Genomic DNA, 72,089 nt, shown 5'->3' with positions numbered 1-72,089 from the left:
TCTGCAAGCTTTGAAAACTTTCCTCACTGTCCACTACACCTCCAATCTTTGTATCATCAGCAAACTTGCTGATCCAATTGACCACATTATCATCCAGATCATTGATATAGATGACAAACAACAATGGACCCAACACCGATCCCTGTGGCACACCACTAGTCACAGGCCTCCACTCAGAGAAGCAATCCTCCACAACCACTCTCTGGCTTCTTCCATTGAGCCAGTGTCTTATCCAATTTACTACCTCCCCATGTATACCTAGCGACTGAACCTTCCTAACTAACCTCCCATGAGGGACCTTGTCAAAGGCCTTGCTGAAATCCAGGTAGACAACATCCACCGCCTTCCCTTCATCCACTTTCCTGGTAACCTCCTCGAAAAACTCTAATAGATTGGTCAAACATGACCTACCACGCACAAAGCCATGTTGACTCTCCCTAATAAGTCCCTGTCTATCCAAATATTTGTAGATCCTATCCCTTATCACACCTTCCAATAACTTGCCCACCACCGACGTCAAACTTACTGGCCGATAATTTCCCGGATTTCTTTTGGAACCTTTTTTAAACAACGGAACAACATGAGCCACCCTCCAATCATCCGGCACCTCCCCCGTGAATACTGACATTTTAAATATGTCTGCCAGGGCCCCTGCAACATTAGCTTCCCTCAAGGTCCGTGGGAATATCCTGTCCGGTCCTGGGGATTTATCCACTCTGATTTGCCTCAAGACAGCGAGCACCTCCTCCCCTTTAATCTGTAAAGGTGCCATGGCCTCCCTACCAGTTTGCCCTATTTCCGTAGACTCCATGCCCGTTTCCTCAGTAAATACGGATGCAAAAAAACCATTTAGTATCTCCCCAGGTTAAAGTCCAACAGGTTTATTTGGTAGCAAATACCATAAGCTTTCGGAGCACTGCTCCTTCGTCAGATGGAGTGAATAATATTTACCATCCAAGGCTTTCACTTATATAACACACCCTGATTGGTGAAATGCAGAACAACAATGTATAATTTATCCAAACACGGCTGGGTTTTCCTGGCCATGGTGGAGGATTAGCAAGACAGAATTTCCATTTGCCCACGCCCTCCCATTGTCCCATGGCCACTTATTCCGTGGGTGGGGGAAGCTGATTAATTTAGTATGCAAGATGGCGTAAGAGCAGAATCCTCCTCTCCACTGTATCTCTGCACTACGGAGGTTACAACAATTTAAAAGCTGCTGCTTTGAAAAGGGCCAGAGAGGTAGGGAGAGGGAAAAAAAGAACACTTTGGAGTCAGAGCTCAGGCAGCAGCAACTCTTTATATTGAGGGGAGGTGAGTGGATATCCTCACTTCCAGGTAGAACCCTTTTGCCAGAGAATGATGACAACTATGGAAAACACCAGCTCTTGCCTACCTCCTCACATATGCTTATAACATTAACCTGGTGTTGTTAAAACTCTTCTAAAGTCCAACAAGTTTATTTGGTAGCAAATACCATTAGCTTTCGGTACTTTTGGTATTTGCTACCAAATAAACCTGTTGGACTTTAACCTGGTGTTGTTAAAACTCTTACTGTGTTTACCCCAGTCCAACGCCGGCATCTCCACATTATAACATTAGACACATGCCTAGAAATATGATATGACAGCACAGTGGTTAGCACTGCTGCCTCACAACACCAGGGATCCGGGTTCAGTTCCTGGCTTGGGTCACTGTGAATTTTAAAGTTTTTATTTATTTATTAGTCACAAGTAAGGCTTACATTAACACTGCAATGAAGTTACTGTGAAATTCCCCGAGTGAACCATGAATCCTCATTTGTTCAAAAGCTCACAGAAAGGCAGGCTGTAAATCGCTCCGGGGAGGCATGAAAAAACAGCAAGTCTACTAAGTGTCAAAGACTCTTATTAACAATAATAGATCCCAGGCCACATTATCAGTACAATTCCTATAGGCAAATAGTCCACTGTGATACACTCCATCTGCAGAACAATTCCTAAAAAATAAGTCAAAGTAAGAAATCCAAAACATTTATTAAACAAGGTTTCTTTTTAATGTCTGTAAGAAAAGCATTGTAATTACAAATATATAACATAACAATGGTCAAATATCATATGCAGAAAATTTATATACTTCATTGCAAACGGTGCACAGCTTCAGAAATGTTATTACAGTCTTGTAATCTTCTCCATCAACAGTTGTAATTGTATGAATTCAACAGAGAACAAATACTTCAATTTTTCAGAATAATTAAACACTGCGTGCGCCAGCACTAAGTTTTTTAAGTGTATTTATTAGTGTCGCAAATAGGCTTACATTAACACTGCAATGAAGTTACCGTGAAAATCCCCGAGTCGCCAAACTCCAGCACCTGTTCAGGTACACTGAGGGAGAATTTAGCATGGCCAATGCACCTAACCAGCACATCTTTCAGATGGTGGGAGGGAACCGGAGCCCCCCGAGGGAACCCACACAGACGCGGGAAGAACATGTAGACTACGCACAGTGACCCAAGCCGGGAACTGAACCCGGATCCCTGGTGTTGCGAGGCAGCAGTGCTAACCACTCTGCCTCCGTGCCGCCATTTCATATTTCTAGGCGTTTGCCTAATGTTATAAGCATGTACTATGTGAGGAGGTAGGCAAGGGCTGGTGTTTCCCAGCCCTGTTGCGGCAGGATCTGCCATGGGAGATTGGACAGCCCATCTTAAAGTCCACTGACTGATGGATGGCAGGATCAGACAATCCAGGCAGTGGGCGGGGCAGGAAAATCCCACCCAAGATCTTTTCATTGGGGTTCTTAATTATCTCATCATAAGATGCAGTGGGACAGCAGCTGGGGTCTGACTTTACCAGAACACATCTATAGAATGAATAAAAAGGTGCTCGACCATGTCAGTAGCAGGAGCCCAAGAAGTTACCAGTGTTGACTTTAACAATGCTAGCTGGCAACGGGAAGGATGCTTTCAATAACAACAATTTACATTTGCATTTATATAGTGCCTTAAATTTTAAAGTTAAAGTTTAAAGTTTATTTATTAATGTCACAAGTAGGCTTACATTTACACTGCACTGAAGTTATGTAAATGAAGTAAAATCTGCTAAGGCACTTCAAAGGAATGACATCAAACAAAATTTGACACTTAAAACCAAGTAAAAAGATATTGACAGAAAAGCTTGGTCCAAAGGGTAGGTTTTAACGGAGAGCCTTATAAGTGAAAAGGAAGTTAGAGAGGTGGAGAGACTTAGGGAGGGAATTGAAGAACGTAGGGCTTAGTGGCTTAAGGCACAGCTGCCAATGGTGGAGCAAGCGGAGATGTTTAATTGGGCAGAATTGGAGGAGCACAGGTATCTCAGAGGATTGCAGGGCTTAGAGGAGGTAACAGAGCAAAACAAGGGAAGAGCCACAGGCCATGATAGGATTAGAATTTTAAAATCAAGGTGTTGTTTAACTGGGAGCCAATGCAGGTCAGTGAGCGGAACTTGGTGTGAGTTACGACAAGTGCAGTGGAGGTTTGGAATACCTTAAGGTTCTGGAGGGTTGAAGACAGGTGGCTGACCAGCAGTGCTTTGGAATAATCAAGTCGGTAGGCAAATCTTAAAGTAACAAAGGCGTGGATGAGAGTTTCAGCAACAGATGAGCTGAGTAGGCATGGAGTCGGGCAATGATGCCGAGGCAGAATTAGGCGGTCTTAGTAATTCTGTAGATATGTGATCAAAAGTAATTACCACTGCGGATGAGTTGTTCTGGTTGTTATGTGTGGCATTATCATAAAGTGTTCAGGAAGATTTCCTTTATTTTGTATTTCCAGTGAAATCAGAAACAAACATTGAATGGATTGTACCCCCCGCCCCTCCACATCCACCGACCACCCCCCCCCCCCCCGCCCCATCCTGAAATTTTAACATCTCCTCTCTCTGCTCACAGGCTGACCAGCCTGCTGTGTAATTATAATTCCAGTACTTCATGCTTTGAAATGATAATCTTCACTCTAGATACTGGTGAGAATCTTCCCGAACATGTTACGGTGCCAGTGCACCTAGCGACCCAAGCCAGCTTTGCTCAAATAGGGTTTGGCACTGGGTTTGAAAATACAACTCGATCATGAGATATTGCGCCGAGAATGATTCCATGAACTGGCATTACATGACACTCGTTTTAAAAAGGTTTGACATTTCCCATTTCAGTGTAGAGAACTAGTCTGAATTTGTGATTTATTAAAGTAAAATTGCTTATTTTAAAAAGATTTTTAAAAATGAAAACTGCAAGTGTATAGCAAAAAAAATACTGGATATGCACGTCAGGCCAAACAGAATCGAATAGGAGAGAAGGCAGACACTAACAGAGGAGGGACTGGTGATGGAGAATTTCAGTGGCTATCAATACACATCAAAAAGTGATGGATGAGCAAACCTCAACTTTCCACCAGGAAACAGCCAAGATTCTCCACTGCTTATGTTTTTTTTAACCAACTGGAGACTTGGAAACATATTTTTTCCCTCCAGTAATTTAGGTTTTTTTGTTCACTAGCTTGCACCTTACACAGTTAATTGTGGGAAGATCATGTAAACTTTCTCTTACAATCTTGTTTATTCAACTTCAGTGTAAATCAGATATCTCTTCAGCGACAATGGTGTGCATGGGCGAAACATACTTCTCTTCTGTCTCTTCCTTTAGATCTAAAGGGAAGAAAACAAAGCAAACACTTAACAGTTATTCATTTTTCAATTTCTTCCTTTCTCCTGCAGGTCATTTTTTTGGTGGTGCCAGAGATCCCACGCACACTTCAATATCACATTGTTCAGCTGATGGTACAAGACTAACTTATTGCTTGGCTATTTCTCGTAGGTGGCTGTGTTCACAAGTTATCACTTTGCAGCAGTCCACATTTCCCTTGTTAACAGTTCCTTTGACAGGTGTGTGGGGTGAACCCTTAAACACATTGCCCAATGAAAATATTTAACAGTGGGAATCTTAGCTGTTTTATTTCCATCCCTACCTAGGGGGAGTGAAACTCCTACCTCTGTGCATTCCTAACTCTGTTCCAACACCTGATAGCACCGGCGGGAGAAAGGGAAGTGTGTCAGTGAATTTAATGCCATCTGTTTTGGCCGATGTGGCTGTGAGGTTTGCAGCAATGATAAGTGTTTGAGAGTGAGGTGAGGTTTATGAATGTCAGGTGTGAGTCCTGATTGACAGAGATTATTGATGGCTGAGCAACAACAGTGTGGTGTACTGAGCAAAAGCTTAGGCTAGTGGTTCAGGTGGTATGTAGTAGGTGCAGGATATGACATTTGAATATGCATTCAGTGGCCTTGACCACTCCTGTCAAGTCACTCAACTTTTTGTTGCACTGCATCCAGGTCGACCAAGGGCTATACTGTACCGCTGGAAAATCTTAAGCGATCCCAGGCTACCATGTGCTGCTAATATTCTGTATTTACCAACCTCCAATCAACTGTTGAATGACTTCCAGCACCTACTCCATCCACCAGGCACTTACTTCCCCTTTAAGAGATGCATTAATTCAGATTACTTTTAACTAGCATTAGACTCCCAATTTTGGGGCCCCCGCTGAGGTGTGCAGCCACTCAACAATGCGGTTAGTACTGACTGCACACTGCTGTCATGTAAATTAACAGGTATTTCACTTAGATAGAAACCATCTGATTTTTATAGTGGGCATCTGCAAAGGCAGCAATGTGAAAATTGATTCCCCACCATCCCCATCCCCAATCACCACTGGAGCTTCCTTGTGGCATCAACAGAAAACACATTTGGTATTTTCTGTGGTGACTTTTTTTTTTACACACCTAAACATTCAAACTGTTGCTAATATTGCACTAAAATACTTCACAAATGTACAAACAGAATTTTCTGCTTGTCGCTTCTCTTATCTCCTTCATGTTCTTTAATGTTGTCTATCATTTATAGTATGTGGTATAATCAACACTTTTCTCATTTTAACATGTTCCCTTGTTTTAGAAGTTTGAATGGAATCATTATGACAATGTCAAGGTCTTAAGCCCTTTGAATAGACATGAGTAAGCACGTTTTGCCAACACCCCACCTCTGTAATTCAAAATCAACACAAGAGTATTGCAAAACTACAGCATACCACACAAACAAATATTGCCAAATACCCTTACTGAAGTATAAGAAATGTTTGTTGCCACATTATTTTAAACAATTGTTCCACTGTAGTCATGAACTTTTGTCTAGCAACAAGAAATTCCTATGTTAAAGAATCATCTGCTCAGCAATATTCAAAGTGTTCTTATTCTTAGTGACAAAGCAAACTCTCTAATCATAGAATCCCTACTGTGCAGAAGGAGGCCATTTGGCCCATCGAGTCTGCACCGACTTTCCAACTGAGCATCTTATCCAGTCCCACCCAGGCCCTATTCCTGTAACCCCACTAATCTACACATCTTGGGACACTAATAGGCAATTGAGCATGGCCAATCCAGCTAACCTGCACATCTTTTGGACAGTGGGAGGAAACCGCAGCACCCAGAGGAAACTCACGCAGACACGAGTTGAATGTGCAAACTCCACCCAAGGCTGGAATTGAACCCGGGTCCCTCGAGCTGTGAGGCAGCAGTGCTAACCATTGTGTCACCGTGCCGCCTTAATATTCAGATTATTTGAAGAACAAATCAAAAATCTAGTTTTTGATAAAACAACATTCTAGTTAGAAAGTGATTTTACACAAAATTCTGTGTTTCACAGCTAATGAAGTTATTTTGAAGAGTAGTAACTGTTCTAAAGGCGAAAAAGGCAGCAGTGAATTTCACACAGCAAGATCCCGTGTGTGTCAATGAGATCAATTACAGCACAGAAGGTGGCCATTCAGTCCATCGTATCTGCACTGGTTCTCTAAATGAACAATTCACCTAATGCCATTCTTCCGCCTTCTCCCCATAACCCTGCACATTCTTCCTTTTCAAATAACTGTCTAATTCCCTTATGAATGCTTCAATTGAACTAGCCTCCATCGCTCTCTCAGGCCGTGCATTCCAGACCCGACAACTCGCTGCGTGAAAATATTTTTCCTCACATTGCCTTTGCTTCTTTTACCAATTACTTTAAATCTATATTCTCTGGTTCTTGGTCCTTTCATGACCTCTCATGATTTCAAATGCCTCAATCAATTCTCCTCTCCACTTTCTTTTCTCCAAGGAAAACAGTCTTTATAACTGAGATTCTTCATCCCTGAGACCATTCTCAAGAATCTTTGCTGCACTCTCCCCAATGCTTTTGCATCCTTCCTAAAGCACCCAGAACAAGATGCAATACCCTAGTGGAGGCCAAGCTAGTGTCTTACACAAGTTTAACATGACCTCCTTGTTCTTGTACTCTATGCTCCTATTAAGAAAGCCCAGAATACCATATGCTTTTTTAAACATTCTCTCAACCTTTCTTGCCACCTTCAATAACTCGTGCACATCGACACCCAGGTCCCTCTGCTACTCTGCTCTTGCATCTTCTTTAGAATTGTGCAATTTGTTTCATATTGGCTCTTTATGTTCTTCCTACCAAAATGAATCACTTCACAATTCTCTGCATTGAACTTCGGCTGCCACCTGTCCGCCCATTCTGCCCTCTTATCTATTTGCTTTTGAAGGTTACACTATCCTCCTTACACTTCACAATAGGAATATAGATATAAATGATGCAGTTGAAGGTGTTAATGATGTCAGGGAAACCTTTTGCTCTTGTATTACTTCCATGGAATCTTTTACATCCATTAGAAAGAACCAGACAGGATGTTAGTTTACATCTCATCTGCAAGATGACAGTTCTCACATTGTACCCACCATTCCTCAGTGAAGCACTGGCATGTTAGTCTGAATTATGGGCTCATGGGCAGAATTTTTCCCATGATCGGGCTTCTGCATCCCCACTAATCAGGGCAACACCATTAATTGGCTGGAGATGAGATTTCAAGCCTCCCTTTCCCTTGCAAGTCTCACCTCAGATTGGCAGGGCAGCTTTGTGCTACTGGGACTGGTGGCCACTGTTGGGATTACAGAGTCAAAGTGCCAGAGACAAGACACAATAAGTGCAGGCCGGGGTGTCAGGGCAGGAGGCCCTGGGTGGGAGCGAGGGTGATGGGAGTGAGGGGGGGTAGGGTGTCATGATGATTTGAAGGCAAAAAGGGAGGGGGCATCCAAGGATCTCAGACCTTGGAAAGTGAGGGGGCAGTACCTGATCTTCAAAGGGGCCGATAATGGAGGTGTTCTGTACTGCGCCCCCAGCTTTGCCCGATGCCTGGACAGGATAACTTGCAGTGCTCCCCCAACTACCCCATCCAGTGTCATCGAAGCACCTTCAGCTGGCCTAGATGGGAAGGAGTCTTTATTAACATTATTTGGCCACTCAAGGACCTTAGTTGGGGCATGGGCAGGTGCACTGCCCTTGGCCTCACCTGCCCTCCATAAAACTATGAACAGGTTGTGGGGAGTGTGGGAGAGCAGCGGGAAGGCAACCTGGGCAATTTTACAGGCCTGCACACTCACAAAATCAGCCCCATGTACTCGGAGTGAGGATTGAATCCACAACCTTCTGAATCAGAGGCAATCAACAACTATGATGTGGCAGTTAATACTTTAGGACATGTTTTAGTATTTATTTGCATTTTTTTTTACGGTAAACATCATTGAAATGAATAAGTAATTTCGGAGCCAGTTCCTTCAAAGATTTAATTTGAAATTCTCTGCCACAATTTAACAGTTGACACAATGGTTTTCTATTGATAACTTCTCATTGCTGTTCCTACAATTGTTCATCTCTCCATGTCCCCAGAGACACAGAAGATCCCCATAATATTATAGCAACCATTAAATTACGGGGTGATCAGTAAATGCAAAGACTAACATTATGAATATGAGGTGAATATTTCAGCTACTTACATATTTATTGCACTTTGCCTATAACGAATGGGTGCATTCCGTTTCCATTTTCTTTCGTGCTTCATATTTTTCCTAATGTAGTAAAACAATGCAATTCTGTTACATACTACTCTTCATTTACGCACAGACAGGTATATACAACGGAAACAGAAATGGTAACAAATCACTTTGGAGCTAAGAAACTTATTTATTTTTGGAATTTTGCTTGCCTCTTCCAAGCATGTGTTTGATTTTAAATAAAAATCAAGTGCTGGAAATACTCAGCGGGTCAGGCAGCATCTCAGGAGAGAGAAACAGAGTTAATGCTTCAAGTCCAATATAAGGTTTTTAAAGTTTTTAAAAAAAGTTTATTTATTAGCTTCACAAATAGACTTGCATTAACATTGCAATTAAGTTATTGTGAACATCCCCTAGTCGCCACACTCTGGTGCCTGTTCGGGTACACGGAGTGAGAATTTAACATGGCCAATGCACCTAACCAGCATGTCTTTCAGAATGTGGGAGGAAACCAGAACACCTGGAGGAAACCCACGCAGACACGGGGAGAATGTGCAAACTCCACACAGACAGTGACCCAAGCTGGGAATCGAACCCACGTCCCTGGTGCTGTGAGGCAGCAGTGCTAAGCACTGTGCCGCCCCCTACATGACTCTTATTCAGAATTTTGGGGTTCCAAATTTGGCACTTAGTTCGGAGGCTATTCCCGAAAAGCAGCAATGTGGGTCTCTCTCCAGGGCAAGCCCATCAATGAATGTAAAAAGTAAAATAAGTAAAGTTATTTATTAGTCACAAGTAAGGCTTACATTAACACTGCAATGAAGTTACTGTGAAATTCCCCGAGTCGCCAAAGTCTGGCGCCTGTTCGGGTCAATGCACCTAACCAACATGTCTTTCAGAATGTGGGAGGAAACCAGAGCACCTGGAGGAAACCCACGCAGACACGGGGAGAATGTGCAAACTCCACACAGACAGTGGCCCAAGCCAGGAATCGAACCCAGGTCCCTGGTGCTGTGAAGCAGGAGTGCTAACCACTGTGCTACCGTGCTGCCCCTGTGGAGTGCACATCATGCGTCATGTGGGAATTCCAGAATTCCATGTCCTGGCTAACAACATGTGCAGAAAGTGTCACAAGCTGCAACAGCTCCAGCTTCAGCTTTTAGAGTTTGAGCAGCAGATGTTGGCACTGTGGTGCATCCATAAGGCTGAAAACTGCATGGATAGCATGTTTATAGGTGTGGTCACCCCGCAGCTTAAGTCCATGCAGGCAGAGAGAGAATGGGTGATTGTAAGGCAATCAAGGAGTAGGTAGGTAGTGCAGGAGTAGTCTGAGTGGTTCTCACTCTTGTGGCGTTCTGAGTAATGATGAGAGTAGTATGGTCAGAACCAAGTCCATGACAGCTCAGCTGGTTCAGCTGTAAAAGGAGAGCAGGAGGAAGATTGAAAAGCAACAGTAAAAGACAATTCTGAAGTTGTGGGAACAGGCATGGTTTGCTGCCTCCCTGATATCATGGACAAGGATGTCACTGAACAGCTGAAGAACACTCTGAGGGGGAGGGTGAACAGCCAGGGATTATGGTCAACATTGGTACCAGCGACATAGGTAGAAAGAGAGATGAGGTCCTGCAGGCAGAGTTTAGGGAGCTAGGAGGGAAACTGGCAATCAGGGTTTCAAATGTAATCATCTCCGGATTACTCCCAGTGCTATGTGCAAGTGAGTATAGAAATATCAGGATTGAGCAGATTAATGTGTGATTGGAGAGATGGTTCAGGAGGAAGAGCTTTAGATTCCTCGTGTAACCCCCTGCTGACAACTATATGCTCTGACCAGCTGAGTTAAGTAAAGCTGTACCTGGGATGTGCTTGATGTTATAAGGGGCTACTATGTAAATGTTCAATTAACAGGATCCTGAGTTCTTAGCGGTTGGTGTTGAGCTAAATTTCCTATTTACCAATAAATGTCAGTACAGGCGTGAATGAAAAGGATTAGTGTATGCAGTTGCAATCTAGAGGCTCCGGAGCCTTCAACATGTCATTGATGAAGACGAACATCTTGCCAAGGCCATCCCCACACCCCCACTTCTTGCCTTCAAACAACCGCACAACCTCAAACAGACCATTGTCCGCAGCAAACTACCCAGCCTTCAGGAGAACAGTGACCACGACACCACACAACCCTGCCACAGCAACCTCTGCAAGACATGCCGGATCATCGACACGGATGCCATCATCTCATGTGAGATCACCATCTACCAGGTACACGGTACCTACTCTTGCAACTCGGCCAACGTTGTCTACCTGATACGCTGCAGGAAAGGATGTCCCGAGGCATGGTACATTGGGGAAACCATGCAGACGCTACGACAACGGATGAATGAACGCTGCTCGACAATCACCAGGCAAGACTGTTCTCTTCCTGTGGGGGAGCACTTCAGCGGTCACGGGCATTCAGCCTCTGATCTTCGGGTAAGCGTTCTCCAAGGCGGCCTTCACGACACACGACAGCGCAGAGTCGCTGAGCAGAAACTGATAGCCAAGTTCCGCACACATGAGGACGGCCTAAACCGGGATGTTGGGTTTATGTCACACTATCAGTAACCCCCACAGCTTGCCTCCTGGACTTGCAGAATCTCACTGGCTGTCCTGTCTAGGGACAATACACATCTCTTTAACCTGTGCTTAATGCTCCCTCCACTCACAATGTCTGTATCTTTAAGACCTGGTTGGCTGTAGAAATTCGCATTCTAATCAGTATTCTGTAACTTGATTTTGTGTTACTGTGCCCTGTTTGAGAGCAGATTTCCACTCCATCTGATGAAGGAGCAGCACTCCGAAAGTTAATGGCATTTGCTATCAAATAAACCTGTTGTACTTTAACCTGGTGTTGTTAAAACTCTTACTGTGTTTACCCCAGTCCAACGCTGGCATCTCCACATCAGGACTGAAAGTGGGCAGCTGATCAGCTACTACTGCAGCAGTATGACAGAAAGCTTTGGGAACTGCAGACACATGAGCTCCTATGTGTTCTATCACACATGGATAGGAGTGTCCTGCTCGTGTGCTACTCGACACAGTCTGACAGAGAGCCCGCACTCCTGGAACTGGGAATTCTTGCCATTCATCATCTGGTGTCATGCTGTCATATGGACGTCGAGACAACGAGTCTGCGTCAAGGTTATGCCGGCCTGGTCTATACTTAAGGCTAAAATTGTAGGTGGACAGTGCTGAGAGCCAGCGATGGCCAGTGGCATCCAGTTTAGCTGACGTTGTGACGTGTGTCAGGGGATTGTTGTCCATTCTGACTTGTACGGTAGCTCCGTAAAGATAGTCATGTAGCTTATCCACAATAGCCCACTTGAGAGCTAAAAACTCCAGTTTGTGCACTGGATAGATTTTCTCAGATGGCGAGAGACTTCTGCTGATGAATGCAACTGGGCGTAGACCATCATCCTGCTCTTGGTATAAGACACCACCTAGTCCGTCCAGGCTAGCATCCACGTGCAGAACGTAAGGCTTCTGTGGATCTGCGAACACCAATACAGGGGCTTTGGTGAGGCAGGTCTTGAGTCCTTGGAAAGCATGTTCACATTTCTCACTCCACCGAGAGCCAAAGGGTCCAGAAGGCTTGAAGTAAGTCTTGTCAGGTGAGTTTGCAGTTTGACTCCCCTTGGAGCGGGAGCGGGGAGGATATCCTTGAAGGAGTCCGTTGAGGGGACGGCAGAGTTTGGAGAAGTCCTTGACAAAGCGGCGAAAGTAGCCACAAAATCCAAGGAAGGATCTGAGCTCTGTCACCGTTTGGGGTCTCGGCCAAGAGACAACAGCCTTTATCTTGGATGGGTCCGTCGCTATTTCGTCCTGCGACACTACATGTCCGACGTAGGTGATAGAAGTCCTGCCAAACTGGCACTTGTCAAGCGACAGCTTCAGACCTTCTTCTTGTAGCCGGTCGAGCACTTTGAGCAACCGCTCCTCGTGTTCTTTGAGGGTTCCTCCAAACACAATGAGGTCATCCAGGTACACCAACACCTCCAGAAAGTTCATGTCGCCGACAGTACGTTCCATGATTCTCTGAAAAGTGGCCGGTGCTCCTGAAATTCCCTGAGGCATGCGTTCGAACTGATAAAAGCCCAACGGGCAGATAAAAGCGGTCTTCTCCTTGTCAGCCTCACTCATGGGTATTTGATAGTACCCGCTCCTCAGGTTGAGGACTATGAACCATTTACTCCCAGACAAGCAGTGAAGAGCGTCTTCTATTCTTGGGACAGTGTACTGGTCCGGTATTGTTTGAAGGTTAAGGGTTCGGTAGTCCACGCACATTCGTACCTTCCCTGACTTCTTGCGTACGACTACTATTGGCGATGCGTAGGGACTATGCGATTCAGAGATGATGCCATGGCTCTGTAGTCCCTGTAGGTGCTGGCGCACATCCTCAAAGTCAGCAGGCGGCAAGCGACATGATCTCTCTCGGAAGGGCCTTGCATCCTTCAGTCTTATTTCATGTCTGGTGCTTTTAGAACAACCTACATCCCACTCGTGCTGCGAGAAGACCCCCTTCCTCTCCATCATTCTCTCACAGAGACGCCTTTTTGCCTCCTCTGGCATAGGAGAGGCTCCGAAATCAAAAGATGAAGGGGTCAGTTCGATTGCAGCTTTATCCGCACACTGTGCCCTTGGCAGAGAAACAGGGGCTACTGGAAAAATGTGGGCTCGTGGAGTCCCACGATTCAAGGAGATTCCTCGAGATGACAGGTTCTTCACAGTCACAGTAATGCGTCTGCTGGAAACAACTGATGCAGGATGAACATCAGGCCTCACCCACAACTCTTCAGGGGAAAAAGTGTCATTAGGCTGATCTATCAGTGCTAGCTGGTCTGTGAAATCACCAGGAAACTTTGGGAGGCCAGTGACTTTAAACACTTGTCCTGGTTGCAAGGTGATTGGCTTGTGCTGGGTAAACCACACAGTACCATGCTTGTCTACCCCTTCTGTGGTTTCAGACTGGGTGAGTGTCTCATAAGCTTCTCGGAGGACGGGGTGTATGGTCAAAGTACCCAAGAAGCGTTCTCCTGCCTGTTCTTTACAGGACTCCACCAACTTTCTCACCAGCCGGGTATTTGTCCCCACCAGCATGGCAATGTTGTCATCTTTCACAGTGTTAGGACATACTAAGGCCAAAGTGTCAACTGTCTGCGGCACTCCGGTTACAGCAGCAGTGAACTCGAGTTGCATGGACAGGTAGCCATCATATAGGTATTGGTGAGAGCTTAAACCCCATATTTCCAGGTCTTCAAGTGGCTGGAGAGGTAAGTGCTTCAGGTAGGTGTCATAGAAGTTGCGATACAAAATGGTTACTTGGGAGCCACTGTCAAGCAAAGCTCTTGCATAAACTCCTTCTATTTGCACAGGTACATCAGAGATGGGCCCCACTAATCCTGCAGGTAACTGTTTTGAGCCTTGCTTCGCTGGGGGTGGACAGTGGGTGGAATGTATTTCACATGGAACCAAGCACCGTTCCTTCACCTGGCTCCTGGGAAGTTTCCCTGCTGTCTGCTTGCTTTGATCAGCTTCTGATTCACTTTCCTCAGATCCTCGGGTTCTTTGCACTCTCTCCTTGTATGCTCATCTTGCCCACACCTGTAGCAAAAAATTACTGCCGGCAGTGGTTTGGACATTTTCACTCGGGGCGACGCGTCCCGAACAGTAGCTTCTGGTGCTTGCTGTACGGACCCAGTCCTTGCTGTCGTACTTTCAGATGTAGGGGTAACTGGGGCGGCGCTCAACAGTCTGGCCACCTGAGAAGTCAGTTCCCTTACCTCATTTCATAGGCTGTTCAACTCAAACGTACTGAGGACTGCGGTACACTGGCGGTGGCTGCGGTAGCAGTAGCTTTCACCCCTTCTCTGGCGCTAATCCAATTTTCTTCCTCTCTTACCTCCCGCATCAGCTGGGAGAAGGAAGGGGGTTTGTCCAGGGTGTGGCTCATCCTTACACGCAGAGCAACCATATCTCGAGTGAGTGCACCCTTGACTAGCTGTTCCATCCGAGCTCGATTCATGTCTGCAGCCGTAATTCCTCCTGTAAGAAGAGCACGATGGAGAAGTTTGTCAAGGCGATATAGAAAAGCAGAGAGTTTTTCTCCTTCATCCCGGTATGTGTGTCTGAACTTGGCCAACATGTCGGCTCCACTCTCTGTGGTGCCATAAGCTGTGTCCAGAGCAGATAAATAATCGGTGGCCGTAGCAGTGGGAGTGCTAACTTTCAAAAATCGGACGATGTGAGCAGCAGGCCCTTTTAAACTCTCCACTATACGCTGTCTCTTGGCAGCGTCAGTGCATTGCCACTCGCTGATCATCTGGGTAGCCTGCTCCATCCAGGCATCGTATTCTTCCTCACCTGGGGGTACAGGTTTCAGTCCTGAAAACAGTCTCAGCTTTCTGTAGCTAGGCCCATCGGTAGACACTTGGTTGCACTTGTCTACTAGTTTGCCAATAGCAGTCACTAAATCCATGTTCACATCCACTTTGGGAGCTTGATTTTCTGATACTATGGCCTGAAAATCCTCCATTGACTTGCCTTCCTGTTGTAGTAGTAACAACAGCTTTGTATGGAAAGCATCCTCTTCAGGAACAGCATCCTGTGTGACAAGGCTTTCTACCGTATGCACAGCCCATGGCCCAGCTTCTCCTTCAATACCTACATCTGGAGGTACAGTGTCAGGGGTTAAATCAATGCTAGTCTCCACTAGTATGAACAACTGTGTGCCAGTAGAATCCCCACGGCAACCACAAATCTTGGTGCGGCCAAAGACTTTCACTGTGTTTAAGACCCTAGCAATGGTCTCCTCACTAGTATCTATTGGCACATTGCTCAGTAATACGCCACGAGAAAGACTGATATTCTTTTGGCGGCTCCAGTCAGCAGCCTGAGAAAAATCCATTGTCTTAAGTGAGCTACTAACACTGAAAAAACTTTTTTTTTGTGCTGTTGTAATTACTGAGTTAACTGTTACTGACTGATGAAAAGAAGAAAAAAAAAATTTGACCTGTCTGATAAACAGGAAATATCTCAGCGGTGCCTCCAAAAATGTAACCCCCTGCTGACAACTATATGCTCTGACCAGCTGAGTTAAGTAAAGCTGTACCTGGGATGTGCTTGATGTTATAAGGGGCTACTATGTAAATGTTCAATTAACAGGATCCTGAGTTCTTAGCGGTTGGTGTTGAGCTAAATTTCCTATTTACCAATAAATGTCAGTACAGGCGTGAATGAAAAGGATTAGTGTGTGCAGTTGCAATCTAGAGTAATAACCTATTAATAATAGCACGGTGCCTCCTAAAATGGTAAGTATGTAAACCTTATAATAAGAAAAGGTTCAGGACAACCATGCAAAAGGAATAACAAAAATAAATTTATTTTCTTGCATTGTTGCGTCTCATAAAACAGGTAAAGAGTCCCAAACTAAAGATTTTTCAATTAAACAGTTTGAACCCTGAGAAATGTTCAAAATATTACCAAGCGCTTGGATTTATAAACGTAAATTTGAGAGAAGGGAAAGGAACTTTCATTCGTCCTGAAGAAATTGAATAGTTTCTCTTTTTGTTTCTTCGTATGTGCACGTTGGTGCCCATATGAAGAAAACACGACCTCAACAACACACTGCTGATACCATTCAGTGTCTGACAGTATCGTCTCCAGTTACTCACGCAACCACGACACACACACAGTCCAGAAGGGTCTGCGAGCGGGAAGATGATGCAGCAGGGATAAAAATGCAGCAAGCTGTCCGGTAGTGACGCAGGTCCAGTGCGCTGAAGTCTGTCCTCCTCGGCAGTGCTACTTAGCAAGTTAGCTTCAACTAATCCTCGTTCTCTCCGTCTTCTCAGTGAAAACTACGCCCGGCGTTTATAGCTGACTGTCCCTCACCGGCAGTTTCTAGCAGAAACGTCCACGCTTGAGAGTACAAGACGATGCGCTTTACACTTTTTCTCAACAGTAATGAAAATAACAAACAGGACTAAACCTTGCTGCCTTTCACTTCAAACTGGAAAAAACGAGTTACTAAACTGCGACAGATACGAGCTTTAACTGCACAGTAATATTTGTGCCCATACTGTGAAGTATGTTAGTCTACAAATATTATTTGCCTCGATGTTAAAACTGGGTTTTTACCGCATGGAAACTGCTCCTCTTCCCCACGTGTGTCTCCCCACTGCAGCTTCCTCTGCCTCCCGCCGTTTTTCTTTTTCCCTCCTCCTAAGTAATCTGATTGGCTTAAAGTGCAGCTCTCTAGAAAACGAATTGGCTTAGCTTACATCACTCAAACAAACAGTATCTGTTCAGGGTATTTGGCCCAGTAAACAGGATATTGAAACGCACAAGAAAACAAAGAACAATGGTAAATGTCTTTTTCATTAAATTTACCCATATTTCAAGAAAACACACTCTTTTCATTTTTCTTTCATTTATCCTTTTTTTCAGACCCCTACACTCGGAAATTGGGACAAGGTCTGGGGAAGGTAGGACCTGTATAGGCAGGATGGGTTGCTCCTGAACAGAGCCAGAAGCAGCTTCTTGTGGAATTATTTGTTAGTGCTATTGAGGTTCCCAAAGGGTGCGGCGCGCCACACTGGTGTTAAGTCTTAACACAAAGAGAGATGGCATGAAATCTGGAAACTTCTACGGGTTTCTATACATGAATGTTTAAATGTTTCTTTGATTGTCCTTGAATCTTCCCGCCATCCTCTCTCGCCGCACCAGTGTGGCGCGCCGCATCCTTTGGGAACCAATTTGGCAGGGATGTGGAAACCAGCAACTAATATCAGAGAGGAACAGCAAAGTACACTGAGAATTGGGAGGGACAGATAGCACTAGAGAAGGAATGAGTAAGGCATCAGATGAGGTCAGAATAAAAGGGAATATAATAAAGTCCAGATTAGTGTTACTGTGTGTGTATGTGAATGTGCGCAATGTAGTAAATAAGATTAACAAGCCTCAAGCACAGTAAACCATGTGAAAATGTTGTGGCAATCACGGAGATTTGCCTCAAAGAAGGACAGGACTGGATGCGAAATATTCCTGGATACAAGGTGTTCAAGAAGGATAGGGAAGAAAGTAAAGGATGAAGTTTGTTTATTAATTAAGGAGAACATTAGTGTGCTCAAGAAAGAGAATATCTCAGAGACGTCAAGGACAGAATCTACTTAGCTGGAGCTAAGAAACAGTAGAGGTACCAATACATTGCTTTGTGTCATCTATAGGACACCAATTAGTGGGAAAGATATAGAGGAGCAAATTTGCAAGGAAAGTGTAGAGACATGCGAGAATTATAGAGTAGTTATAATGGGGGGGCTTTAATCCTAATATTGCCTGGGATAATGTGTTTAGGAGAATTTCCTACGTAAATATGTTTCAAATCCAACAAGTAAGGAAATATTTCTAGACCTGATCTTTGGGGAAGAGGTTGGCCAAGGGATCAAGTTTAGTAACGGAACATATAGGGTACAATAATCATTGTATCACTTTGGGTTGACAATGAAAAAAGACCAAGAGCAATCCAGAGTAACAGTAATTATTTGGCAGGAGGGCAAACTTCAATGGTGCGTGTTAGCAGAGCTGGCCTGGATAAATTGGAATCTAAAATTGTCAAGCAAAATTGTAAACGCACAATGGGCTACCCTCAAAAAGTTCTGGTAGAGTCAAGCTCTATTCCCGTGAGGGGGGAAGGTCGGGGAAACCAATCCAGAACTCCCTGGATGACAAAAGTAATAGAAAGTAAGAAAAAAGATGCATATGACAGATGTCAGGTGGATTAATAAAATTGAGAATCAGTCTCAATATGGAAAGACCAGAGAGAAATTGAAAAAAACAAACAAACATGGGAAGCAAAGGGAGTGTATGAGAAGAAATTGCTAGCTAACATTAATAGGAATCCAAAAGTTTTCTAAAGGCATATGGATAGTAAAATGATAGTAAAAGGAGGACTGGGATAGATCCTTAAATGCGACTTACACATAGAGGAGGAGGTCATGGCTGAGATGCTAAATGAATAATTTGCATCTGCCTTTACCAGGGAAGATATTACCCAAGTCATAGTGAGAGGAAGTTGAAATACTTGATGGGTTAAAAAGTGATAGACTGGTTGTACTTAAAGTTGATAAGTCAACAGGACCAGATGGGATGATCCAAGGATATTGAGAGAAGTAAGAAAGGAAACTATGGAGGCCTAATTTTCCAATCCTCTTTTAGATGCAAGGATAACGCTAGAGAACAGGAAAATTGCAATTGTTTAAAAAATGGGAGCAAAGATCAACCCAACAACTACAGGCCAATCAGTTTAGCCGTGGTATGAAGGAAGCTTTTAGAAATGATAATTTAGGACAAAATTAACAGTCACTTGAGTAAAAATGCAGGTTAATTAAGGAAAGCCAGCTTGGATTTGTTCAGGGCAACTCATGTTTAACTAACATTCCTGAATTTTGTTGATGAGGTTACAGAGAGAGTTGATGGGGGTAATCCAGTTGATGTGATGTACAGGGGCACCGAATATATATTTAATAAAGCACCACACAACAGACCTGTGAGCAAAATTAGAGGTCATGGAACAAAAGGGACAATGGCAAAAGCTGAGTGACAGGAAACAGTAGTTATGTATGGTTGTTTTTCAGAGTGAAAGACAGCTTTTAGTGAGGTTTCCTTGTGGTCAGTGTTAGGATCTCTGCTCTTCTGGATAGTTATTAATTATCTAGTCTTTAGTGCACAGGGCACAATTTCAAAAGTTGTGGATGACACAAAACTTGGAAGTATTGTGAACTGTTGAGAAGGATAGTGTAGAACTTCAAAAGGACATAGACAGGTTGGTAGAATGGATGGAAAAATGGCAGATTAAATTCAATAGGAAGAAGTGATTCATTTGGTAGGAATAATGTGGGGAGACAATACAAAGAACACAAGAAATAGGAGCAGGAATAAACCATATAGTCGGTCATGCCATATGGCCAAAACCATATTCTAAAGCAGGTAGAAGTGCAGATGGACCTGGGGGTATATCATCAAAGTTGGCAGAGCAAGTTGAGAGTATGGTTAAAAAAACTGTACACCATTCTGGATTTTATAATTAGGGTCATAGAAAACAAAAGCAAAGAAATTATGGTACTGGTTTGGCCTCAGCCCGAGTATTACATCCAGTTCTGGGCACCACATTTTAGGAAGGATGTGAAGGCATTAGAGAGAGTGCAGAAAAATTTCACGAGAATGGTTCCAAACATGGGAAACTTCAGTACCATAGCTAGATTGGAGAAGCTGGGGCTGTTCTCCTTGGAGAGGCATTCAAAATCACGACGGGTCTGGACAGAGCAGATAGGAAAAAAGTGTTCCCATTGATGGGACCATTCTGTGGTTCTTTGGTGTAAGGGTCGAGAACCAGAGGGCACAGATTTAAGGTGCTTGGCAAAAGAAGCAACAGCAACATGAGGAAAAACTGTTTGTTACAGCAAGTGGTTAGGATCTAGAATGCACTGCCCGAGAGTGTGGTGGAGGCAGATTCAATTATCGTTTTCTCAAGAGAATGCGATCATTATTTGAAGAGGAAAGATTTGGAGGACTATGTGAATAAGTGGGGAGAATGGTGAGTTGCAGAGACCTGGCACAACACAATGGGTAGAATGGCCTTCTTCTGTGCTTTAACCAATCTATGATTCTGTGATTATACATTTTTATATTTTACAACAAGCACAGCGAACATATGGAATTTCAGAGATTTAGATCTTTCCTGATGAACTATCTCACTATGCACATTTCCTTTTAGTATATTCAGTATTAGACATGTAACATTTCCTATAATTAGCCAAGCAGAAATAATATTATCAAACCTATGGCCATTTTCACTTTTAACTCAAAGTATTTTAGATTGACATTCTGCCATTAAAGACTTACCCTCCCTATTGCCACCTGAATGCGCCGAGGAACATCTGGTATGAAAGTTGACAGCAGATATTTCACTAGAAACACAAAATGCTGGAAGAAATAAAAGATATTCTCTTACGTATTCACTACGTACCGTTTGTTAAAGTGCATAAGCTACTGCAGTAGAAAAAGTGTGTTGTATTAGTACAGATATATTTTCAGTAAAAGCTAAATGGGTCATGATCCTGGAACTTCCTTCCTAACAGTATTGTGGGTGTGCCTACACCTGACATACTGCAGCGATTGAAGAAGGTGGCTCAACACTACCTCCTCTGGGAAGATTAAGGATGGGCAACAAATGTTAGTCTTGCTAGCGTTGCTCACACCTCACAAAGCAATAAAAAAAATGCAACCCTAATTGGCAACAGAAGGAGATTTTCATCTTATCGCTCGAGTCCAGGTCCTGGAATGAAAGACCAGCATTCTACCCACTGTATACCCCTGTTCCTTGTTCCACCATTTCATGCATTGTCGTCCTCATTATCAAAAAAACTGCAAAAATTGAAACATCACAAGCTTTTTCCCTCCTTCAAGAGATTAATCAGACATGTTGATATTATATATTTTAAATTACAATACATATCAGTAAGATTAGTTATTTTGTCTTTTTCCAAAAGATATTGTGGCAGAGTTTTCCCCAGCAGATTACATAAATTGGCATTTACTAAAATAATTACCATACCTCAAACACAATCAGGATGATGAGCTTTTCTTGAAAGGGCTTATCCCTCCCGTAGTCTGCAGTAAATGCGATCAGGCAGCCATTAGTCACCACAGCTACATTATTTATTAGATCCAATATTGTGAACCAGTGGCCTGACAATACACAATGTATGTTAGTCATGATCCATATCCACAAAGCAGAGAAAAACATGGTGCAGTAACATTTTACAGGCAGTAGGGGGTATATTTTCCCACTTAAGCCTTTTTTAAAAAGTTTAGTTTATTAGTCACAAGTAGGCTTACATTAACATTGCAATTAAGTCACTGTGAAAATCCTCTAGTCGCCACATTCCGGCACCTGTTCGGGTACACTGAGGGAGAATTTAGCATGGCCAATGCACCTAACTAGCACGTCTTTTGGACTGTGGGAGGAAACTGGAGCACCCGGAGGAAACCCACGCAAACACGGGAAAAACGTGCAAACTCCACACAGACAGTGACCCAAGCCGGGAATTGAACCTGGGTTTCTGGCGCTGTGAGGCTCCAGTGCTAACCATTGTGTCACCGTGCTGCTCCCATATGTAACAACCACAGAGAAAGGAGCTAAAAATGGAAAATTGGTTAAAGAGCAGTAAGGTCCATTTCCATCATTATTAAGGTTTTTTAAAGTTAACTGCTGGAAATTTTTAAAAAAATGATTATTGAGGCATACACATGTTTTTTGATGATCTTATCATAGGAATTAAATATTTTAATATGAAATTAGATTTGTCAGCATCTGCATGCATTGATGGAATGGTTCTCTAAACCTTCTAGCCTGGTGGGATGCAGGGAGAGAGCAGCCTGGGGATATCGACTGGTACAAATAACCCCTCGCTGATGGGACAATATCAGCACTTCGTGGCATGTTTCAGAGCAGAATGGACAGAAATTAGCGCCTGTGCAGTATGATCACAAGAATAAGGTGCATAGAGAATGTTGTTATTAAATAAATCAAGATTTGATAAAGTGAATAGTGCTGCAAGGATATGACTGATTGAATAAATAAAGTGAGTGCCACATAAGGTCTATGTTGTCAACTGGGAATAGCCTGTATTCAAATTTGTTCCAAGGAAAGATTTCATGAACAATAATCCTTCCGAGTGACTGTCATTAGTTACTGATATAAAATGCATGATAGATTGTATCTGCACTGACAAACACTGGAGCTTGCACAGAAAGAAACCTGAAACTGTGTCAACCTTTACATAATGAAAGGTGCAGCTTATATAAAAACAGCAAGTAGCCCAAATAATTCCAAACCATTGGCCAGGCCTAGCTTGCCATTTTCTCTGTTCAATTCATGACTTGCCAGTCATAGGTAATCCAGATGCTCTCCAAGGATAGTTCCCTTAAAGTTGGGGTTTCGTTCTTGGACAGTACAGCTTTTAGGAACTTCAGTTACGCAACAGATTGAAGAAGTTGAGGGCCCTATTTTAGCATTTTGATTCTAAGTGCTGGGCGGACTTGAAACTGGGAGTGTTTCAGATCCGACTTTTAGACCCGTTCTCAGGCGCCCCTTACGCACTCTGCCTGCAAAAATATCAACGAGTCTGAATCGCGCCTGTGGGTGGGACTTAACGTGCCCGAAACCCTGCAGCTCCGATCGGCGCCTCCAACTGCACACACGCAGAAAAGAAATGATAGAACGCTGCTCCCCTGCCACATTCTTCCCGGGCCGGGTAATGCCTTCCCCTAGCCCCCAAGGACGTTTCCCCATCCCCACAACATTATTGACCCCCTTATCCCCTCCCCCATTCTTGCCACCCAGACCGATTGCGGGCCCCTCCCCCCTTTCCTCCCCACCAATCTCAGGCAGAATGGCAGCTGACACCCCTTCCCCCCATTGATCAAAGGCAGAGTGGATGTGGACCCCCTTCCACCCCCTCTGATCTCAGGCAGAGTGGAGAGCCTTCAGACGCTCGGCACTGACCTCCTCACTAACCCTCATTGATGGAGCGCCCGAACCGGCCTTATATGGAGCATGCCTGTTTTGCGCCGATTCTGGATGGGCGAACACGGTGGTAAAGGGGGAAATACTGGTAAAGTTGGGCGTGCAGCCCATTAAGTCAATTTAAATGCATAACGCCCCGATCGCGGCCATTTTCGGGCCACGGTAAAGGCGGAACCAGGATGGAGCCGGGCACGGATCGCGCTACTCACCTCACGCCCGACTTTACAAGTTTCTGCGGCCGAAAACAGATGCAACACGATGGTAAAATCGGGTCCTGGGAGTATTTTTCCCGAAGAGGGGAAGTTTGAAAGGAGACTTGATAAAGTGTTCAAAATAGTCTGGACAGAGTAGGCAGGGAAAATCTGTTCCCATTGGTGGGAGGACCGAGAAGCAGAAGACACAGATTGAAGGAGATTGGCAAAAGAAACATTTGAGATGTGAAGAGAAGGTTTTTCACTCAGTGAATGGCTAGAATTGCACTGCCCTGAGGCAGGTTTCATCGAGGCATTCAAGAGGGAACCGGATTGTTATTGAAAAGGAAGAATGTGCAGGGTTACGAGGAGAAGGTGGGGGAATGGTGCTACAGAGAGCCAGTGTGGGCAGAGTGGGCTGAATGGCCTCCTTCTAAGCTGTAATAATTCTGATTCTGTAAGTGAAACAATGTAAGCTCATCAAATTTTCCCATTACAATGAATATAAAAGCTATAGTTGGATTCTTTTGGCGATTTCTTGTCAGAAAAACTAAACAACAGGGTAAGCTGAAATACTGTGCATTGCTCAATACTTACTTTCCTAAATTAACTAACTTTCAAGTTAAAATAAAATTATAAATCTAAAGGAAGTATAAATGTAAATAACACAAATCAGATTACACTCGCCAATTGCCTGATTTCGGAGTGACTATGCCCTATTGGTTGGCAGGAGATGGTCTTGGTGTTGGAGCAGCTGATGGTGGTGAACAGTGGGGGCAGTCCGAGTGGGTGCCAGGAGGGGAGCGGGGGCAGAGGAGCAGCTGAAGGTGTTTCTGGTGGCAGTACTCTGACCCCAGTGGCACAGGGAAAAGTGGGGAGGGCAGTAACAGTGTCCGTTGGCTGCATCTCAATCTAGAACTGAAGGGAGAGTGGACCGGTGAAAACTGGTGTGCAGGTACATTGTCAGCATGTAGGATGTGCAGGCCACAGAACAAGGACTCTCTGATAAACTACCTAAGAGTGAACAATGCAAAATTGAATGAATATGGTGTGGCCTATCTTATCAGCAATGTTATAATGTAACAATGTGAGGAATTATCGTGTCTTTTACAATTTCAACAAGTTGTAACACCTCTTTGTATGGACGCCTCCTGCAGTTTCCTTCACTACAGCACTAATACAACAACAACGTGTATTTATATAGCACCTTTAATGTCATAAAACTCCCCTTCACAGAAGCATTCCAAAACATGACACTGAACCACGTCAGGAGATAGTAGGTCAGGTGACAAAAAGCTTGGTCAAAGGGGTAGATTTTAAGGAGTGTGTTAAAGAAGGGAAGCAAAGCAGTGAGGCAGAGAGGTTTAGGGAGGAAATGAGAGGGCTGTGGGCCTAGGCAACTGAAAGCACAAGTGTGAATGGTGCAGCTATTACTATTGGGGATGGTCATGGGACCAGAGTCAGAAGTCAGCGGGCTGGGTGGTGACAGGGGATTAGAATCTGGTGTGAGTTAAGACACAGGCAGTAGATATTTGGATAACCTCAAGTTTACAGATGGTCAAATGTGAGAGACCAGCCAGGAAAACATTGGAATGATCAAGTTTAGAGGTAACGAAGGCATGAATCAGATTTCAGTGGCAGATGGGTTGAGATATGAGCTAAGTCGGGCAATATTATGAAGATGGAAATGGGGTCTTAGCGATGGTGCAAATATGAGGTGGGAATCTCATCTCGGGGTCAAATGTCACGTCAAGGTTGTGAACAGAATGGTTTAATCTCAGACTCTTACTAGAGAACGGGATGGACCCAGTAGCTGGGGAACAGAATCTGGAGTAAGGTATGAAAACAATGGGTGGAACTTTCCTGTCCCACTCACCGGAGAAACCATAGTGGGCGGGACAGAAAATCTGGTGGACCCTTTAAAGATCCGTTGACCTAGGGAAGGAATTTCCAGTCTTGGGGTGCTCATCCAGATGTTGGATAAGCAGTCTGATAATTAATGGTCAGAGCGGGTGCAGGGAGGGGAGTGGGCGCAGAGAAGTAGCTGGAGGAGTTCTTGGTGGTGGTACATTCTCCCCAGTGGCACAGTGGAAGAGTCAAGACAGGTGGTGGTGAGGTGGAACTGTATGTCATCAACGTGAATGTGAAAACTAACACTGTGATGTTGTTGAAGGGCAGCATGTAGATGGGCAATAGGAATGGGCCAAGTATAGATCCTATCTCTATGATAGTGAGAAAGACTGGGTGCTATTCTTCCAAACAATTTCTAAGTGTTGTCCCTGGTGCAGCCTGGGAATGGAGCCTGGGAATGGAGGGATACAAACGATTGGTCTAGTTGTACCAAGGAGTGGCACAGGCTTGGAGGGCCGAAGGGCCTGTTTCCTGTGCTGTACTGTTCTTTGTTCTTTGGTGAGAAAAATTGGTGAGCTTCCACCGGGTGGGTCAGTGTGATCCAAATCGCAATCCACCCACACTTAGGCCAGAATTCTCCAGCCATGCATGCCCCACTGCCGCTGCAAGAGAGGACAGAGAATTTGGCGCTTAGCCAAATTTGGGGTGAGAAGGATGACGAGAGAGTGAGATGGGGCAATAGGAGTTGCTGATTACAAAGGGCCAGCACTGAATGCCTCAATAATCCCATTGAGGATGACAGGAAAAGCATGGAAGGGAAGCTGTAGGTTTATCCAACAGGGAATCAATGTCAATTCCTTACCAATATCTTGAGCCAGATGAGCGATGGGACGTTTGTACATCCGTAACAATCGTTTAGCATCCACATGTATATCGCAAAAGATGGTTGAGAAGAAAATAAATGGTCCCAGTGGGAAGGAGACAGCAAAAAGCTGTAAACCAAATAGCAAAGAATTAAAAAAAACTATTCAATTTAAATAATTCATTGTGGTCTGTCCAAGATAAATTTGAACATTTCAATCACACCATTATACATATGTTTTATTTCTCAAACTGAAGTCACTGTACGTCCTAAACTACAGGTTAATATTCTAATGTATTTTACAATGGATCAAAATTAATTGTGTACTGATTTATGGAGTGGGATTTTCCCCAGCCCCCGTGACATGCTTTGCGGCGTCAGAGGCAGCCCACCATTGGCCACCATTGGGATCTTCTGATCTCCACCACTGTCAAGGGGGTTTCCCACTCAATGCATCCTTGCCGTTGGGAAGTCAGCGGTGAGAGTTCACCGTCGGAGAGACCAGAAGGGCAAGAATGACCGAAAAATTCTGGCCATAATGTTTATTTTGATTTCATTTCATAAAAAGGTAGAGTGTGGGTTATCACAAGAACAGAAATACAAGAGACGTCTCTGGAACACTTTTAAATTGAACACAACAGTGCTTTTCATCAACATAGCAAAAAACAATCAACATCATATACACTGATTTTGAATGGCAGCTGTACGTCCTGTAAATAGCTAACAACGTTTCTTAGACATCTGCTCTAAATTCCAGGTATTTGTCACAAGAGCAGAGATTTTGCTTGGGGTCTAGGTTGATGTTGCCATTCCTAGATATATCTTGATCTCTGTAGGTGAGGAAAATAGTATTTATTAATGCACCTAATTCCTGTATCTTTATGAACTATACTGGAAGCAATCCATCAATATCACAGGTGGGAGTCTGGGCTAGAAAGGGACATGGTTCCAGCAATATGAGCCAACACTGGAGTTATAGCATTAATATTAAATTCTTCTTTCTGCTACATTAATTGGTGGTGGTGATAGTGGGGGAGGAAGGGCAGGAAAGGTTGGGGAACATGCATGAAGATAATTGCTATCAAAGTCTGTGATAGTGCAAGTAATGGAGGAGTCTATTTTGGTCTCCCTACTGCACCATTTGTGATTATAAAGGGACAGTTTCTTCTCCTCTCCCTACTTAATACTAAGTTTGGATGTCATCTGATTTTCCAGGGACAGAAAACATAAAAACATAGAAGATTGGAGCACGAGGAGGCTATTTGACCCTTTGAGCCTGCTCCGCTATTCATCACGATCATGGCTGATCGTCCAACTCAATAGCCTGATCCTGCTTTCTCCCCATAACCTTTGATCCCATTCGCACCAAGTGCTATATCCAGCCGCCTCTTGAATACATTCAATGTTTTGGCAACATCTACTTCCTGTGATAATGAATTCCACAGGCTCATCATTCTTTGGGTGAACAAATGTCTCCTCATCTCCGTCCTAAATGGTCTACCCCGAATTCTCAGACTGTGACTCCTGGTTCTGGACTCCCCTAAAGGGGGTTGGGATGGTGCAGTATTATATCCGCCTTGCGGTGTTCCTATTTGCAACAGGCAGGGACCTCATGGTTACCTGTGCACCAGGTTTTCTGACATCATAACATAGACTGGGACTTTTTTCTCTGGAGTGTAGGAGGCTGAGGGGTGACCTTATAGAGGTCTATAAAATAATGAGGGGCATAGACAAGGTAGATAGTCAATATCTTTTCCCAAAGGTAGGGGAGTCTAAAACTAGAGGGCATAGGTTTAAGGTGAGAGGGGAGAGATACAAAAGTGTCCAGAGGGGCAGTTTTTTCACACAGAGGGTGGTGAGTGTCTGGAACAAGCTGCCAGAGGTAGTAGTTGAGGCGGGTACAATTTTATCTTTTAAAAAGCATTTAGATGGTTACATGGGTACGATGGGTATAGAGGGATATGGGCCAAATGCAGGATTAGCTGAGGGGTTTTTAAAAAAAAGGGCGGCATGGACAAGTTGGGCCGGAGGGCCTGTTTCCATGCTGTAAACCTCTATGACTCTATAACAATGCTAACATTATTTTCTGACCATACTGCATGACTGATGTACAAATTAGTTGCTGCATTTACCGACAAAAACAACAGTGGTTATATTTCACAATAATTTACTTGCTGTAAAACACTTTGAGATGTCTTGACTGTGTGACAGGTGCTTTACAAATGCCGGTTTAGTTATTATAATTTCTTCTAAGTTTGAATTTAGCAGTATGAAAAGCTAAGCTAACCAGCCTCACTGGTGAAGTTCTGGAATTATTATTGCATGAGATGCGCACTTCCGTCAAAGAATAGCAAGTGGGTTCATGTCTCAGGTTTGATTAATCCTATAATTTCGAAGTCAAATACTTTTAAAACTTTTTTAACCTATAACTTGAATAATGGGCCAGATTCTCTGACCTCGCCTGCAGCTGGGATTCTCCAGTCCCGCTGCAGTGAACGGAGATTTGGCTGAGCACCAAATTCTCCATTCTCACTGGCAGTGGCAGCGGCATATGAACGGCCGGAGAATTCTGGCCAATATCTCTTTCTTTTTGGTAACTGTGCAGTAACCAACGTTCAGTCTTACCATCTGGAAACCATATTGAATGACTTTTTCAGTGTACTCCTCCAGTGTGAAGTCCCCAAGGTCGGGTTTGTTGTAGTCCCGAAGAATATTTTCATCTGTATTGCTGCAGCATTTTTGAAATAAATATTTATTTTTACCACAGTAGAATCTGTTTGCCAGTATTGTTAACCACCTAAAAAACAATGTGTGAAGGTAAACTGTTAGAACAACAGCAATGAAATATAAAATATCGATACACAATCTTGTTCACCACAATTTTTGTTTGCTGAGGATGGTAGATAATTCATTTTTTTCAGATATTATGACCTGTGCAGCTTTATCACCCAAATTCTTAAAAGCACCAGTATCAAAGTTCTGTACCTGAGATTTAATCCTTTTTAATTTAAACAGGTAAACACCACCTACCACCCCCTCCACCAATTAATGTAGCAGAGAGAAGAATTTAATACTTGCTATAACTCCAATGATGGCACGTATTGCTGGAGCCAGGTCCTCATCTAGCCCCAACTCCCACCTGTGATATCGATGGATTGCTTCCAGTATAGTTCATAAAAGATATGGGACCCAACGAGGAAATGCTGGAAAATCTCAGCAGGTCTGGCAGCATCTGTAAGGAAAGAAAAGAGCTGACGTTTCAAGTCCAGATGACTCTTTGTCAAAGCTAAAAGGCATAGAAAGTGGGAGATATTTATACTGCAGGGGGAGGGAATGAAAGATGAGTCATAGCCACAGAAACAATGGAAAAGGCTGATAATGGCAGTCCATAGAGAGAATAAAGGGTGTGAATGGTTGCCCCCTTTCCTTACCTTTTCTCCCCCTTTGCTTCCTCTTTTTCTCCATTTTATCTCTCTCCTACCCATCCCCCCTCCCTCCTCCCACATCTTCATCTGTCACAGCTCACACTCTGACTTCAGTTTCTCTACCATTCGGCCATTCACACTTTTATTCTCTTTATGGACTGCCATTAGCAGCCTTTTCCCCTGGTTTCTGTGGCTATGACTCATCTTTCATTCCCTCCTCCTGCAGTATAAATATCTCCCACTTTCTGTGCCTTTTAGCTTTGACAAAGGGTCGTCTGGACTCGAAACGTCAGCTCTTTCCTCTCCTTACAGATGCTGCCAGATCTGCTGAGATTTTCCAGCATTTCCTCTTTTGGTTTCAGACTCCAACATCCGCAGTAATTTGCTTTTATAAAGATATAGAAATTAGGTGCATGAATAAATACTATTTTCCTCATCTACTGCAGCAGGCAAGTAAAAAATAAATCTGTGCTCATCATATATTACACAAATAATTGATCCATATAAATTAATGAGTTGTAATTGAAAAACTGCATAAAAGATATGTTTAATTTGCATGGTAATGAAATAAATCTATGCATCATAGTTGCTTCTCGTACACAGTATAAAATAATCAGAAATAAAATAGATGAACAATGAAAACTATACAACATATAACGCTGCAGAATAAAGTCACTGATGCCACAATTCCAATCGGGAACCACAATCAAAGAGGTGGGTGTAGGGTCACGACAATTTGGTACCAATTCTCAATTCAATGCTCCCTTGCAGCATAACTCTTCACTGGGAATGTGGTAGCATTGAATATATCTTCACATATGAACAGTATACAAATCGGGAATATTATGTGCCTTAACAAGCATGAATGCTTGTTCATCCTGGAGTTCAGTTACTAATGGTGTACCGCAAGGATCTGTTTTGGGGCCACTGCTGTTTGTCATTTTTATAAATGACCTGGATGAGGGCGCAGAAGGATGGGTTAGTAAATTTGTGGATGACACTAAAGTCGGTGGAGTTGTGGACAGTGCGGAAGGATGTTGCAGGTTACAGAGGGACATAGATAAGCTGCAGAGCTGGGCTGAGAGATGGCAAATGGAGTTTAATGTGGAAAAGTGTGAGGCGATTCACTTTGGAAGGAGTAACAGGAATACAGAGTACTGGGCTAATGGTAAGATACTTGGTAGAGTGGATGAGCTGAGAGATCTCGGTGTCCATGTGCATAGATCCCTGAAAGTTGGCACCCAGGTTGATAGGGTTGTTAAGAAGGCGTACGGAGTGTTAGCTTTTATTGGTAGAGAGATTGAGTTTCAGACCCAGGAGGTCATGTTGCAGCTGTACAAAACTCTGGTACGGCCGCACTTGGAGTATTAAGTACAGTTCTGGTCGCCGCATTATAGGAAGGATGTGGAAGCATTGGAAAGGGTGCAGAGGAGATTTACCAGGATGTTACCGGTATGGTGGGAAGGTCTTATGAGGAAAGGCTGAGGGACTTGAGGCTGTTTTCGTTAGAGAGAAGAAGGTTAAGATGTGACTTAATAGAGGCATACAAGATGATCAGAGGATTAGATAGGGTAGACAGTGAGAGCCTTTTTCCTCGGATGGTGATGGCTAGCATGAGGGGACATAGCTTTAAATTGAGGGGTGATAGATATAGGACAGATGTCAGAGGTAGGTTCTTTACTCAGAGTAGTAAGGGCGTGGAATGCCCTGCCTGCAACAATAGTGGACTCGCCAACATTAAGGGCATTTAAATGGTCATTGGATAAACATATGGATGATATTGGAATAGTGTAGGTTAGATGGGCTTTAGATTGGTTTCACTGGTCGGCGCAACATCGAGGGCCGAAGGGCCTGTACTGCGCTGTAATGTTCTATGTTCTATGTTCAATACAGCCATTTTTATATTCATAATTGCATCAAATTATATAAAATGATATATAACTAAAAGCTCCCAAAGGGCTCCTTGGCCAGTTCTATGCACATCAAGCAACCCTGGCAACACCTCAGAAGTACATTCTTGGCTCCTTTGTGATTCAGGATTTTCTCCAGCACTGAAGCTGGAGCAGTTTGTGTGAAAGCTGACTTTACACTCTCGCTTTCCACTCTAATTTGCCATTCAAACCTGTGACATTTAGCACTGAAAAGTCTCACTGGTCTTTTCATGGCAGTGTCTCTCTATCAATAAAGATTACAGAAAACCCTACAAGCACAATAAAAATAGAGAACAGACTCTGCTTCAGAAATGAAAACTGAAAGGAGAAAAGGCATTTTATCATAAAGCCCGTTCTCCTATTCCTCTCAAATGCTTTGACATATTGTATTGCTCCATCTGAAGAGGGATCAATCTTCTTTCTACAAATGCTGCTTGAACTTCTGTGGAAATTTACCATACAACAACAGGTGGGCCGGGATTCTCCTGGCCCGCTGCACTGCTCGAGTGTTATGCCAGTAGCAAATCTCTCAAGTGCTTTTTTTTAGCAATTTCCGGCACGGAGCGGTAATCATTTGGAAATCTCCAAATGAAGATGAAGAATCCATTCATCTGGAACAGTATTCTCCAGGCCCACTAACACAGTTCTCCCACCCCCCCCCCCCCCCAACCAGGAGTGGTTCTCTCCAGCGGCGTTTATGACTGCTCTCACTACTGGGAACAGGTGTCTTGCCCCCGCTGCTGGAGACAGAGGCCATTGAGGCTCCTCCAGGAGGTCAGAGGCAAGGATGGTGCCCCTTGGGCAGTGCCAGGCTGGCAGTGCCCAAGGGGAAAATTGGCAGTGCCCACCGGGCACATTGGCACTGCACACCGAGCACCAGGCAGCACCAAGGGTGCGGGGCAAGAAGGAGCAAGGCATTATAGGGACAGGACCTATTCGGGGGGGGAGGAATGATCAGTGGCCAGAGGACCTGCTGCCACTCTGCACTTGGAGTGTTGGGAGAGGGAGGGAGGAGAACAATCGGGCCTGGTCATTGGGTGGGGGTAACAAGGCTGGCCATTGGGGGGGGGGGGGGGGGGGGGAGGGTCGGGGCTGGCCCCCAGACATCCGGTAGGCCAGCAATTGGGGGGTGGAGGGGTCTGGAAGGCTGGCAATCAGGGAGGTTTCAGGGCCAACCAGCAATCGGGAGGCCAGCGATGGGGGCCACTGCGCATGCATGATCTCCATATTGACAGGTCGGTACATGCACAGTGGCTCACTCAGCGCTATGCTGCTGGCCTCTCAGGTGGGAAAAGGCCCTGCTCCCCCTTACCAGAGGGAATCCTGCTGAGGTACTCTGCAATGCTCAGAGTGTCAGAGATTCGTTCTGGTAAATACGCCCAAACAACGGGCGGAAATTACTCCCGTTTTCCCTCCTGAATAATGAACATAACTGAGTTTAACATTACAATTGCAGCCTGACTCCAAGACACACATATTTGATGTTTATTTGGATGTCAGCAAGCAAGTTGCTAAAATCAGGGTTCTCATAAGTGCAGACAATAGGTAATTATTCCTGTACTTAATGTCCTTCGAGGATGTTAATGATGTCTTTTCAATTGCATTTTATTTCGCTTGGAATTTAATGTGTTCAACACATTGAGACGGATGCATCACATTGCAAAGGGTTGGGGTGAGTGGCAATGATGGACAGATAAACAGAAATGTGGTGAAGTGAATTGAAAGTGCTGAATGAGTGTGAGAAGCGGTATGATAGAGAATGCTTGGCAAAGACAGGGAAAGGGAAAATGTCTTCAAGCACAAGATTTGAATCATCAAATGGAATCACGTTTCCTGACCTTAGATCAATAAATCACTTCCTACATTGCACCCAAGATCTGGACACAGTGGTACTGCTGCTCTCCTCCTCAGATACCTCCAACCACATGTGCTTGGTGAGAGCTGCTGCTTCTTTCTTTCATTGCTGGAGGAAAATATATCCCTCTTGCTGCTAACTACACCTAGTAATAATTCCAGTGGTGTATCATTAAACCTGGAATGCTGCCTTTGCTTGATATCCAACTTCCACCATGAACACCTCCATTTTTACAATGTCATAGAATCATAGGATCCCTACAGTGCAGAAAAAGGCCATTTGGCCTATCAAGCCTGCACTGGCAGCAATCCTACCCAGGCCCTATCCCCATAACCCCATGTATTTAGCCTTCTAGTCCCCCTGACCCTAAGGGACAAAATTAGCATGGCCAATAAACCTAAGCCACACTATGGGACTATGGGAGGAAACTGGAGCACCTGGAGGAAGCCCCGACAGACACAGGGAGAATGTATAGACTCCACACAGACAGTGACCTGAGGCAAGAATTGAACCCGGATCCTTGGCAATGTGAGACAGCAGTGCTAGCCACTGTGCCACCATGCCTGTGCATGAACATCACATCCACTGCACAACCAAACTTGCAAGCCAAAATTAATTGCTTCATTTCAGTTGCACTCGCAGATTCTGACCTATCGTATTGGGAGTTTTCCCTGCATAGTCCCTCCCAGCACCCGCCAACAACATGGCAGCTGCTTTCAGATTAAAGCCGAGAGCCTTGTGTGTTTTCACATTCTTCGACTCACTATCAATAGCTGTGGCAGGTGGGTCTACAAGTAGCTGATCTACGTAAAGCCTATTCTAGCTGAAGCTGCCTGAAGAGGGGGTTGATGCTCAAAGACAGACCTCATAGCTGCATACTAAGAGGAGGAACTTCTTCACCCAAAGGGTTGTGTATCTGTGTAATTAACTGCCCAGTGAAGCAATTGAGGCCACCATGTTGAGTGTTTTTAAGGCAAAGATAGATAAATTTTTGAACAGTAAAGGAATTAAGGATTATGGTGAGTGGGCGGGTAAGTGGAGCTGAGTCCACGAAAAGATCATGATCTTACTGAATGGTGGAGCAGGCTCGAGGGGCCAGATGGCCTACTCCTGCTCCCAGTTCTTCTGTTCTTAATGGACTGCCAGACCGAAATAACTTCAAATTAACTGTAAGATTACATTTCCAAGAACTGCCCTACTGCCAATCATTTAAAACTTGAAAGCAAATGATCAGAGTTCCAAAGACAAGACTTACGGCACAATAATGTCTTTTAGAAACTTAGGAAGTGGTTTTGTGATCATCAGTGTAAGGACTTGAAAACAAAGTTCCGTCATGCAATTGTTTAGGTCTCCACAATTATCCTCCAAGCCAGGCAAACCAATTGATGCGAAAAACTGCTTATTGTTCTAAAAACCAATAGATCCATGGTGAGTATTTTGGAATTCTTATGCGATCAGTCACTTTCATAATAAACTGTTGGATGCATTACCCACCGTTCTGAGAAATGCAATATAAAACAGGGATGAGTAATTATTGGCAAACTCAAAAGCAAATAACTTTATTAACAGTGCGTCATTATAATCCGTCTGAGTCCTGTAGTTTTCTGCAGAAAAGAGAAAGAATGAAATAAGCAATGGCACTGATACATTGTAAAATGCTTTGAGACACCCCTCGGATGAACTGATACATAAATGCATCTTTCCTCTTTCTATACATTAGTGTCACTGCCTGGTTAAATTTAGTGCTAGTCACATACAGAGTGAAATCACACTATGGGATACCCTAACGTTAACACATCCAGAGTGTTTAAATTATTTTTCATCTTCGTTTCCAAACACCATACCAGTGGTTTTGCTAGCTTTCCCTCATCATTCTATACTGCTTTGATCTTTCAATTATCCTCAATTTACAATATTCATAACCACATGCAATCGCCTACTTTGAAAGACACTATTTAAATCTGTGGCTAATGTCAGGTCCCATTGGACAAATGACTATTTTTGACACTTAAAGATAGAAATATATAACTGCTTACCCCAATCAGTCATTTTAACTGCGATTTGCTGATACACCTAAAATTCAAATAACAATTGTCAAATTCCAATAATGCATTTTCCATACCAGGACATTGAAGTTTCATTCCAATAAAAAGGTCAATTGGGCTTATTAAAATTAAAATGCCACAGCGGATTGAGGAGACTAAACTTCCGAGTTGTCAACCATCTGGAAGAGGGAAGAGAAAAAATGTCACAGAGCTACGGGGAAGGGCGGGAATAGGGCTGACTGAGTGGCTCTTTCGGAGAATTGGCATAATATGCAAGGCCGCCTTCTGTGCTGTAACCATTCTGATTCAATGGAATGTATGGCAAATAAAAAGCTTAGAAGGCATTCTATTATGAAGCTGGCAGCACAGATATGGTTGCATCATGGCATTGATTTGACTTGATTAATTATTGTCATATGTATTAGTATACAGTGAAAAGTATTGTTTCTTACACACTATACAGACAAAGCATATTGTTCATAGAGAAGGAAAAACTGAGGAAGTAGAACGTAGTGTTACAGTCATAGCTAGGGCGTAGAGAAAGATGATACAAGTCTATCTCTGTACTTACACCCAGTTTTATTATTTCATACTCGGCTATTTGTTAATTATCAGTAGCCGGTCAGGTTACTTCATACTTATCAAACATAATAACCAAATAAACTTACCTTTCCCAGGATCGTAATGGACAGTGCATTAAGTAATGAGCTAACAACAGTGGTTACGAGAACATTTTCTGATGAGTTAGATGTTGGCACACGAAATCTGGCCCAAGTTTTATATATTATCACTCCCAAGACACTGATGAAGACACAGCCCACCTGTAAGTGATACAAAATAGAAAACGGATCTTTCTTATTGATGTAATTATCACATCCATTTTTAATACATGAGTTCAATATCAAGTTTGGCCCTGATACATAAAGGCACAACAGTAATATACCGAACAAGACTTCTGCCAGATATTGGTTATCATAGAGTAGAATAGAATTATAGAATCCCTACAGTGCAGAAAGAGGCCATTCTTGCCCATCGAGCCTGCATCGAATACAATGCAACCCAGGCCCTCTCCTCGTCACCCCACGTATTTACCCTGCTAGTCCCCTTGACACTGAGGGGCAATTGAGCAAGGCCAATCCACCTAAACTGCACATAGAGTCATAGAGGTTTACAGCATGGAAACAGGCCGTTCGGCCCAACTTGTCCATGCCGCCCTTTTTTTTTAAACCCCGAAGCTCATCCCAATTGCCCGCATTTGGCCCATATCCCTCTATACCCATCGTACCCATGTAACTAAATGCTTTTTAAAAGATAAAATTGTACCCGCCTCTACTGCTACCTCTGGCAGCTTGTTCCAGACACTCGCCACCCTCTGTGTGAAAAAATTGCCCCTCTGGTCACTTTTGTATCTCTCCCTGCTCACCTTAAACCTATGCCCTCTAGTTTTAGACTCCCCTACCTTTGGGAAAAGATATTGACTTTCTACCTGGTCTATGCCCCTCATTATTTTATAGACCTCTATGAGGTCACCCCTCAGCCTCCTACGCTCCAGAGAAAAAAGTCCCAGTCTATTCAGCCCCTCCTTATAACTCAATCCATCAAGTCCCGGTAGCATCCTAGTAAATCTTTTCTGCACTCTTTCTAGTTTAATATCCTTTCTATAACATCTTTGGACTGTGGGAGGAAACTGGAGCTGCCAGAGGAAACCCAGACAGACACAGGGAGAATCTTCAAACTCCACACAATCAGTAACCCGAGGCCGGAATTGAACCCAGATCCCTGGCGCTATGAGGCAGCAGTGCTAACCACTGTGCCACCGTGCAGCCCAGTTTTGCATCGAACCATGCCTGACTATCTTCACTGGTATATATATGCTAACAGTAAGAAGTCTCACAACACCAGGTTAAAGTCCAACAGGTTTATTTGGTAGCAAATACCATAAGCTTTCGGAGCACTGCTCCTTCGTCAGATGAGATTTCCACTCCATCTTACCTGTTGGACTTTAACCTGGTGTGTGAGACTTCTTACTGTGTTCACCCCAGTCCAACGCCGGCATCTCCACATCATATATATGCTAAGCAGAGGGCAACCCGATATTCCTGAGAGGATTTCAAATATTCAAACATGTAAGGGCCCTCAACACCAGGTATTTGAAAAGGCTAATCTGATGGATTTTTGGGCTCTTGGCCAAGCCTTATTATGTTCAGACATCCGTTATAGTAAAAAAACACCCGAAACCCAGGGAAAACTTTGCTTGACAGTTCTGGCTCTCTGATCTATGCTGTCATTTCCACAATATTTATTTACACAAGTTAAGGAGGTTTAACCTGCTTGCAGTTTCTGCTATTGATATTTTAAAGAGTCTTGATGATTGACATATTTATTAACACCCTGCAGTAAAAATTATTTTTTTAAGAATGTGGAAAGTTATGCATGAATGTCTTTTTAATTTTTTTAAACACATAAGGTTGTCACTCTAGGGTTCATTATATAGGGTTCTATACAGTATATAGTGGGTGGAAGAGCCATTAGCTTGATTGGGGCATGAGGGGCTATAGGGATTGGGTGGGGGTATACCATGACATAGGGGCATGAACGACCATTGGAGATGAATGAGGAGCATACCATGGCCTGGAGCAAAAGGGCCCATGGGAGATGAGTAGGGTAATATCTTGGCAGGGGGACAGGAAGGGTAATGATGTGGGTGGGGGCACCATGGGGCAAGGGATGTGTATTTGAAGGGTGAGGGCTAGCAGGCCTTACGTTATTCATTATAACTGGGACCAAGTCCCATGGCACTGAGGTGGGTCCTTAAACAGCCCACCTTGGCAGCTGGCAGTCACTGTGGCAACCTTCAAACCCTCATAGGCCAGACTACAGCCAGAAACCCATCCGCCCCATGTCCAGGCTGAAAATCCAGCCCACTGTGCATTTGCTGTCGCTGGGTCAAAACCCTGGCACACCCTCCCTAGCAGCACTCAGGGTGTACCTACACCACATGAGCTACAATGATTCAAGATGGCAACTCACTGCTACCTTCTCAAGGGCACTTAGGGATGGGTAACAAATATTGTTGTCACTAGAGACACTCATCTATGAACGTGTGAAATAGAAACATAGAAACATAGAAAAACTACAGCACAATACAGGCCCTTCAGTCCATAAAGTTGTGCCGAACATGTCCCTACCTTAGCGATTACTAGGCTTACCTATAACCCTCTATCTTACTAAGTTCCATGTACTTATCTAAAAGTCTCTTAAAAGACCCTATTGAATCCGCCTCCACCACCGTTGCTGGCAGCCCATTCCACGCACCCACCACCCTCTGAGTGAAAAACTTACCCCTGACATCTCCTCTGTACCTACTCCCCAGCACCTTAAACCTGTGTCCTCTTGTGGCAACCATTTCAGCCCTGGGAAAAAGCCTCTGACTGTCCATTCGATCAATACCTCTCAACATCTTATACACCTCTATCAGGTCACCCCTCATCCTTCGTCTCTCCAAGGAAAAAAGTTCGAGCTCATTCAGCCTATCCTCATAAGGCATGCCCCCCAACCCAGGCAACATCCTTGTAAATCTCCTCTGCACCCTTTCTATGGCTTCCACATCCTTCCTGTAATGAGGCGACCAGAACTGAGCATAGTACTCCAAGTGGGGTCTGACCAGAGTCCTAAATAGCTGCAACATTATCTCACGACTCCTAAACTCAATTCCTCGATTGATGAATGCCAGTACACCATACGCCTTCTTAACCACAGCCTCAACCTGCACAGCTGCTTTGAGCGTTCTATGAACTCGGACCCCAAGATCCTTCTGATCTTCCACACTGCCAAGAGTCCTACCATTAACATTATATTCCGCCATCCTATTTGACCTGCCAAAATGAACCACCTCACACTTACCTGGGTTAAACTCCATCTGCCACTTCTCCGCCCAGTCTTGCATCCTATCAATGTCTCGCTGCAACTTCTGACATCCCTCCGCACTATCCACAACACCTCCAACCTTTGTGTCATCAGCAAACCTACCAACCCATCCCTCCACTTCCTCATCCAGGTCATTTATAAAAATCACAAAGATTAAGGGTCCCGGAACAAAGGAGAAACTGATGAGAGAGAAAAATAGACATCCCCTTTCATGTAAATTGCTTACCATTACAATCCCGACAGAAAATGAAAGCAGAATTTTTAGCCATTGCCGAGACTCTGAGTAAAAGGCATCAGGTTCACCCGTGATTGGATCCTACAAAATTGATGAATATTGTCGATGAAGTCTGAAATATTCCTCATTTCACACAATGACAGCCTAGTGTATTCTTCTAGTCAACAGAGCTTATTATTGCAGTCTACATAGTGCTGAGAAAATGCATCAATGAGAAACACAAAAGAAAAATTAGCACTGCTAATTGCCGCTGAATTATTAAACAAAAAGGCAAACACAGGATTACAGAAAACCTTAAGCAGACCAGGCAACAGCTGTAGAGATAAGGGAGAAATTCTGCCCGAAAGTAGTTTTTGTGTTTGTTGTTAACGACTTCTAAACATGCTGAGAAAGCTGTTCCTCCTTTCAAACCTTTTTACCTTGAATATTTAGTACACGCAATGTAACTTTTTTGCATGTCCGTCAAATTATTATTCTATGTTTCATCTGTCATTAGAAGCAGACTTTGCAGCCAAATATTTGTTAGGATAGATTTTTGTCTTCAACATCTGGTTGATAGCCTGGTTGAAGAGGTCATTGTCCTCTACAGAACCGGCCTGATTTCATTCCATTGACAACTAAATGATAATCAGGCAGTTCTATTAAAGACAGGCAATCCACTTCTACCAATGCTGTCCACAGTTTGTCTTTCATTTACTTCCATCATTCCTTCTGCTAATTCTTTGACTTGTTACTTATCTGCTATGGTCACGGCACTAGATGACCCATTTGCCCTTGTTCAGTCCAAATCCATGAAGGGTGCTTTTGCATTTGGTCTCCCTACTTTCCCTCACTACTTTATTCATCTTGTTGCTGCTTGACCTCTTGACCAGTGAGGCAGAAATTATGCAGCCTTTTGGGCCGATGTGTTAAGCGCCTAACATTGTTCAGCTGAGAAACTCCAAAGCACGTCACCATTTTCCATCATATATTCGGCATGAAGACTGGCTTTCTTCATCCTTTGTCAGAGAATATGGAGTTGGCTGGAGGTCAAATGATAAGCATTGGGTCAATGGGCAATCAAGTCGCTATGGATGCATCTTGGACCCCCAGCTCCATCCTACTGGACGCTCCAATGCTTGACTACCATCTGCAAAGTGTGGGTGTATAGGTGTCCCTAGACATAAAATCTATTGGCACCTTAACAACATTCTCTTTTAAATTATCCTTCTCGACATGCTCCAGGCTTTTTGCTCCCTGTGTAAGAGTATCCCTCTTTGCCTCAACTCCTCCATGTTAGTAGCCTTGAGGAATCCCACATTCAGTCATGACTGGCAGTATTTAAATCCTGGCCTTTTTTTAAAACCACTTCACTAACAGAACAGCTGAAGATAATGGCCTCAATATTTATATATAAATCAAAAACTTGCCGGTTCGGTTCCATAAAACTCGGGCCTGGCTAGTTCAACGTTTTCATAATTTTCAACATCCCACTCGTAGACCAGTTCTGCATTCTTCCTTTTCCAACATTCCAAAAAAATTGTACCTGGAAATGAAACCGAATGTTTACTCATCCAGCTTGGAAATTTAAAACAATGGATTTAATGCACTCTAACAGGATGCAGTCTGTTCAGCAGTAAACACACATCTTCAAGCCCACTATTTTCTATTCTGTTTTCTAATCTCTGTCAGGCCATCAGTGAAAAGTGAGAATAGGCAAAAATGTGACAACAACAACTTGGTCTTCACTCATTCCAGTGGTCAACTCATGAGCAGTGTTTACAAATACTTAGGACCAAGTTGCTTGTTTGCTTGTCACACACTGAACAACAGGAGCATGGAAACATGCCTCTAGATAGCAAACCACTTCAAAGAGGAAAATAAACCACAGGCTGAGACTCTGTCAACATTGAGGTCAGGATCAATGGGGTACTTGAGGTGCATTGAATCTTAAAGGGAAGTGAAAATAAACACAGGTAGCTGGAGGATGTTGGAAATCCATTCAGTTGGCAGTGCTGTTGAATTTGTTGTATCTCAAAAGCTTCAAGTGCAATGGAGAGTGTTTCAATGATTTCACCTTGCTGGGAAGCCACAGCAACTTCAAATCAAAGCTGAGTGCATACATTGGGGCTGAGTGCACAGCTGTGCAGACTGGAACCATACCAGCCCCAACCCTACCCGCTCCCCAGGTGAAATTGACATCTCCTCTGTCAGAGGACTTCAAAGGAGTCTGAGCACACATGGAGTTTCTGACAGGGAGAAAGGAAAATCTCTGCTGCTGAATGGAGTGCTGCAATGGTTTAAAATCCTACCAGGTGATTGGGGGGCATGGAGGTTAAAGTGACCTCTTCAGAATTTACACAGCTGACAGGAATGTAGAAATTGATCACAGGGCTGCCTGAAATCACCATATGAAGTCTCACAACACCAGGTTAAAGTCCAACAGGTTTATTTGGTAGCACAAGCTTTCGGAGTGTTGCTCCTTCCTCAGGTGAGTGAAGAGTTGTGTTCACAAACAGGGCACATGTAGACACAAACTCAATTTACAAGATAATGGTTGGAATGTGAGTCTTTACAGGTAATCAAGTTGTCATAGGTACAGACAATGTGAGTGGAGAGAGGGTTAAGCACAGGTTAAAGAAGTGTGAATTGTCTCCAGCCAGGACAGTTAGTGAGATTTTGCAAGCCCAGACAAGTCGTGGGGTTACAGATAGTGTGACATGAACCCAAGATCCCGGTTGAGGCCGTCCTCATGTGTGCAGAACTTGGCTTTCAGTTTCTGCTCAGCGTTCAACAGAATGTTGACAGATTCTGCGTTGTCGTGTGCCGTGAAGGCCGCCTTGGAGAACGCTTACCTGAAGATCAGAGGCTGAATGCCCGTGACTGCTGAAGTGCTCCCCTACAGGAAGGGAACACTCCTGCCTGGTGATTGTCGAGCAGTGTTCATTCATCCATTGTCGTAGCATCTGCATGGTCCCCCCAATGTACCATGCCTCGGGGCATCCTTTCCTGTTGTAAATCACCATGCCAGGGGTGATCCTCAGGTCTGCCAAGGCTAGAAGGGGCAGTCCAGCCATGATACTCCCAGCCCAGTGGAGGTCAGGTCAACTCAACCTGAGCCCACCCAACTCCCAGAACCCTTGAGGGACCTATCCTCTGGGAGCAACAGAGGGGCAGATGGCCACCGGCCTACCTTCTTGAGCCTCCTCGGGGCCCCAAGGTGCCAGGCTAGGGTGTCAGTACCAGGATGCCAAGGGGTAGTGCACAGCCAAGGTGTGTGGCCTGAAGGGAGGTCTGGGGGGAGGGGGGGGAAACGGAGTGGGTGGTCTGAGGGAGAAGGGGCTGTGGGGAGGGGGGTGCTAGGAGGGAAGGGGGCCTGAGTGGGGAGTTCTGAGGGGGAAAGGGGCCTGCGTGAATGATCTGAAAGTGGGGGTCGGGTCACCCTCATGCCTGCATGGGGGGCGGAGGGGGGGTGACCTGTTATTTGTGGGTAGAGAGGAGGATGCCCCTCTTTGGTGAAGGGTTGGTGGTGCTCCCCTGGTCAGTGGGGAGGGGGCGGTATTGCATCCAATTCTGGATGCTGCATTTTAGCAAAGAGGTGAAGGTTTTAGAGGCGGTACAGTAAGGGTATACAAAAACAGGTACAAGGAGGAGGAACTTGAACAAAAGACTGTCATTTAAAAAGCGTTTTTCACAATCACCAGGTGTCTCAAAGCACTTTGTAGCCAATGAAGTAGTTCTGAAGTTTAGACACCACTCTAATGTAAAGTTTCCCCTACCCGGAAAGGAGAAGGGTGAGAGATTTGTTCGGAATGTTCTGAATCAGCAAGGGTGCCGACAGAGTAAATACAAAGAAACTATTCCCACTGCCAGAAGAGTGGGGAACAGAGAGCACAGATTTAAAGTGGTTGGCAAAAGAATCAAAAAAATTGCAGGGGTATAGGGAAAGAGCGGCAAAGTGGAACTAGCTAAACTGCCAAGTGTCTCCTTCTACGCTATCACCAATGATTCTATGATGATTTGATTTATGCCTGTAAACATTCATTCAGTCAAGCAATGCACATTGCAAATGCACTTGGAATTTACTTTCTCCCATAGTCAAGTTTTTTTGCAAATGTACAAATAATCCTTCAAATATTTCTCTTTCCTTCAGATATACGTGACCAGGATATTTTTCTCCCAATGACTGTACTCTATTGTAGTATAAAGAGGGTCCTTACCCCAAAGACAGATGATAAGTCCGAATATTGGTGTAGCAGCATTGTCAAAAGAAGACTTAAAAACATTAAATACATCTTCTGCAGGAACCCTGTGAGGAGAACAGAATGAGTGGGAGAAACAATAAAACTTGCATCAAAAACCCACCCACCCATCAAAAAATATTACATTTTCACAATTGGCCTTCAGTTGTAAATCTATATCATGCAGTGGCAAGTAAAAGGAATTATTACTCTTCTTGCTCGGGCTATAATACTGAGACCAGAACAATTCCAGTTGGAGCCTTGGCTGAATTCAGGTGCCATCTTTAGTGCCTTCCTAAAATAGAGTCATGGGATCATAGAGGTTTACAGCATGGAAACAGGCCCTTCGGTCCAACTGGTCCATGCGCCCTTTTTTTAAAAAAAACTCCTAAACTAATCCCAATTGCCCACAATAGGCCCATATCCCTCTATACCCATCTTACCCATGTAACAGTCTAAATGCTTTTTAAAAGACAAAATTGTACCCATCTCTACTACTAGCACTGGCAGCTTGTTCCACACACTCACCATTCTCTGTGTGAAAAAATTGCCCCATCTGGACACTTTTGTATCTCTCCCCTCTCACCTTAAACCTATGCCCTCTAGTTTTAGACTTCCCTACTTTTGGGAAAAGATATTGACTATCTAGCTGATCTGTGTCCCTCATTATTTTATAGACCTCTATAAGATCACCTCTCAGCCTCCTACGCTCTAGAGAAAAAAGTCCCAGTCTATCCAACCTCTCCTTGTAACTCAAGCCATCAAATCCCAGTGGCATCCTAGTAAATCTTTTCTGCACTCTTTCTAGTTTAATAATATCAATATAAATGAGCATAACATCGGTGAAATGTCACATCACCCACCCAAGTGGAGCTATTTTAAATGTGGGCCTTATTTAAAAGTGACCAACAAGCAGGGGGTACCAATAATAGGTGCACTTGAATGGTGCCCGAAGTACGGCCGGCACCATATTCCCTCAGGTGACATTTTGACACCTCTGGCAGGCATTAGGTGCTTTCCATAGACTAACTGAGGGCCAAACATCAGTCTCATTATTCCATGTCAAAATTCAGCAGGACTGGATTGGCCATGCACTGGCCACGCTTTTTAGTTTTTTGAGCTCTGACGAAGGATCATCACGACTCAAAACGTTGGCTCTATTCTCTCTCCACAGATGCTGTCAGACCTGCTGAGATTTTCTAGCATTTTCTGTTTTTGCTTCAGATTCCAGCATCCGCAGTATTTTGCCTTTATTTCAGTTTTTGAGTTCCTCTGCAGCCTAACCAAATATTACGCACTATAACTAAACGCATATGGGCCCGTGAGTGCAAAAATCTCTCGAAATATAGAACACTGCAGCTTGATATAGTTGAGCAGAAGCAGTTTCAGGAACGATGTAGGGTTGCATATTGATGGCTACTGAGCCAGAGAAGGATTTTAGTTCGCGTTGTTGAATCTACAAGCGAAGATGTTGCAAACTCAAATAGGATGTTGGGATGAATAGTTAGGTTAGTTGCACAGTGAAAGGTAGGAGATGCACAAACTTCGAAGTTGTGAGTGAAGTGTAGTCCGCTAGGTGCACGTCTGTTATATCCAATTGCGGTTCACACCGGTCTAATTAGGTACCGTTGAGGCCATTTTATTTGGAGTTGGGGCATGATTCCAGTGAGTTAGGTTTTTAATGTGCATTCATGAGATGCAAAGAAATGCAAACCCGGTTCCCGGGAAATCCGACCTGCCATGAAAGTCGGGAGTGGAAAATTGCAATCTGTTTTTATGCCAGCGGGAAACTGACTTCTGGTTGCACTTTGAATTTTCTGATCCCATCTGCCATGATTCTCACCACAGGCGGGCATGGAAAATCCCACCACGAGCATGAAAAATCCCACCCCCAGTTTAAAGTTACTTGATTATCAGGACAGGCTTAGAAAGCTGGGACTTCTGGTGTTGGAAAACTAGATTTTGAGGGGTTATGATTGCGACTTTAGAACAATGAATGGACTACATTTTGTTTACATGGATACTTGAACTGGACAGGTAGGGAAGATTTACAGAAGCGAGAGTAGAAGTTACAAAAGTTGAGTTAGGCGGCAGGACATAATGCTTTGTGCAAAAAGTTGTTGATCTCTGAATTTCGCTACCCATTTGTGCATTGAATCCGAATTCACTGCAGGCAGTCGAAAGGATGTGTTCCAACAAGTCCAATTATAGAATGTAGGTGCTTAACAGGGATAGTAATGCAGTTACTACTGTCTCCTTGCAGTTGTTTGATGGACTGCAGGGCTGAGAGATCAATTTCACACAGAGGTGGCATGGTGGCACAGTGGTTAGCACTGCTGCTTCACAGCATCGGGGACCCAGGTTCGATTCCTGCTTGGGTCACTGTTTGTGGCGGAGTCAGCACATTCTCCCCGTGTCTGCATGGGTTTCCTCTGGGTGCTCTGGTTTCCTCCTACAGTCTGAAAGACGTGCTGGTTAGGTACATTGACCATGCTAAATTCTCCCTTAGCGTACCTGAACAGGTGCTGGAGTGTGGCAACTAGGGGATTTTCACAGAGTTAATTGCAGTGTTAATTTAAGCCTACTTGTGACACTAATAAATAAACTTTAAACTCTATTTTTTATGATAGAAACAGACTGTGAGCTGCATACTAAAGCATAATTTATAATATTTTATATGTTAATATTGTTGTTAATGTTGTGTTAATGATGATGAAACTGATTGAAAAACAGTTGAAGAAAATGTGAAATGTTGGAAAATCAGGTTGAATGATCCGTCACAAAGATTGGGGTTATGTGAACTGTATTGTGTTAAAACTTTCTGAATTCTGCTTTCGTATGTCATTTACAGTTTGTTTTTGCGATGGGCACATCCAAAGTATTTGAAGTGTTAAGTTTCAAAAGAATCGTATAAGCACCCCGTTTGTTTGCCTCATCCAAGAGACTGAATAAATCTGGATTGATAGGGGTTGTAGGAGGGTGAGTTTAATGGTGTGATTAGGTTGCACCATGTCAAATAGGATTGATGTGTTAAACCTTGATGTGCCTCTACTGTATTTTCATCTGTTTATGTGTCAGCAAACTGATTGCCCCAGATCAAGCATAATAAGGGGTAATTGTATGGAGAATGCAGAAGACACAACTGAAGCTAAATAATCTCCCTTTTGAGATGATTGGGAATAAACTGGCAATTAAAATGATGGCAAAGTCAATAATTTTTCATTTATTTAAAATGTCAAGAAGTTAACACTTACTGAAAAGTACAATCAGCTTGTGCCATATTGGCACAAGTCGAGTTCATAGTTTCTTCAATACTACTTCTCCTTTGAGCAACATTATCACAGTAATTCCTGAAAGAAATAAGAGATCAAGATTTTTTTTCTACTGCACATAGTGTGTATGCTAATATGATTACTATTTATCAAGTATAAACAATAAAGCTCACAAATTTTACTGGTTTATAAAACGATCACAACTTGTGAGTGACTGGGTTCTATTCATTTTATAAAGAACAAAGAACAATACAGCACAGGAACAGGCCCTTCGGCCCTCCAAGCCTGCGCCGCTCATGTGCCCAACTAGACCATTCGTTTGTATCCCTCTATTCCCAGTCTGTTCATGTGGTTATCTAGATAAGTCTTAAACGATCCCAGCGTGTCTGCCTCAATCCCTTGCTTGGCAGTGCATTCCAGGCCCCCACCACCCTCTGTGTAAAATACGTCCCCCTGACATCTGTGTTGAACCTTGCCCCCCTCACCTTGAACCCGTGACCCCTTGTGTTCGTCACCTCCGACCTGGAAAAAGCTTCCCACTGTTCACCCTATCTATGCCCTTCATAATTTTATACATCTCTATTAGGTCGCCCCTCATCCTCCGTCTTTCCAGGGAGAACAGCCCCAGTTTACCCAATCTCTCCTCATAGCTAAGACCCTCCATACCAGGCAACATCCTGGTAAACCTTCTCTGTACTCTCTCCAAAGCCTCCACGTCCTTCTGGTAGTGTGGCTGCCAGAACTGGACGCAGTATTCCAAATGTGGCCTCACCATCGTTCTATACAGCTGCAACATCATATGCCAACTTTTATATTCTATGCCCCATCCAATAAAGGCAAGCATGCCATATGCCTTCTTCACCACCCTCTCCACCTGTGCGGCCACCTTTAAGGATCTGTGGACTTGTACACCCAGGTCCCTCTGTGTGTCTATACTCCTGATGGTTCTGCCATTTATTGTATAGCTCCCCCTTACATTAGATCTACTGAAATGCATCACTTTGCATTTATCTGGATTAAATTCCATCTGCCATTTCTCCGTCCAATGTTCCAGCCTATCTATATCCTGCTGTATTCTCTGACAATGTTCATCACTATCCGCAACTCCGGCAATTTTCGTGTCGTCCGCAAACTTACTGATCACACCAGCTACATCTTCCTCCAAATCATTTATATATCCTTATATATCCAAATCATTTATGATCCTTATTGGTATGGAGCACAGCAACATTTAAGCAGGAGTAGGCCATTCAGCCCTTAGAGCCCCTTCTGTCATTCAATGAGATCATAGCCATCTACCAACAATTATCTTTACTCTTCTTAACGCCATCACCACTGATATCTTGCTTCACCTTAACTAACATTTGTTTTGTTATTTGCTCTATTAACTTGGAGTTGAAAGTTTCTCAAAGCACAGAATTGAATGTGTACAGGATGGCTATTTCTGTGTGTGCACACCCAAACCTTATTTCACCAGGAGTGACCGAAACGCAGTCTCTGCAGCAGGGGAGTCCTGCAGCAATGATGATGGCCGCATGAGTGTGGCTATCTGCCTACTGTTCAACAAGTTCCGGGGATGGTGGGACTGATGTTTGAGGAGAGATTGACTAGACTAGGATTGTTTTCGCTGGAATTCAGACGAATGAGGGGGGAATCTCATAGAGACTTATAAAAGTCTAACAAGACTAGACAGGGTAGATGGAGGGAGGGTGCTCCCAATGGTGGGTGTGTCCAGAATCAGAGGTCACAGTCTGAGGATTCAGGGTAGACCATTTAGGATGGAGATGAGGAGACATTTCTTCACCCAAAGAGTGGTGAGCCTGTGGAATTCATTACCACAGGAAATAGTTGATGCCAAAACATTGAATGTATTCAAGAGGCTGCTAGATATAGCACTTGGGGCGAATGGGATCAAATTTATGGGGGGAAAGCAGGATTAGGCTATTGAGTTGGACGATCAGCCACAATCATGATGAATAGCGGAGCAGGCTCGAAGGGTCAAATGGCCTCTTGTTGCTCCTATCTTCCATGTTTCTATGTAAGTAGGGCAAGGACAGCAGCCTAACTCCGACTCAATAACTCAACTGAGGAAAAGTTGGGACTCACTTTTAAGGTTGCTGCCTTGCTCTATCTGATCCCACGCCTAGAGAAAGGCTGGGTACAGAGTACCCCCTGAAGTGGGCATCTGACCGGCAAACAAACAGGACAATGAGGTGGCAAGACCAACAATGCCCCCTTCCATATCATTTGAATGACTGCCCCAAAGGCAGGCACCTGCTGCAGAGAAACACTCAAGGATATCCTAGAGTCGCTTAAAGCCGTCAGGTGTCTGTGCCACATTTCCTGTGCTTGGCACCTTGGAATAGGTGTTCCCTGGCACACCAGTGAAAATTGACCCTTGCATTTCACATCTTTGAACATCATTTCAAAAGGCACTTAAATGAACTCGAAAGAGAAATAACATTCAACAGTGCTCCTAAGTTAGCACTGTCGGTGGGTGACTATGCTGAAACATTACCCAAATTAGTCCACAGAATGGAGATTTCTAACTGTTTTATTAGCTTGCACTAATAATTGTTTCATATATAACGCCAAGATTTAAAGTAGGATCCATACAATTTGTAATATTTTCCTGAATGAGCATTTACCTGAGCATTTCCACTGCCTGATCTATAATTTCTGCGGCCATGCTTGGAATTGAACAAACAATGCTGCACTTATAGCTGCCCAAGAAAGTGTTCAGATCATTGTAGGCATTGTAACATGATATGCTGTAAAGAGAAATATATAGCATGTAAACATTGGCAAAACATTAATTCAGATTGGTTTAAGTCATGATATAGCAATCAAATTTATTTGATATGTGAATGTTTTGCGCACTGTAGAAGTGATATATGATTCAGAGGTTCACTTATTAATATTTGGCCAGAGGTTCAGCAAGGTCACAGGGCTTGGGACACACACACTGCTGTCCCAGGAAACCTGGAACATTTGTGTTGTGTGCTCATAATAATGAGTCAGCGAGCAACCAGCACTATTCACGTCTGTTTGGGAGAGGACTGAGAACCGTTGGCAGGGGAGGGGGTTGTGCTGGAACATGTGAGTTTCCAACAGCACTTAAAGGTAGAAAGCACTGGGAGGTGCACTCCAGCTCCAGGTAACAGACCACAAGGAAAGGTTCAAAGATAAAAATGGCCGTATGTCCTACAGATCATGGAGTGGCATTGTGGTTAGCACTGTTGCCTCACAGCACCAGGGACCCAGGTTTGATTCCCGGTTGGGTCACCATCTGTGCGGAGTCTGCATGTTCTCCCCTGTGTCTGCGTGGGTCCCCTCTGGGTGCTCCGGTTTCCTCCCACAGTCTGAAAGATGTGCTGGTTAGGTTCACTGGCCATGCTAAATTCTACTTCAGTATGCCCGAACAGGTGCCAGAGTGTGGCAACTAGGGGATTTTCAGAGTAATTTCATTGCAGTGTTAATGTAAGCCTAGTTGTGACACCAATAAATAAACTTTAAACTTTGCTACCTGGTCCTCAGGTGCTGCTTTGTACATCCTAATCGAGATGCGGGACAAGGGGAGGGAGATCTTTTCCATCCCACGTGAAGAATATCCTCCTGGTAACAACTCTGTCACCAGGAAGAAGGCATCGCAAATGTTAATACCAAGAATTTAGGTACTGAACGATGGTTGCAAAGACAAAGGAAGTTTACCAGAGTCAACAAGGTAATACACTCTTACTCTCTGCTCACACCTCCAGTCTTATTACTCACATTAGCCAGTTTCCCTCTTTCCTTCACTCTTATGCAATCACTGCACGTTTTACACCTCTTTCGTTTCATACTCATACACTCACCAGTTTTGCAATCCTAATTTCTCCACATTTCCCATCTGACCCACTATATAATAGCATTTGCATCATTTGATAAATGCCTGACAAGGATGGCGCAAACACATTCCCCTCTTTCTCACATTAGGTTGTCCAGGTAGCTAAGTGTGGAAGGGAGTTTCTAACTAGCTAATTAGATTTATAGGCAGAATGCAGTCTTTCAAAGGACAAGGAATCAGTAAAGAGTTAAATGATTATTGGGCAAGCTAACACAGACAGCTTACACATATGTGGATGCAGTAAAGGAGTCAGAACAAATGGTTATGATTTTCACTGCCACTTCAGGAAGAGAAAGCCAACCTTCCTGACAAAACAGCTTCATTCAATCGCATTATCCCAAGCACCAGCTCAGATATTGGCACCACGTGTGCTTTTGAGGTTAGCACTTTGGAGATGAGCTGAGAGGATGTGTCCACACATGATATTCAATCAAACAGGATGAGCTTCAGAAACAAAATAATCGCTGAAAAAAAGAGACATTTCTACAAACTGTCAACATAGAAACACAGAAAATAGGTGCAGGAGTAGGCCATTCAGCCCTTCGAGCCTACGCCTTCAATATGATCATGGTTGATCATGCACTTTCAGTATCCCACTCCTGCTTTCTCTCCATACCCCTTGATCCCTTTAGCCACAAGGGCCACATCCAACTCCCGCTTGAACATATCTAATGAACTGACCCCAACAGCTTTCTGTGATAGAGAATTCCACAGGTTCACAACTCTCTGAGTGAAGAAGTTCTTCCTCATCACAGTCCTGATTGGCTGACCCCTTATACTTAGACTGTGACCCCCTAGTTCTGGACTTCCCCAACATTGGGAACATTTTTCCCTCACCTAGCCTGTCTAGTCCCATCAGGATTGTATAAATTTCTATGAGATCCCCTCTCATTCTTCTAAATTCCAGTGAGTACAGTCTCTCTTCATATATCAGTCCTGCCATTCCAGTAATCAGTCTCATGAACCTTCGCCTCACTCCCTCAATAGCAAGAATGTCCTTCCTCAGACCAGGAGACCAAAACTGCGCACAATACTCAAGGTGTGGCCTCACCAAGGCCCTGTATAACTGCAGCAAGACACCTTTACTCCTATACTTAAATCCTCTTGCTATGAACGCCAGCATGCCATTAGCTTTCCTCACCGCCAGCTGTACCTGCATGCCAACCTTCAGCAACTGTTCCATCATAACACCCAGGTCACGCTACACATCCCCTTTTCCTAAACTGCTACCATTCAGGTAATAATCTTCCTTCCTGTTTTTGCCACCAAAATGGATAACCTCACATTTATCCACATTATATTGCATTTGTCAAGTATTTGCCCACTCAGCCAGCCTGTCCAAGTCACCCTGCAGCCTCTTAGCATCCTCCTCACAGCACGCACCGCCACCCAGCTTAGTGTCATCTGCAAATTTGGAGATATTGCAATCAATTCCTTCATCCAAATCATTTATGTATATTGTGAATAGCTGGGGTCCCAGCACAGAAGCTTGCAGTAGCCCACTAGTCACTACCTGCCACTTTGAAATGGACCTGTTTATTCCCACTTTCTGCTTCCTGTCTGCCAACCAGTTCTCTATCCACATCATTACATTACTGCCAATACCATGAGCTTTAATTTTGCTCACTAATTTTTTGTGTGGGACCTCGTCAAAAGCCTTTTGAAAGTTCAGATACGCAACAACCTTGTCCACTCTACTGGTCACATCCTCAAAAAATTCTAGGACGATTTCCCTTTAAGTGGATCCATGCTCACTTTGCAGACAGAAAGAACACATACAAACATTGTTTGGCCTTGAGGTTCAGCAGTGTACAAACATGCTTGTTTCAACTAAACAAATAAGTGACAGCCATTGACTGGTTCATTCCTCAGGGCAATGCCTTGACAAATCAGAATCAAGCTGCCTGGTTTAAATTTCAAACAATGCTAGGCAGTTAACTGTCAGTCATCATCAACTGATGCATTCTCCATGGCAATGTCTCTACCAATCAGAGTCCACTTGCCAACCAATCAGTCCTCTCTTCTCACACAGTATAAATTTGTCGATTTCCCTTATACTCATCAGGACAGTCACAGGGATATAATGTAAGACAAAAAGCTTCAACTAAAAAATGTCTCATTTTTCAGCAACATTAACGTTCTGTACTACCAAACAAATATTAGACAAAATAATCTTTTTCTATGCTACCCTGCTTTTTATCCTTATGACAAGTTGCTATTAGAAAATAAGCAAATGAATTGCAGTACCTTTGATAAAGGCCATATATGAAAATAAGCAAACCAATGATTGCAGGAATAAATAAGGTGACTAAAAGTTCGTCCATCAAAGCAAAATAAAGTGCAATTTTTTCTCCAAAATAGTTTCTAATCTTCCATAATGGCTGGCATCGGTAGGTTTGAGCCCAGAGTTTATCAAGAACAACCCATGCATTGTCACGACCTGTAGAATTAGGACAAGACCCATTTAATGCAATGTAAATATAAAATCAGATCTTACAATCAGTAAAACATAAACTATTTTGATTCCTTTGTTAACAATTAAAATTAAACAATAAGCACAGATTGTAGAAAGACATCCTGTAAGGAGGAAGATACAATTATGCATTACAGCAATAGCCATCTGTGCATGGAGTAGCTCCCTGGTTTTCGTTCTCATTCTAAACTTTCCCGTCTGCTTTACTGAAAGTATCAACTTGCTAGGATTTGCTTCCACAAGGGGCATTACCTCATCTAATTTGCTATTAAAATATAGAGGGTATCAGTACCTGTGTGAGACTCCATCCTCACAAGATGTCCACAAGTGCACACCTTCTAACACGAGTTACAGGATAGAGATTAGGAGATTTCTCAGCTTAACGCTGAGGAGATAAGAGGTGAGACTAAGGTCCCCATATTAATGAGGCTATGTGTTTGGAAGGGGGTAGGGGCGTAAGTGAGAGATTACGGGGTGCAAGATGGTGGCCGGACGGGACAAATTCATGGTCGGTGGAAGGAATAGCAGGGTGAAAGTCCATGGGTCAGATCGTCATGGGGTGAGCAGACAGATTGTGAGGACTTTGCAAGGTGAGTTTGTCTGGCCAAGCTTAAACACTTTTGCTCCGCCTGACCTACCAGTCGTACACTTCATGTACTTAGCTTGGGGATCTAGTCCTCCTTGCCTTCTTTCACCTGCTCGGTTTCCTGGAGCTCGGGAAACCTGGCCAGCACGGATTCAGAATGAAACCACTGTTAAAATGAAAGCACAGTAAGAAGTCTCACAACACCAGGTTAAAGTCCAACGGGTTTATTTGGTAGCAAAAGCCACTAGCTTTCGGAGCGCTGCCCCTTCGTCAGGTGAGGGGGACGAAGGGGCAGCGCTCCGAAAGCTAGTGGCTTTTGCTACCAAATAAACCTGTTGGACTTTAACCTGGTGTTGTGAGACTTCTTACCGGGTTTACCCCAGTCCAACGCCGGCATCTCCACAAAATGAAAGCACGCAGCCTCCTTAAAAGGTTTCAACAACTGACCCATCTCTTGAGAGCAGATCAGTCTCCTGCTCCTCTGACCATCTCCGTTAAAATTAGCAGTTGGTGGCTTTGAGGGGAGTTGGGGTCCCTGTTTCAGATTTTAAACTTTTTAACCTCCCCCCTTTAGCCACAAGCCCATGCATTTTGGCAGGGGCTGGGGCCGGGCGCAGGGGAACATTACAGCGCCAGACAAAGAGAATAGTTCTGTGGTCACACCATATACCATAACCATGATTAGCGTGTTAGTCTATTCTCATGGTCTTGGGCTTAAGACAAGTTCAAGCTCAAAGCATCCAAAAAATCCATCCAGTGTGTTATCTACATGTTGTTAATGGAGATGTAATCGATACAGATGTGTTTCGCATATGTTTTCCTATGATTGATGTCTCAATACAAGTTAAGCCAGAGGCTGGATCTTTTATTTTTAAATAATCCCATCAATTAACAAGAAATTACATTTAACACATTAAATACCCTGACCAAAGTGCTTCACAGCAGTGCTACTGGATGAAATTTGGCACTGAGCCACATACAGAGATATGCAAACAGGTGACTAAATTCTTGATCAAAGAGCTAGGTTTTAAAAATGTCTTAAAAGAGGAGAGGCAGAAGAGTTTAGGAAGAGAACACAAAAGATAAGGCATGAGCCAAAACCCACTATTCACATGAATATCTAATATACTATCAGCTTTCACCAAATTCCACCTGCAATTAATTGGTCACAAGGCTTGCTCCACTTACCACCATTTTCCAGTGTTGAAGATGCACTAGTCTCCTGTTCGGGTCCTTCATGCAGTGTGAAGGCGCATGTAAATGCTTTCTGCATTAGCAAGTATGATAAAGCGGGAATCTTTTTTACTGCTCCACCTTCTTTCTCCCAATCTATTTGCCAGAAAATAGCAACGTGCTTTAATAAGAATACAGTCAGTGAATGAGAGACCTCAGCCTTAATATAAATCTGTAAATAATGAATACAGAGTTTGATATTATTGAAGGGTAACAGGGCCCATTTGATGAGTGGCCAGGTGATCCAGGTCCCCATGCTCAGCGTTATGAGCCACGGCTAGTGGCGGAAACAACAAATGTTTGGTGGTGATACGAGAAGAGCTAGAATCTCGAGAGTCTGAAGCTACTTACAGGTGGAGGATCTTTCAGGAAGATCCTTTAAAAGCACACACAAGGAAAGCAATGGGGAATTACCTCACGTACTCTTTTCCTGAGTTATATTGCTGATTGAAATTGAAAATCGGAGGCCCTTACAAGAAACTGAAGAGGAAACATTAAAATCACCTGGTGTGAGGATTGAGCAGCGGACCTGCTTTAGGTATATCAATACCACCTGTACATGGGAAATGTCATGGCCTTGCATGCTGGTACTCTCATCCCTGAATCAGCAGATTGTGGCTTCTCAGGCTCACTTGATCACATATTTTAGGCTGCCACTTTAATGTGGTTCTGAGGGTGTGCTGCATTGTTAGAAGTGCTGCCTTCTGGATGAGATGTTAAGCTGAAGTGCTATGCAAAACACCCCATGGCACGATTAAAAGTGGGCAGCTTTCCTGATGTGCTGCCCATCATCCATAATTCAAGCAGTTCTTCATCATTCTGCTTTTTCTGGGATCTTGGTCTATGTAAATTAACTGACACATTTCCGTTTTCCAGCAGTGAATAGAGTTCTAACACTATACTGGCTGTGAAATACTTTGGGACATTGCAAAAGGTGTGATTTAATTGCAAGTTCTTCCTTACTCCTCAGACACGTCAAGCTGGAGACCTGTTTTTGGTTATGTGATTGTGATTTTCTATCTGACCATGCCTAGTACCATTGAGGCAAACAGCAGGCAAAGTTAGTCCTGCCTCCTTATTGACTTGAGTGGGGCTGCGCTGTTGGCTTCCTGAATGCTCAGCAGGTGAATGGACAGGATGCACTGATATCACATGATGCAGCCAGACTGATCTTCTTAAAGTCTGTCTTCTGCTCTTAAAGGCAGTCTGTTCCTCTTAAAGGTGAGCTGCACTCAGTGGAAGGGAACTGCTGCTGGTTGTCTGTACAGACATTGGTTGTAGGTAGGAGCTGCACAAATGGAGCAGCAGGGAAAAGACAGGCTATATGGCCTTCATGCTTGTGGTTGACAGGAGAGAAGTCATGTTGCCACAGGAGGACCAAGAGGCCCTCAAAGGTAAACATCTGAAGGGAATGGGTGCAGGTGACCAGGGAGACCAATGCCTGCAGTCTGGCAGTAGTGCTACAAGAAGTTCAAGGACCTCATACGGGTGGTCAAGGCCAGTGAGATCATCTCCTACTTAACACTGCACCAAGCAGTCATGCTGCTCAAAGCATCCCCCAGCACTTACCCAACTCCACTCCGTGGAACTCAGACTTAAAATCCCAATCCTTCACTTGCACACTACCCAATGATGCTAGCCTCGAACACACACATTGCACTGCTTCCCATATGTCCAGCTATTCAGCACTGGCAGGTATATCCCCAAAACACAGTACAACAGGATAACTGATATTCTTCCCTCACTCTTGTGGGACAAGGTGGCAGTAATCAGCAGGGGTAGAGCAGGACTAATGGGCGACAGGAAAGCCTATATCTGCTGCTGCTTACAGAGATGGTTCTCCTCACAATAGGCCCTGCCATGACAGAACTTGTTGAGTTTGGCTTCACAATGAACATTTGAGATGATGGTATGTACCTGCCTTATGCTCCCTCTCAACTCCCACCTTACTCTCTTTCTTCTATATGTGCAAGCTGTGGCCACAGGCCTCTTGCCCCCCTTCTCTTAGTCACTTCTCTAGTAGTTCAAAATGTCCAGTCTGATTTTATCTACGTAGTGTGGTGATAGTGTCACACAACACAATGGCAGGTGCTTTCAGGGTGAATTTGGGAAATTGAAGTAGTAGATTTTTCCTTTGTGTTGGTGCTCTCACCATCTGCCACAGGATCACTCAGACTGCCTGGTTGCTCAGACAAAACAGAAATTTAGTTAAATGAGTTTGGACATTATGGGGGCAATTCTCCCATCTTGCCGCGCTAATATTTTTGCATGGCGGGCTGGGAGAATCGTGTGTCTGCCGATTTGCGGGATTCACGCATCCATTCCCACGATGTGTGCATCTCCCAGCGTTGGATATCCGGAGACTGAGCTGCGCTGAAAACCGGCGGAAACACTAGGTAAGTGATTTAAATCTACTTTTAATGTCATTTAAATCTGATTAGCAAGCCCGGACTGAATTCTCCAGGCCCGCTAGCATCTCCCACCCCGTCAGGGGTATTTCACTCCAGCGAGCATCAGGCTAGCTCCCCACTTTCGGGGAACTAGCAGGATGACCCCGCTGGAGTGAAGGGATCGCAATCGGGGCCCCCCACGGGACAGGCGGTGAGGGGGTGGCACCCCCTGGGCACGAGCAACCTGGCAGTGCCAGCCTTTGGCCCCAAGGAGCAAAGTGACCATACCCAGGGGGCACCTTGGCACTGCCCATCAGGCATGGGGCAGTGCCAAGGGGGTGCAGCCTAGGGGCGGGGAAAGGCCTAGGGGGCGATTGATGGGGGTGGGGGATCCCGCTGCCACTGCAATCGATGGGGGCAGGGCTGGGGGGGGGGTCTGCTGGGGGAGGGGGGGTGGGAGGGGTGTTTCTGCTGGGAGGGATGGGAGGGTCGTCACTGCTGGGGATTGGGGCACCTGGAGATTGGGCAGTCTGGGACAGTGGGAGGGTTCGGGGCTGGCCCGCGAATGAACGGGGGGAACCGCGATCAGGCCGTGAATGGCAGTGGGGGGGGCAGCACTGCAAGGGTCCCGGGCTGGCCAGCAATCAAGCTGGCCAGCAAATTGCAGGCTGACAGATAGGGGGCACTGCACATGCAGAGGCCCGGAACTGTCAGCCTCTGGCGTGATTAGCCCCGCTCGCGAGCTTTTAATGATATTCCCGATTGTGATCTCTGCAATGCACAGCATCTGGGAGATTCTTGTCTCAAGTCGCAGTGAGAAAACCAGCGTGATTTGCACCAGTTTTCCCGCGAATTCGACAATTCAAACATTTTTGGGAGAATCGCGGCCTATATTTCTAAATTGTGGGAATGACATACCACTCTTTGTGTTACAACTCTGCAAAGCAGAACTTATCTCTGTTTCTTCATTAGGTTCACCTGAAATTATTAACAACAAATGTAAGGATATAATAAATGGCAGATACAAAAGTTTATTAAATGTATATAAACTTCAATCGAGTAACCCAAAGCTTCCAATAGTGTGAGGAGCTCTTTGATGGAGTGCACATCATCAGATAAAAAGCAAAAAATACTTCCTGAACAGAAATGCTGAAGCTGTAAATTGATGGTTCCTCAAAGTTACCTTTCTCCTCTTGATTTTCAATGGGTATTTGGATGTGAGTCAGAATGCGGTGAACCTACAACACAAACAGAATGTGCTGCCATTACGTTTCAGAAAGAAAGCTGTCACCAGTCTATTATCTGACCTTAGGACAGATAGAACTTTGGCATCTCGCAGGACTCACTATGTTTGATGCAGCACTAACTGAAACATGAGGCAAGATGCAAAGTACATTTATGAGATAGGGCTCTAATATTTCCAAGATAATGAGGGTGAACAGATTATTGTTACACGTGCGAGGTTTTATAAGATGACTATATTTTGGACTGTCTTAATTGTGGGCAAAAAATGGAGTAATGAATTGGGCCATGTGACTGCTATGAGTTCTGCCCGGCTACAAGCCTGACATCCAGGGGCCTGGGTCAGGCTAAAATGCTTGTGCCAGGTTTAAAATCTGAAATGAAAGGCAGAAGCAGATGTTCTTGTTTTTGCAGAAGTTCTGTCTCAGAGACTTTAAAGAGCAACAGAGGGAGAGAGAGGGAGAGTGAGAGAGAAGGAACAGCAGTTGCTGCATTCTGCAGAGGAGAAAGGCTGTTTTCTGTAAGCTACCAGACGGAATACTGTGGAAAACTTGACCAGTGGATGAAGAGAAGGAACCCTCAGCAATTTAAGGCCAGGACAAGGAATTACCTGAATGGGCTTTACTGCTGAAAGTTAGTTTGGGAATTCTCGAAACGTTGAGGGAAAAGACCTTCAATGGTCACAGAATATCACAATTCAGCAAAACAGGAAGAAGTAAATCCTCTGGGAGCTGAGAGTTACTGTGGACTGTTTCCTGTAAAGATTGTATTCCTGTGACAAGCAAGCTTAAGATAGTAAGGGTTATCTTTTCAGTGGTTTGGAATATTAGTTGCTGACAGAGTAATATAGTATTTAGCTAATGGTGATTTAAGTTGGTTTGTTACATTAAAAGTCTTAAAACCCGATTGCCAGTTTGGGAATTCAAATTCCTTGTTTAAAAGTTATCAATCTCTATGGGGATCATAAAAAAATTGGAGGGCCTGGCAGGATACAAATCCAACGGTTGGGAATAAGTACATCGGAAATTCTTAGATTGAACAAGATTTCACCGTTCTGTTTGCTGTTCTCATTGAAAAGTTGACATGGCTATTTCCACTGCTGATGCATTTCTCGAAAGGGAAGACATGTCCATGAATACCTTGCAACAGTTAACAAAGGTTAATTGTTGAAAGCTCGAACAGAAAAAGTAGAAGTAGTGTTCGAATTAATTGCAGAATTTGCAGAGATTGTTAACATACTGGCTGAACACCAGAACCTTGAGGAAAAAAAATGTAATCCAGATAGTCCTCAGGTTGAGTTAACTAGAATTCAATTAGACATTTTTAAAAACTGGAAATGGAAAGAGATAATTTTAATTCGTAAAGAAAGTGAAATGAAAAAACTTGAATTTGAAAGAGAGGAAAAAGAGATGCGTAAACTTGAATTAGAATTCCAAAGAGCAGAAGAGAAGGAAAACCTTGAATGATAAAGAGAGACAGAAGACAGAAAATATGAACTGGATAGAGAAAAGCTATCATCATCCGAACAGCAAGTGATAGGCAAACCTGACAATGATTCATATTTAACTCCTGTTTTTGATTTGGCAAGGAATACTCGCCCAGTGCCTAAATTGAGCGAGGGAGGAATTGAAATGTATTTTATGTTCTTTGAGAATTGCTGCAGGGTTAAAATCGCTGCAAGAAAATTGGATGGTCATATTGGAAAGTGGGGAAACCATTACTTATCTCTTTCAGAAATGTAATAAAGTCATCATGATACAGTGAAGAATGCTGTTAGAACCATAGAACCATAGAACATTACAGCACAGAAACAGGCCTTTTGGCCCTTCTTGGCTGTGCCGAACCATTTTTCTGCCTAGTCCCACTGACCTGCACCTGGACCATATCCCTCCACACCCCTCTCATCCATGTACCTGTCCAAGCTTTTCTTAAATGTTAAAAGTGAGCCTGCATTCACCACTTCATCTGGCAGCTCATTCCACACTCCCACCACTCTCTGTGTGAAGAAGCCCCCCCCCTAATATTCCCTTTAAACTTTTCTCCTTTCACCCTTAACCCATGTCCTCTAGTTTTTTTCTCCCCTAGCCTCAGTGGAAAAAGCCTGCTTGCATTCACTCTATCTATACCCATCATAATTTTATACACCTCTATCAAATCTCCCCTCATTCTTCTACGCTCCAGGGAATAAAATCCTAACCTATTCAACCTTTCTCTGTAACTCAGTTTCTCAAGTCCCGGCAACATCCTTGTAAACCTTCTCTGCACTCTTTCAACCTTATTAATATCCTTCCTGTAATTAGGTGACCAAAACTGCACACAATACTCTAAATTCGGCCTCACCAATGTCTTATACAACCTCACCATAACATTCCAACTCTTATACTCAGTACTTTGATTTATATAGGCCAATGTACCAAAAGCACTCTTTACGACCCTATCTACCTGTGACGCCACTTTTAGGGAATTATGTATCTGTATTCCTAGATCCCTCTGTTCTACTGCACTCTTCAGTGTCCTACCATTTACCTTGTATGTTCTACCTTGGTTTGTCCTTCCAAAGTGCAATACCTCACACTTGTCTGCATTAAACTCCTGAATGCATATGAGCTAGTTCAGGAAGTTTACAGGTAAAGCTTTGAACTCACGGAAGAAACAGAAACAAACTTTTGTGGAATTTGCTAGAGATAAGGAAATCAATGACTGGGTTTACAGGTGCCACCGAAGTCAATGGACTTTTGGCTGGCTTGCTGTATTTACCACAATGGGACTCACCATTGTAAGGCTGGAAAATCCCAGCTGATATTTTGTCAGTTGTATAATGCTATGAATGCTTTGCAAGATTTTGAAAACCTTAGAGAGGTTAATGTCAGGGGAAGAATTTTAAAATAGTGCCTCTTCAGGAAAAAGGTTTCCCGAGGAGCTGATACGGCGAGCTGTCTCCCAAATATATGAGTGACAGCAGACCATTGTTTGCATACCTACACAGAAACTGAAGAGATAAGAGATCTGATGGGGCAGCACGGTGGCATAGTGGTTAGCACTGCTGCCTCACAGCGCCAGGGACCTGAGTTCGATTCCTGGCTTGGGTGACTGTCTGTGTGGAATTTGCACATTCTCATGGGTTTTCTCCGGGTGCTCCGATTTCCTCCCACAGTCCAAAGATGTGCGGGTTAGGTGGATTGGCCATGCTAAATTTCCCCTTAATGTCAAGAGGACTAGCGAAGGTAAATTCATGGGTTATGGGGATAGGGCCTGGGTGGGATTGTGGTTGGTGCAGACTCGATGGGCTGAATGGCTTCCTTCTGCAGGATTTTATGATCTGATAATGAATAGAATACTGGTTACAACGAGGAAGATAACAGAGATAAGCGATGCACAGAGTATTAAAAGGGACAGTGCCATAAAATTACTTTTCTCCACAGGTTTGCCAGAATTTATAAGCCTACACTATATTAGGCCTGTAACTATCGAGCTCCAGGGCAGTGTCAGTGTAACTGGAGGTTATGCCAAAAATGTGCCAGGGAACACCACCCGTCATCTCACCGGAGGTTCCCAGGCAGGGACTGCATGGTAAAGGCCAGGGATGTTCAAACTTCCAATGGGCAATTGCCCTGCATTGGGAACCATCCGGAAATGCGAACTTGGATGGTTCCAACTGTGTTACATTAATAATTACCCAGAAAAAAAACTAGAAAAAAAATTAAATTTGTGATGTCCTGGGTAACTATAGTACTGAACCACCCTGACCTGACAGGACACCCCCTATCCATCACCAACCCCCTGGGGTCACAAGCACCTCCCACTACTCCCCACCCCACCACGAATACTTATCTGACCCGTTACAGCTACCCACCCCCTGAGTACATCCCCACACCCTGACTGCTCACGGGATCCCCTAACTCCTCAGGGGACCTCCTGGGTAATTCCCCACCCTCCCTACCTCCTGAATCCGCCCTCCAACCACCCACAGGACACATTCAGCCTCCTGAGCAACCCCCGACTACACCTACCCCACAACTAATGTTTCCACCCCAGGCTACACCTCCATTATCCTCCACACCTCCCCTTGCCCAACTGCCCTCCCCACCCACTGTAAATGACAGTGAAATAAGATTACAAGGAAATATTTTATTGCAGACTGGAGAGCTTTAGGAATCAGTGCCACACACACAGTCAATATGTTTTTTAATATTATTGTCCAAGTAGAACACCAATTTGCAGATCAACCACCCGTTTTAGAAACCACCCGATTATCATTTCCATTGATTTTTAAAAATGATTTTAGAATAATTGACTTTAGTATCTATATTCTGTATGAAATGAATCATTTTTGAATCTACCCCTATTTCTTTGCAATTAGCATGTATGAACTGTGGACAAGATGCTCCAACAGGGATCAAGACCGTAACAACGGGGTCATAGAAATCATACAGTACAGAAAGAGGCCATTCGGCCCATCGAGTCTGCACCGACCACAATCCCATCCAGGCCCTACCCCCATACCCTTACATATTTTACCCGCTAAACCCTCTAATCTACGCATCCCAGGACACTAAGGGGCAATTTTAGCATGGCCAATCAACCTAACCCGCACATCTTTGTACTGTGGGAGGAAACCGGAGCACCCGGAGGAAACCCACGCAGACACGAGGAGAATGTGCAAACTCCACACAGACAGTGACCCAAGCTGGGAATCAAACCCAGGTCCCTGGAGCTGTGAAGCAGCAGTGCTAACCACTGTGCTACCGTGCCGCCCCTGGGTCCTGAACCAGCCCATGTCCTCAGCATGCCTGCTGTCAGAACATGCCAAGAGGCAGCTTCCTAATTGGCCGCCTTAAAGGGACAAATATTGGGAAGGCGGCCAATTAGGAAGCTGCCTCTTGGCATGTTCTGACAGCAGGCATGCTGAGGACATGGGCTGGTTCAGGACCCAGGGGCGGCACGGTAGCACAGTGGTTAGCACTGCTGCTTCACAGCTCCAGGGACCTGGGTTTGATTCCCAGCTTGGGTCACTGTCTGTGTGGAGTTTGCACATTCTCCTCGTGTCTGCGTGGGTTTCCTCCGGGTGCTCCGGTTTCCTCTCACAGTACAAAGATGTGCGGGTTAGGTTGATTGGCCATGCTAAAATTGCCCCTTAGTGTCCTGGGATGACCCGTTTGCCCCTAATGCGTACATGCCACATGATCCCATTCTTAGACAGTGCTGTGAACAATGGTTTAGTACTGTGTGAGCTGCTCACAGGAAGAAGGCTGAGAACCAAACTCCCCACTCTTCCACACACAATCAAACTGTGAGTACAAGATGATGATTCGGACAAGGTGAGGAAGGAAGAGGATGAGTATCCTTCCAGCCAGACTAGGAACCATGACAAACATCACAAAGCTCACAACCTGCCAGATCTCCAACCAGGAGACAGAAACAGAAAATCTCAGCTGGTCTGACAGCATCTGTGGAGAGAGAATAGAACCAACGTTTCGAGTCTGGATGACCCTTCATCAGAGCCACTAACGTTTTGAGTCTGGATGACCCTTCGTCAGATTCCAGCATCCGCAGTGATTTGCTTTTATCGTAGCCTCCAACCAGGAGAGCCAAATTAGATTCGAGACCAAACTCGTATGGGCAAATGGTTGAACAGACAGATCCATGAGCCTACCTCATCCAAACAGATAATGGGCGGCATGGTGGCACAGTGGTTAGCACTGCTGCCTCACAGCGCCAGGGACCCGAGTTCGATTCCCGGCTTGGGTCACTGTCTGTGTGGAGTTTGCACGTTCTCGCCGTGTCTGCATGGGTTTCCTGCGAGTGCTCCAGTTTCACCCCACAGTCTGAAAGATGTGCTGGTTAGGTGCATTGGCCATGCTAAATTCTCCCTCAGTGTATCCGAACAGGCAACAGAGTGTGGCGACTGGAGAATTTTCACAGTAGCTTCATTGCAGTGTTAATGTAAGCCTACTTGTGACATTAATAAATAAACTTAATGGTAGTGAGAGAGAACAGATGTGCACTAATTGCCACACAGAAGCAACTTCTACACATCCAAGTCATTCATCTACAAAATCTAACAGATGTTGCATTCATCTGCCAATCCAGCTGACTACCAGACTGGTGAACCAGATTATTTTATTAATTCTCCTTCTGCTTAGCAGAACCTGAGACATCATCCGCAGGATTCACATTCCCAATCCCCTCCAAAGGAGCAGGGATTTGGGTGGACTAGTGATGGTTCCACAGTGGTTATCCCTATTAAAAAGAAATAGAAGTCAGATTCTCCCTATGTAGCATCATAGGGAGAATCAGAGATTTGAATGCAGATGTAGAATAAGAGGTTAATTCTGGGACATGCTGATAAGACACAATCCACCACAACAGCAAATGATGCAATGTCTGATGATCTTGCTCTTTCTCTCTCTTATAGACATCATGGCAAGGACGTTTGTTTCTTAACAAAGTTAACACTTTCCTGACCTCAGCAGGCTCTATAAACATTCTAGGCGGGATTGGAAAATCTGTGCTCAACCGTGCTCACCCCAAAGCCGGAAAATCCAGCCCAAGGTCAATGGACCTTTGCATGGTCCGCCCCCCCTCCCGCTACAATTCCCATGGCAGGCAGGATGGGAAAGTTCAGCCTTCTGTGTTCGCATAAAGAGACAAAATCATTATAAAAACAAACCATTGTTGTATAAACAGAAGAGTATAAATTAGAACAATGTCTATCGCACCAAGAAATGCAACTTACAATGAGAGATCTCACAGCAGGATAGAAAAAGGTGATCTTGTTTCCAATTCCTCGGAATAGTGTTTGTTTGTCATGTCTGTAAGGTGCACTGTAGTAGCTTTCTTCATTGTCCGTCTGAAGATAATGTAGCACATTCGATAGGCCATTTGTTGGAGCGTCCGTAATCTGAAATATCCCCAAACAAATTCAGCATGTAATAATGGATTTGCAATTTTAAATATCTATAATTTGTCTGGAAATATTTCATTTTGTAATTGTTCCAGATATATCTGCAAGGGTTCTGGTAAATTAACAGGTATGGGGGTAGGTGTGGGCAGAATGATCCAGAGATTAAAGTGATTATTGCTGTTACCACAAACCTGAGTTCCAGTCTTGCCTGGTACATGAACTTACCTTAACCAATTCCTCAGACCCACAATATTGAAACTTTAAACACTTGGTGCTTCAGGCTAACAAGTGGCTGGTGCTTTAAGTTGTAACTGAGCATATGCAGGAGGTCTTTTAAAAAAAAAATTCATTTATGGGATGTGGGCATCGCTGGTTAGGCCAGCATTTATTGCCCATCCCTAATTTCCCTTGAGAAGGTGGTGGTGAGCTGCCTTTTGAACCGTTGCAGTACATGTAGTGTAGGCACACCCACAGTGCTGTGAGGGTGGGAGTTCCAGGATTTTGACCCAGCAACAGTGAAGGAATGGCAATATCTTTCTAAGTCAGGATGGTGAGGGATTTTGAGGGGAACTTCCAGGTGGTGGCGCTCCCATGTATCTGCTGCCCTTGTCCTTCTAGATGGTAGAGGTTGTGGATTTGGAAGGTGCTACAGAAGGAGCCTTGGTGAGTTTCTGCAGTGCATCTTGCAGATAGTACACACAGCTGCCACCGTGTGGGTGGTGGAGGGAGTGAATGTTTGTGGAAGGGCGGCTAATCAAGTGGGCTGCTTTGTCCTGGATGGTGTCCAGCTTCTTGAGTGCTGTTGGAGCTGCACTCATCCAGGCAAGTGGAGAGTATTCCATCACACTCCTAACTTATGCTTTATAGATGATGGATAGACTTTGGAGTGAGCTGCTAACCACACAATTCCTAACCTCTGATCTGCTTTTGTAGCCACAGTATTTATATGGCTCTCCAGTTCAGTTTCCAGTCAATGGTAACCCCCAGGATGGGGGATTCCACGATGGTGATGCCATTGAATGTCAAGGGGCAATGGTTAGATTATTTCTTGTAAGAGATGGTTATTGCCTGGCACCTGTGTGACATGAATGTTACTTGCCACTTGTCAGTCCAAGCCTGGACATTGTCCAGGTCTTGCTGCATTTGGACATGGACTATTTTTATAGCTGAGGAGTTGTGAATGGTGCTGAACATTCAGCAGCGAGCATCCCCACTTCTGACCTTATGATGGAGGGAATGTTATTGATGACATGCTGAAGATGGTTGAGCCGAGGACACTATCCTGAGGAATTCCTGCAATGATGTCCTAGAACTGGGATGATTGATCTCCAACAACCACAACCATGTTCCTTGGTACTAGGTATAACTCTAACCAGTGGGGTGTTTTCTCCTGATTCCCATTGACACCAGCTACGCTTGGGTCCCTTGATGCCACACTCGGTCAAATGCTGCCTTGATGTTGAGGACAGTCACTCTCATCTCACCTCTGGAGATTAACTCTTTTGTCCATGTTTGAACCAAGACTGTAATGAGGCCAGGAGCTGAGTAACTCTGATGGAACCCAAACTGAGCATCAGTGAGCAGGTTATTGCTAAGCAAGTGCAGTTTAATAGCACTGTTGATTAACCCTTCCATCACTTTACAAGAGTAGACTAATGGGGCAGTAATTGGCCAGGTTGGATTTGTCCTGCTTTTTGTTTACAGGATACACCTGGGCAATTTTTCACATTGCCAGCTAGGTTCCAGTGTTGTAGCTGTACTTGAACAGCTTGTCTAGGTGTGTGGCAAGTTCTGGAGCACAAGTGCTGGAATGTTGTCAGGGTCCATAGCCTGTGCAATATCCAGTGCATTCTCCCATTTCTTGATATCACATGGAATGAATTGAATTGGCTGAAGACTTACATCTGTGATGCTGTGGATCTCTGTAGGAGGCCGAGATGGATCATCCACTTGGCACTTCTGGCTGAAGAATGTTGCAACTGCTTCAGCCTTTTCTTTTGTATTGATGTCCTGGGCTTCTCCATCATTGAGGATGGGAATATTTGTATAGCCTCTTCCTTCAGTGAGTTGTTTAATTATCCATTACCGCTCATGACTGGACATTGAAATCCTCCACCCAGAGTGCATTCTGCACTTTTGCCACCTTCAGTGCTTCCTCCAAGTGGTGTTCAACATGGAGGCGTATGGACTCATCAGTTGAGATTGTGTGGTAATCTGCAGGAGGTTTCTTTGCCCATGTTTGATTTCATGTGGGCTGGAGTTGATGTTGAGGACATCCCAGGGCAACTCCCTCCTGACTGTATACCACTGTGCGGCCACCTCTGCTAGGTCTCTCCTGCCAATGGGTCCGGGCACACCAGGAATGGTGATGGTGGTGTCTAGGACATTATATGTAAGTTTTGAATCTGTCAGTATGTCAGGCTGTTGCTTGACTAGTCTGTGAGGCAGCTCCCCCAGATGTAAGTACAGAGGACTATGCAGGATCAACAGAGGTTTCTCTTGTCATTATTACTGCCTAGGTCAATGTCAGGTGGTCTGTCTGGTTTCATTCCTTTGAGATGTTTTAGCTGTTTGATGTACAACTGGGTAGCTTGCTAAGCCATTTCAGAGGGCATTTAAGAGCCAACCACATTACTGGTACACAGATCTGGAATCACATGTAGGCCAGACCAGGTGAGGACAGATTTTCTTCACTAAAGGATATTAGTGAACCAGATGGGTTTTTATAATGCTTGAGAATTCCGCCATCTGCCATAGTGGGATTCAAATCTGAGTCCCAGTGCATTACCCTGCGTCTCTGATTACCAATCCAATGACAATATCATTGCACCACTGCCTCCCTATCTACAAGAGTGGAAATGCCTGCTGCCAATGGATTTGGTTTCCAGGGAATGGGGGATGGGGCAGGGGCATTATCAAGCACATTTCTGCATCAGCATAGCAGAAAGTTGGGCTCAGATATCACTGAGACAGGAAAAGGAAAACTGGCAATATTTCAGATCCTTGGTGTCCAATAAACCTTGCTGAAAATGGAGACAATGTTGAGCTCAGCTGTGATGCCTTCCGTTGTCACATAGATTGCCAAGTCCATTCATTGTTAGACTCCTACTTGAACAATTACTTATCAGATACTAAGACACAATGATTCTCCACAATGATGGCTGATGCACTTGTAAATTTCTATTAATATTTACATTTTATAGGCTTTTTGAGTTTGCTTTTTAAAATGTTACTTATATTTTGACGTTTATAACATTTTATCTTTCACAGGTGGTGAAAGGTTGACATGTTTATGTTATGCTGATTGATGCAGGAGTACATAAAACAATCCCTGATCAGCAAGGTTAGAGAGGCAGCATAAATAAGGGGACTGCACACATTACAAGATTTTAAAACCTGGAATTTGATTTTTATTTTTGATAAAATCAATCCTACCGGTCTTTCGAAAATGTACTTTATACAGAATGTTCCTGGGAAAGAAAACCCACACTGAGCAAATGTTGCGAAAATATCAGACATTCTTCTGAGGACACGGTGCTAAGCTCCTAGTGGCACAGGTGTAAAGTCCAAGGATGCATGCTATAAAAGACTCTGAAAAGTAAACAACACACCTTTCTAACGAAATGTAAGAGATTATAAATTCTGATCAATAACTTGGGTCTTTCTGAGATATATGTATTGTGTTGTCTGCGTGGGTTTTCTTCGGGTGCTCCAGTTTCCTCCCACAGTCCAAAGATGTGTAGCTTAGGTAGATTGGCTATGCTAAATTGCTCCTTAGTATCCAAAGATGTGCAGGTTAGGTGGGTTAGCAATGTTAAATTGACCCTTAATGTCCAAATATGTGCAGGTTAGGTGGATTGGTCATGCTAAATTGTCCCTTCCTATCCAAAGATGGTAAATGTGCAGGTTTATGGGGACAGGGCAGAGGGTGGGCCTGGATAAGATGCTCTTTTGGAGAGTCAGTGCAGACTTGATGGGCCGAATGGCCTCCTTCAGCCCTGGAGGGTCTCTATGATTCTGTGTAAAGGCAATAATTCTTAATGAGCTGATCGCTCAGATGCTACACAACATTTTTACAAGCGGTTAAATTCAGAAGCGGTCCTGATTTTCTTACCGGAACATCCAAAGGCATCTTCAATCTCATTTGCTCCGCCGCGTGGCTCAGAACCTCAAAGGGAGCGAAGATCTTAATTATGTGATTTTCGTCTTCCTGTTCCTTCTGTGTGTTTTCATCGTTCTCCATCTCCCCACTTTCTAACCTGTCCAGTTCGTCAGGATCAGGATCCAGCCGGAGGCCAGTCTTTTTCACCTCCCTGAGAAAGCACATTCTCTGTGTAGAGTAGGAGTGGACTTTATTCTTCTGGTACGCCAGCACATAGTCAATCACCTGCACCTCCTCTCCATTTCCCATTCTCTTTGTGCCCTTGGCGTGTGTGTGGTGTGTGCGCACACTCCTTCAGATGTAAAGACCTCAATTTTGCGTAAGTATCAACAGGAATGATGAGAACGTAAGCATGAATAAACAAGCCTCAGCCACAACCTGAAAGACTGACACTGGCGAGTTCAGTGTGCGTATTTATAGGTAACGAGAGACGCACAAGCGTCGTACTCTGATCTTGCCTCATTTAAACACTTGGCTCCGACTGATGTGCAGATTAGGGAAAACAGGCGAGAGAATTTTGAAATCTTTCTGAGCCCATTAGATAATGACAACTATTTGACTGCTGCCGCAATGTTACCAAACCTCAGGTCTTCAAGCCCCATATTATGAAATCCCAGGAGTGTGAAATCTTTGCCCGCACTCCCCTTGGCTACCTTGTTAAATTGTGGAGATGCCGGCGTTGGACTGGGGTAAATACAGTAAGAAGTCTCACCTGAAGAAGGGGCTTGCAGCTCCGAAAGCTTGTGTGGCTTTTGCTACCAAATAAACCTGTTGGACTTTAACCTGGTGTTGTTAAACTTCTTACTGTGTTTACCTTGTTAAATGTCAGCTATTCTAGTACATGATTTTGTTCTGCATATTAGATTTCAAAGGAAAATGACACAAGTGACCAAGTGCCTTGGGGGGGGGGGGGGGGGGGGGCAGCAGCCACCCACAATAGGAATGGCCAATTATTTACAATTTTCACAAAAAATATCAAGATTCCAGTGTTCAGTCTCGAAATACAAGCAGAAATACTCGGTTACCCCATCAATCAATGGCTCTGATACTGTAACCTCCGTGAGCGAAAAATATTCAAGTAAAAACCATTATTAGCCTTGCAACAGTGTTGCCGAAGTCTGCAGCAATTTATATTTATATATCACCTTTAACGTAGGAAACCCCAAGTTAGGAGATATTAGACCAAAAGCACTGTCAAAGAGGTAGGTTTTAAAGAAAGTGGTAATTAAGGGAGACTGGCTAGGAGGTTTAGGGAGGGAATTCCAGAGCTTATATAACACAAATGGGGCTGCACGGTGGCACAGTGGTTAGCACTGCTGCCTCACAGCACCAGGAACCCAGGTTCGATTCCTGGCTTGGGTCTTTGCATATTCTCCAGTGTGGACTTTGCATATTCTCCAGTGTTCTCCACCAGCATATTCTCCACCAGTTTCCTCCCAAAGGCGTGTGGATTAGGTGGATTGGCTATGCTAAAATTGCCCCTTAATGTCAGGGGGACTAGCTAGGGTAAATGCATGGGGTTTAGGGCCTGGGTGGGATTGTGGTCGGTGCAGACTCAATGGGCCGAATGGCCTCCTTCTGCACTGTAAGGATTCTATGAAAAACAGAAAATGCTGGAAAATCTCAGCAGGTCTGACAGCATCTGAAGGGTCATCCTGACTCACTCCATTCTCTTTCCACAGAAGCTGTCAGACCTGCTGAGATTTTCCTGCATTTTCTGTTTTTGTTTCCAATTCCAGCATCCACAGTATTTTCCTTTTATCCAGAGCTTATATCCTTGGCAGCTGAAGGCACAACTATCATTGATGGAGCAACTGAAATGCGATTGGAAGAGTGCAGACATCTCAGAGGGTTGTGGGTCTGGAGGCAAGGCCACGGAGGGATT

The 72,089-nt window shown here is 44.1% G+C and overlaps 1 protein-coding gene across 1 annotated transcript; it reads right to left on the bottom strand.

Annotated features, from left to right (window-relative positions):
* Positions 1-19,138: 19,138 nt before the first annotated feature.
* Positions 19,139-70,592, bottom strand: LOC144499975 (anoctamin-7-like). The gene is made up of 20 exons (XM_078222712.1): positions 70,157-70,592; positions 65,875-66,039; positions 59,080-59,134; positions 58,818-58,874; positions 55,462-55,602; positions 53,462-53,654; positions 49,977-50,099; positions 47,311-47,406; positions 44,036-44,124; positions 41,246-41,361; positions 39,828-39,917; positions 36,343-36,495; positions 35,666-35,702; positions 35,124-35,233; positions 34,885-35,036; positions 29,044-29,215; positions 26,419-26,548; positions 21,541-21,674; positions 20,829-20,909; positions 19,139-19,156 (listed from the first exon to the last, which is right to left on the bottom strand). Exons 1-20 carry the CDS (start codon positions 70,451-70,453, stop codon positions 19,139-19,141), a joined length of 2,409 nt encoding a protein of 802 aa, XP_078078838.1. The 5' UTR covers positions 70,454-70,592.
* Positions 70,593-72,089: the final 1,497 nt, after the last annotated feature.

This window comes from Mustelus asterias, chromosome 10 (genome assembly GCF_964213995.1).
Source record: "Mustelus asterias chromosome 10, sMusAst1.hap1.1, whole genome shotgun sequence".
Taxonomy (NCBI): domain Eukaryota; kingdom Metazoa; phylum Chordata; class Chondrichthyes; order Carcharhiniformes; family Triakidae; genus Mustelus; species Mustelus asterias.
This window is presented reverse-complemented; position numbering and strand designations above follow the sequence as displayed.

Coding starts and splice junctions, on each gene's coding strand:
- LOC144499975 (XM_078222712.1), bottom strand. CDS start 70,453: ATGGGAAATGGAGAGGAGGTGCAGGTGATTGACTATGTGCTGGCGTAC. Junction 39,918..41,245: donor AGTTTTATGGAACCGAACCG/GCAAGTTTTTGA, acceptor TCAATTTTGTAG/GATCCAATCACGGGTGAACC. Junction 35,037..35,123: donor ATATTGCATTTCTCAGAACG/GTGGGTAATGCA, acceptor ATTGGTTTTTAG/AACAATAAGCAGTTTTTCGC.